Source organism: Lactuca sativa, chromosome 2 (genome assembly GCF_002870075.4).
Source record: "Lactuca sativa cultivar Salinas chromosome 2, Lsat_Salinas_v11, whole genome shotgun sequence".
Lineage (NCBI taxonomy): Eukaryota > Viridiplantae > Streptophyta > Magnoliopsida > Asterales > Asteraceae > Lactuca > Lactuca sativa.
In genome coordinates, this window is record NC_056624.2 from 100,483,852 (window position 1) to 100,555,940 (window position 72,089).

Below are 72,089 nucleotides of genomic sequence, written 5' to 3' on the forward strand. Positions count from 1 at the left end.
TACAAGGTTCAAATTATTTTTCAAAGATCGACCTAAGGTCAGGATATCATCAGCTAAAAGTAAGAGAGCAGGATATAGAGAAGACTGCATTCAGAACGCGAGATGGACACTATGAGTTTTTGGTTATGTCGTTTGGACTAACCAATGCTCCAGCAGCATTCATGGATTTAATGAACAGAGTTTGTAACCCGTCCTTGATAAATCTGTGATAGTGTTCATAGATGACGTTCTGATTTATTCAAAAAGCCAAGAAGAGCATGGCAGACACTTGCGAGAAGTGTTGGAAGTCTTGAAGAAGGAGAAGCTATATGCGAAGTTCTCCAAATGTGATCTTTGGATTCGAGAAGTCCAATTCTTGGGTCACGTGGTCAACCAAGAAAGGATAATGGTTGATCCAGTGAAGATCGAAGCTGTGATGAAGTGGGAACAACCGAAAAGTCCCACAGAGATCCGAAGCTTTTTAGGATTAGCTGGATATTACCAAAGATTTATCTAAGGCCTTTCTTCGATCGCTAGTCCATTAACAACTTTGACCCACAAAGGAGCTACTTATGCTTGGAGGGATAAACATAAAGAAGCATTCGAGGAGCTAAAGAAGAAGTTATGCGAGGCACCGATACTTTCTCTACCCGATGGAGTTGAAGACTTTGCTGTTTATAACGATGCGTCTGGTGTTGGATTGGGTTGTGTTTTGACCCAAAGGGATATGGTGATCGCATATGCGTCTCGACAGCTGAAAGAGCATGAAAAGAACTACCCGACTCATGATTTGGAGTTGGCAGCGGTAGTTTTCGCTCTGAAAATATGGAGGCATTACCTCTATGGCACGAAGTGCAAACTTTTCACTGATCATAAGAGTCTCCAATATCTCTTTAGTCAGAAAGAATTGAATATGAGGCAACGACGCTGGCTGGAATTACTTAAAGACTACGACTGTGAGATACTTTACCACCCCGGTAAAGCCAATGTTGTTGCTGAGGCTCTCAGTCGGAAAGTCAATCTTGAAAAGAAAAGGCCAAGAGCGTTGAGAATTATAGTTGTCTCGACTATTTTGGAAAGTATAAAGAAAGCTCAAAGTGAAGCTTCTGAGAAGAATGAACGGAAGGAGGAACGTTTGGGCAAAACGTTGGTGTTCGGTATAAACAGTCATGGACTGAAGGTGTTCCAAGATCGGATTTGGATACCTAAGACAGGAGGAGTCAGAGATCTTTTGATGGAAGAAGCTCACAAAACCATGTACTCGATTCATCCTGGTAGCACAAAAATGTATAGGGACCTGAAACCCTATTATTGGTGGCCGACGATGAAGCTCGACATTGCGAAGTATGTGGCCGAGTGTGTGACTTGTGCAAGAGTCAAGACACAGCATCAGAAACCATACGGGAGTTTAGAACCATTACCTGTGCCTATGGGTAAGTGGGAAGACATTGCTATGGATTTTGTCACTAAACTGCCCAGAACAAAAAGTGGTCACGACATGATTTGGGTGGTCGTTGATCGGTTCACTAAGAGTGCGCATTTCATAGCAGCCAACGAGAAATGGTCTATGGAAAAGCTTGCGAATTCTTATGTGAAGGAAATTGTGAGGCTTCACGGTGTTCCGTTAACGATTGTGTCGGATCGTGATAGCCGTTTCACCTCGAGGTTTTGGAAAAGTCTACAAGAGGAATTGGGTACCAAGTTGTGTTTAAGTACAGCTTACCATCCGCAGACTGATGGTCAGAGCGAACGGACGATACAAACACTTGAAGATATGTTGAGAGCGTGTACCTTGGAATTCCTAGGTAATTGGGATGAACATTTACCTTTGGTAGAATTTTCCTATAATAATAGTTTTCACTCGAGCATAAAGATGGCACCTTATCAAGCATTATAAGGACAGAAGTGTCGTACGCCGTCTTGTTGGCTTGAGGCTCGGGAAAAGCAGTTTATGGGGCCGGAGATAGTCCATCAAACTGCTGAAAAGTTGAAAATAATTAGGGAAAGAATGTTAGCAGCTCAGGACTGTCAAAAGAGCTATGCTGACAAAAAGCGAAGACCGATGACTTTTGAAGTTGGAGATTCGGTTTTGCTTAAAGTCTCGCCGTGGAAGGGACTTATAAGATTTGGTAAAAGGGGAAAGTTAAGTCCAAGGTTTATTGGACCCTTTAAAGTTCTTCATAGAATTTGGAACCAAGCTTACAAGCTCGAACTACCAGAAGAACTGAATGGAATTCATAACACTTTTCATGTGTGTTACTTGAGGAAGTTCACGGGAGAAGTTCCCGACATAATTCCACTTTCGGAGTTGAGGATCGATGAGAACAAAAGGTTGATTGAAGAACCAGAGGCAATCATTGACCGAAAGACTAAGAAATTGCGACGTAAGATGGTTGACTTAGTGCTTGTCCGATGGAAACACACGAATGGGCCGAATCTCGCCTGGGAGACGGAGAGTGACATGATGAGTCGCTATCCGCATTTGTTTGCTGGTGTGTGATTCCTGGGACGGAATCATTCTAAGGTGAGGAGAATTGTAACGTCCGTGTTTCTGGGCTTGCCATTTTTAGCAATGTAATAGTCTAGGTTAATCTTTGTAACCCCAATTTGAAATAATAAAAATGTATTATTTGTAAATTATGTGAATTATGTGATTTATGTGTTTATTTTCTTAATTATTATAATTTAATGAATTAAGAATAAAATGAGCGTCAAAAATTAAAGTATTAGATATGCCCGATATCTTTGCATAAAGTTGTAGTGGCCGAAACGAGGTTTCCGAATATATATAGAACGCCCAAATCTGACTTCATATGAGGAAGTTATGATTTTCTGAAGTTTCGACTGGGCAATATGCAGCCCGAATACTCGATTTGAGATCGAGCGGTTTTTATCCGAAACAATCTAAATGAGAATCGAAGATCTCGTTGTTAGTAGCGAAACGATGAAAAGTTAGGCGAGAACGGACGTCAGATGAAGATGTTATGAATTTATAACGAAGTTTTTCTGTCCCGGCCTTCTAAAAATAAATAATAAAAATAAAAGTCAAAATTAGCCGACGGAGTCTAAATGAAAGTTGTAGAGTATGGTCTGACCTTCGCGTGGATATAAAGAACGTCGAAAACGGAGCTCGTATGCGAAAGTTACGCAATTTAGAAGTTCGACAAGTCAATTACGCCCAGCGTAATTTGAGTATGCCCAGCGTACTCAGTCGGATGCAACTTGTCTGACCAATACTCAAGTGCCACCAGTCGACGCACGCAGTGACGTCAAAAGTACGCCCTGCGTAATTTGAGATTATGCCCTGCGTAATCCCAGACCCAACAGCCTATAAATAGAACTCGAGATCAGCCATTTCCTTGCGATTTTTCTTACTTTCTCTCTAAGTTTTTGCCTCGATTTGCATGCCAATCATATCCCGAAGCCCCGATATTATTCCTGAGCCACGAAGAAAGATCCGAAGCCCCGAGGATCCCAAAGAGCGTTATTCCCGAGCCGAAGCCCTGCCCGCTAGGAGCCCAGTTTTTGTGAAGATCTTCCAGATCTACGGAGAGACACTACTTCTGCAAGCCGTAGTGCTGCCCGATCGTCTTCCGATCAAGTGAGTGTATAGTCCCTTTTCAATACGCGATATTATACAAGTAATCGTTAAACGTATTTAAGAATACGGGATGTGAGCGTGTAGTCATTTTCATTCCAACGCAATATTATGAAGTATTCTATATAAAATACGTGCTATGTGTATATATTTTGCTGTTATATGTGTGAATGTATATTCACTCTCTTCTATCTCATAGATCTGATATATTCTCTATGAAATACGTGTTATGTGTGTATGCCTCATCTGTTATGTGGAATATGTATTGATTAAAGCATGCTATACAGGTTTTTAAACAATGTATAAAAATGTATATTTTTATCTACTAATATGTTGGGTAGAACATGGATAGTTAATTGGTGTGAAATAAACAGATGAGAGGCCTCGGTGTTATTGGTGTTATTCTAGTCGTTCAGCAGAGTATGGATGACGATCACAGACTATTCTAGACTGTCCTGTGGAACACTAGTAGGCTCATTACCTGTAGGTGTTGTGAAGGACGTGTTCACCGGTGTACTCTATCCCCCACATGGTTGCCTTTAGGGCACTTTTTGTTGAGGAAGCCCCTCTGCAGTAATGTCCGTCCCGATGAAAATCCTGAATTAGGTTCCTTATAATAGAAGTTATTTTAGGGACGTAAAGTGAGGATAACGGGAATGGGTAATCGGGTTTTATTGTGGATTGGTGAAATTAAATATAATTATTTATTGTGGGTTGAAAACCCTATATGCTCACCAGGCTCCCAAGCCTGACCCACTCAGTTTATTTGTATTACAGGAAGTGGCACAAGAGCTTAAGATGGGCGAATCATCAAGTTGTTTTGTTTACAAGTCTGTATGTGTATATATTTGTTGAATGACTTGTAATGTTATCGTTTATGCTTTATGATCTGTATCGGAACATGACACCCCGACTTTTGATTATGAAATGAAATCATATTTCTATATGAAATGTTTTGATAAATATCTATTTTATCATGTTTTGTTTTTGGGAACAAATTCCGCATGTCTTTTAAAATTAAAAGGATTTACTCTGAAAATGTTTTAAAAAGCATAAATGAAATCGGTCTTTTCTGGCCGATATTTTGGGGATGTCACAAGAAAAGTCATGTAAAAATGCTCCACTATAACAATATAGTTTTCTGAATATCCATGAGTATATAACCCCTGCGTTCCTCACAAACCTCATCCATATATGTCAAAATACAAGTGCTAAGATTGAAAAACCTAACTACCGAATATTCTGAAATTCAACTATTCAATGGAAATAAATGAGAGCGATCATCCAATCCAAAAGTTAAACCTCCAAAAATAGTTTTCAAAACATTAGAGTATCATTACCTTCAAGACTTGGGGAAAAAATATTTCAAACATACACAAAACATGATGTCAAATCATAACACAACTCAATAAATGGAAGTATGCAATTGATATGCAACTACTTATAAAATCTCAAATCAATTTTAAAGTCCAACTCACAATTGATGGTTCGGAAATCTCTTACCTCTACTAGCACCTACGTATAATCGTTTTACCCTTATAACACTCAAAATACACTCACTTAGTAACATGCAAGCTATAAATACATTTACTACACATCGGGTAATGCATCCTACATACATGTCATTGGCATTCCAAACTCTAGTCTTATATTAGGTACATGGGTCACACAATCTTATCTCCATCATATGTAGATGCACAAACACATGATATGAAATCATATCCAAAATATCAACATATGTCCACAACAAAATAAAACTCAAAACAAACTCAATAAGGATCAAACTTAATTAGAACCAAACTCAATTTTAAAAACTCATGGTATAAATGCATAACTAGTGTGTTATTTTTATGCCAATTGTTTTAAATTTATAAAATTCTATCGACCCTTAACTAGTCTCGAAACACAAAATATGTAGTGTACGTAGTCGTGAAGTAATATTGTCTAAAGTAAAAAAAAGGTGTCGAACTCTCAGGGGGAACGGGTATGATTTTGAATCAAGTTAATAAGCAAATAATTAAACTAAATAAAACACTGTAAATGGGGGGGGGGGGGGGGGGGGAGGGGGTGTTATGCTTTTATAGGTTCAAAAACTTAAATTATAAAATTTAAACAACTAAGAAAAAAAAGGCAAAGAACATGATTTTAAAGCATTATATTTGAAATACTTCCACTAAAATACAAATCCCTCTAGTTTTCTATGCTTGACTCGTTATCATGCAATGGGTTAGTGAGTTGGTTACCAAATTTAGCAACTACTAGTTATCTTGATCGGATTCCTAGTACTAATTGTTCATGAATAACTAACTTAATGATCATAATATTAGTGAACACATACGAATTAGGTATGTCACAACTAGCAATTATAGGCTAGGAAATTCTGTCTTATTGTAATCAACTCTTGATGTATCTTATAGCTTCAAGTTTAAGGTTATACATAATACTCATTCAAAAACAACTATTCGAATCAAAACTCACTCGTGAAGTCCGAAACCTAATTCAACACATTTCATACACTCAACCTTGGGTTGTAACCCTAATTCCCTAGTTCAAACTCTTAATGGACCAGGACCCTCTTGTTGGGCCTAATGGGCCAATAAAATCTCAATTGGATTATTTTGGATTAAGGAACCTCATTTGGGCCCTAATTGGACTCGCATTCATTAAACCACCACATTTTGGGCCATAAGACTTTTATGGGCCTTATTGGGTCTAAAATGTCCCACTTTGTTTTTCATGGGCCTTATTGGGCCGTAAACAATTTTATTGAACCTTAATAGGCCGTAAACCCATTCTTTTTGTCATGGTGGGCCGTAAACACCTATGTGGACCCACATGGATTAAAAACTCCATAATGGTCCAAAGCTATATAAATCCCAAAGTCCATATTCTCTCATTTTTCTTCTCATTCTCGGTTTATAAAAAATAATAAAACTAGTTTGAATTAAAACTTGACACCTCATCTTTAACTAGAGGATCTCCATGTTAAATTACATCGCATACTTCCAAGATTAAGCACCCTAATCCATCATGTATTAACCAACAAACTCTTATCTTTCTCTCTTCAACTCACGGCCGAGACCTCAAACACCCTCACATCTTCCACTTTCAGGCAACAAAATTCTCTCTAAAACTCCTAGAATATACTCGTCCTCCTTCTCCAAATTCGTATGTGCTTGTGTGTGTGTTCAAGAAAACTTCATCAAAGACCATCATCTTGGTAAGCTATTTCCGCTCAAATAGTTTAACTTCATGTTGATGTTAAACTTAGTACTCATTAACTCTTCAAATCATGATTTATGCATCTTAAATCCCATAGAATTCGAAGAACTCGCCAAGGAAGTAAGCTAGGCCGAAAACAACATCATCTCCTCATATCTCTTCATCAAAAACGATCCAAACCCCAAAGTGAGTTCATACCCCCTTGATTTCGGTTTTTACTATGTTTTGGGGGAGGATACAAGTTTTTTTTGTGTTAGATCTATGTATTTATGCATGATTATGTGTGCTTTCCGTGTTATAGGTTGTGTTTATATGTTGAAACTTCATAAATTTCGAAAAATCTACAAAAATATGGTTAAGTCTGCAAATCAAAACACTTTATGCAACTTATCATGAAGATGTAAAGATTAAACATGTTAAGGATGTTTGAAAAACTAAATAAAATCGTGAATAAGGTGACTTTTGACAAAATAAACAAAAAGTGAGGTTCTTATGTAACTCACGGTTTTGAGAGGACCAAAATGGATCATTTTTTAAATAAAAATGGATTTGTATGAAGTTCATAGTTTAAAAATGGCCAAAAGTATAAGTTTTCACAAAATGGGCCTCAAATTGGGCCTTCACGGTTTCATGGGCTAAATTTGTAAAATTTTGACTTTTGGTGGATTTAATTGTCATTTTATACAAATTTGAGCCAAAAATGTTAATTTTCGATTAAAAGGGCTGGAAATTTCAATTTTATTAAACTTGGGCCGAAAGGGTAATTTATACACATTTGGGCCGAAAATGTCAATTTTCATAAAATTGGTCCGAAAATGTTATTTCTAATAAAAGTGGGCTAAAAATGTCATCTTATTTTGAAACAAGCCCTAAAATGTCATCTTATTTTGAAACAAGCCCTAAGGGACTTAAAGTGTCATTTTTACCAAAAATGTGCCTTAATTGTAAATTTTCGATGTTATGGACCAAAAATGTCATTATTACAAAAAGTGGGCCTTTTAAGCAGTTTTGGAAAACAATTGAGTTTAAATAACCAACGTAATAACAAACGGACTAAATATGTCAATTACACTTTTAATTGGGTCGGAATATACCTTACATGCTCATTGGGCCTTAGTGGCCCATTTGCATGTTTAAGTGGGTCTGGAATACATCCCACATGTCTATTGGGCATTTGTGGTCTAATTACATGCTTCTTGGGCCTGGAATATACATTACATGTTATTTGGGCCTTTGTGGCAATTTACATGCTTGTTGGGCCTAGCAGACTTAAAACATACACGAAACGTTTTTCACTACGTTACATAAGTGTAATACATTATTCGCGTAAATCCAATTAAGGCTCTTGTGAGACATATCATTCATTCGTACCTATCTAGTGTACAACTGTAAGCCTGTAGTTATAACTAGAGTCTCTTGGAGGGAGAGCGAGAGTTTGTGTATAGATCTATACTGGGATGACACCCCACACCTGAGTTGATCGCTACATCTAGACTAGGCTAGTCTAGGGTTACAAACCTTACCTTCAACAAGTCGGCATCTGAAAAACGTCATGATAGGCGGATTAGTCATTATTAAGTATGGTTATAACGACTCATATAGAGAATAACCCATTATAAATTTACGGAATACATATACCAATTTGATGATACAAAAACATACATATATACATATATACACTGGTATCCGGTCTTAGGGTTTTAGGACCACAACACTTTTAATAAACAGAAAATATAGGATTTTCTGGAGTACTCTTTTTATACATGTTCAAAACAGAAACACACATGCTTTACACAAGATTTGATACAAAAACTTTCAAACCATTTTTACAGAAAATATCGGATTTTCTGGTGTTTACTAAATGATACAAAACTTTTCTTTCAAACATGCTTATGAACTCACCAACATTATATATGTTGATGTTTTCAAAATGACTTGTATTCCCAGGAAATCGTTAAGCAGGTAGACATCAGGAATATGTGGAATTTTTTGTATTTTGTGGCTATCACAGACCTTATAAATTTTGGGATGTAGCTTTTGTAAACAATTACAATGATGTAAACTCAATATTGTTGTATTATTTCGTGTGTGATAATGATGCATGCTTTGTTTCAATTATATTCACTGTGATGATATTACAAGATGAAGTTACCAAAACCCCCGGACGTTTTCGCCATTTCTCTGGTTCGGGGGTGTGATAGATTTGTATCAGAGCATTGTTTATAGTGAACTGACATATCTAATCATACAAGATATGCAACTATAAATACATTGGGACTAACATACTCTGAAAAAAAAAATACATACTTATGTGTAACAGAAGTCAAATTTAGGTCAAAACTAAACTTTTCTAAAATCTTATTTGGGATGAATAAAGTAGTAGATATCGTAGCAAGGTTTTCGGAAATATAAAGAACACTAAAATTCGAGTAATAACGAATAAGTTATGACCAATCAAAGACCCATGCCAAATCCGGTAAAACACTGTTAAGCGTAAAACATGAAATTTCAATAAAATACTTTTTAGCCTTAGGTATCTAAATGAAAGTCGTAGATATCATTAAACCGTAAACGTACATAAAAAGAACGTCCAAATCTAACTTCGTATGAGGAAGTTATGATTTTTCTAAGTTTCGGATATAGCAATAGACAACTAAAAACTCGAAATAGAGATCGAGCGAATTTTAGCTGACGCAATCTAAACGAGAATTGAAGATTAGTAGAACAATAGTAAAAAGACAGATGAAAACGGACATCGGATGAAGGAGTTATGAATTTTTAACGGACTTTTCCTGTCCCGGCCTGTTAAAAATATAATATTAAAAATAAAGTCAAAATTAGCCGACGGAGTCTAAACGAAAGTTGTAGAGCATATCACCTACGCGTGGATATAAAGATCGTCAAAAACGGAACTCGTATGCGAAAGATATGAATTTATGAAGTTCATGGCACAAACTTCGACACATGTTAGAATTCATGTCGTGAGTGCAGAGTTCACGACGTGAACAGGTTGATTGACCCTTCCAGAGCAAGTGGACAGATGACGCAAGCCATGAGCGGATCCGAAACAAACTCACGACGTGAGTTATGCAAAACTTACGACGTGAGAGTCGAGATTTCAGGCTATATATAGAAATCGAAGACTTCCGGATTTGGTTGCTATTTCTCAACCCCTCTCCTCTCTTAAACTCTCTCTAGCCACTCTTCAGCACCCCGAAGCCCCGGTAACACCCTAACACACGACGCAAGTCCCGACACCCCGAAGTTCCCAAGAAAGACATTCTTTCCAGTTGAAGTGTTGCTTGCGTGAAGCCCGGTTCTTCACCAGGAACTCGAGGTTACGTCAAGAAAGCTCAGTTCTAGAAACGAAATGCTGTCCAAATCACAAGTCGTCTAATGAGTTCATACCCCTGCACCTTTTCAAACTTTTTATATGTTTTATAAGGAGGGAATACAAGTGTAACACAAGGAAACTTCTATATGTTGTTAGTAACAAGGTTCCAATATATAAATAATATGCATATAAACTATGATAGGTATAGTTTTATGGAAATTATAGGTTAGTTTACTTAGAAGGAAAAACGGTATGAAAACAAGGATATAAACTGTGATAAGTATAATTTATGAGTCAATCCACTCTTTCTATCATACAAAGTGATAAATAAAATTTGGTATTTTTATTTACTAAAAGATTTTTCATCATGTTACTCATGAACTCACTGTTAGCAGAATATATGTGAGACAATGGCTTTGCATAGTATCCAACGAAAGTCCCCACTTGTAAGCCAGAGTCTCCTGGAGGGAGAGCGTGAATTTGTGTATAGATTTATATGGGACTGACGATCCCACACCCTGACTATTAGCTCCAGTCCCTGGGGTGAAAAATGTCAACATCGATACTGACATCTAGTATGGTTATAAGAACTCGCACGCAAAAACAATGACTCATGCACATAGTAATACACAACTCAATCAAGCTCAAGGGATAATAACTATATGATTACTTCGTATTTACATCAGGGTTATATATGGTTTTTATTCGATAGATAGTGGAATGTGTGACTTCCGCCTCATTTCTTGTTCCTTGTTTGGTTGTGGGCTTAGGTTAGAATCACCCAATCGACTGTCGGTTCAGATCTTAGTTATATATAACCTGTAGGTACTAAGTACTCATGATAGGGTATTATCAACACCTTCAGAATTCAAGGTAAACACATCTTCAACTAGTTTGACTTAATAATAAAACTACAAGTTCTCAAACTAAGTATGACATGTTTACTTACGCTTTACGGTCTTGGAGTATTAAGACTACTTCTCAATCTTAAGAGAATATAGGATTTTCTGGAGTAATACACGAACTTTATCTAATAACAATGAACTTACTTTTTAAAACAAAATACTTATGAACTCACCAACTTAAATGTTGATATACATTCCAAATCACTTGTATTCTCAGGAAACTAGTAAACAGGTACTCGCACTGGTTTAATGAGGCTCTAGAGTTCAAAAGAGCTTAATAATTGACTTAACGCATGCATGAGACCAAAACCACCATAAAGTTTGCACATTTATGCTTATGAAACCCTTAACGTGCCTGGATCTACAAGGATAAGCTGCATAAACATCCTTAGCTCACAAAACCAACCAAAAAGGGACCAAAACAGCTAAAAGCAAGCCAAGGAATAGATCTATGAAATGAGATGACAAGCTTTGAACTTTATACCTCAAAAGCCACGAAATGAAGGTGCTATAGTTGGATCTCAAGGATCTCCTCTAAAGAATGAGTCTTCAAGCTTCTTTTTTATCACTTCAAGATGCATGACACCCACCAATGATAAAAAAAAAATAGCTCAAGAGCACAACACAAAGGAAAGGGACGAACTAGGGTTTTCAAAGGTATGGAGGTTGGTTAAACAAGGACAAAAGAGGTTATCTTATGGTTTATATAGGGTACAAGCCCTAAAATTAGGTTTTCTAAGCTGCTCACGTACGCCCAACGTAAGTGGATGAGCCCTGCGACCAAAAAGAATTAGTACGCCCAATGTACAAGTACACCCAACGTGCTCCAACTTTCCCGAAGTTGACAATTCTGCCCCTTAGGGACCAATTCTGCAAAACATTACACCCCAAGGGTCTAAACTGAAAAGTACAATGAATCAAGTGTTACAACTCTCCCCCACTCAAATTAGATTTTATCCTCGAAATCATTCCTTACCATCCCAGGCACGCCAGACACCTTGAGCAACACAACTACATCCTAGAGCATACAACAACCTAACCAAAGGAAACCGAACCCATCCTTAGTAGGGCTCCCCAAACCTAATGATAAATGAATCCTTTCTCAGTCTAAATCAATCCCTTACATAATAACCACTTCTACTCTGCCCGAAATCTGAAATCTTGAATTGGTCTGACTCCCCGACAGACTGTCCATACTGAACCACTAGTGATTCCATTCCACTTGTCTTCCGAATTGGCTACTCAACTTTTGATTACCTAAGGTTCCCACTAGAAAATGGAATCATGGACCGTACGCTGCTACTGTTGGGTAGCGTAGCGTTGCAGTTTTGATGTATTGCGTCCATTGGGCTTGGTTAATAGTCCAAGTTTTGTTACTCCGGTTTGGGCCTGTCCAACCGTGAGCTGATAGGGTTTAGTATAAATTAATGTGCTTGCATGCATATTAGGTTAACGATCTAGAAGACAATAGTAATTATGATAAATCATAGATCATTACTTCATCGTTCTTGTAAACCCTAAATCCTCTACAGTAGAAGTTCTTTATCGAGCTCTGCTGAGGATTATTGATTAATCATTCGACACTCTTTGATCCATTATTGTGTTCTTGCTGTTTACTCGTTTATTATTTTACCTGTTTTAAAGATCTAATCGATCTTCAAGTTAGTTTTTAACTCATCAATTGGTATCAGAGCAGGAGGCTGTGTAAATCATACACTTCTTTTCTGTGAAAAAGGTTTCGATTAGGGTTATTCCGCATTTACTGATATTTATTGAGCCGTCATCCCATAATTGACGTAACTCGATATTTATTGTTTTTCTCTAATCTATTATATTACAAGTCTGATCTTTTAACAGGTTATTCGATCAAGCATGGACGAGTCGGAATCTAATCCCATTAATATTTCGAACAGCATTGGATCAACAACGAAGATTCCCATCCTATACACCCATGATTATGAAGTCTGGGCACATCACTTTGAAGACTATGTTATAGGATCTGAGGACAATGGATACTTCATCTGGGAAGCAATCATATCTGCACCCTTTTCTCATTCAGCAACTTCAAGGATTATTAAAACTCAAAAGGAGTATAATGATCTTTTGAAAGACGTTAAAGATATTGCTCAAGACGAAAAAGATAAATTTCAGTGCAATATCAAAGCATTGAGATTAATCAGATTCGCTCTTCAATCCGATACTTTCAGACTGGTGAGTTCATGCACGACTGCAAAAGAAATATGGGACAGGCTACGAGAATTATACTCTACAGACGAAGATCTTGAACACTCCATTCAAACCTTACTCTTGTCCGAATTTGGTGAATTCAAACAGGGAGCCGAAGAGACTGTGACGCAAACGTTCGATCGCTTCAATCATCTTCTTAGCAAGATGATTAAACATGACATTGAAAGGAAGCTAATTGAGCAGAAGGTTACGTTTTTGAACGGTCTCAGATCTGAGTGGAGAGCAGTAGTGTCCACAGTTAAAGCGCATGAGCAATTCAAATCCTATTCTTTGGTGAAACTGGTGTGCATCCTGAAATCCCAAGAAAAGATCGTGTTACAGGAAAAAAATGTGGTTTCAAGCCTGGGTTCATTGGCCCTCCTGTCCAAAAGCAAAGCAGTGATGGAAGAAGAAGACCTCATCTTGGAGGACTATGACCTCACTTCTGAAGACTATGCTATGATGGTGTCCAACCCCAAGAGGTTCATCAAGAAGAGATTCCCCACAAACAAGAACCGAAATTGGCAAGGGAGTTATAGTTCTGAAAAGGTCAAAGATGAACCGAAGGCAGAAGAATCAAGGAAGGAACCGAAAGCTGAAGGAGATTCGGGAGTGAGCTGCTATTACTGTGGGGGAAAGAACCACTATGCAAAAGATTGCGTCCTCAAGAAAATGGCAGAAAAGGGTGATGAAAAGGATGAAGAAGCTTTGTTGCTGAAAAAGCTGGATGAAATCAGAAAGAAGAAATCTACTGCTAACCCTTCTATGAATGCTTTAATTGTGCAGGGTTCGGTAGCAGATGATAAGTTCGGTGGCGTGGAGGTCTGGTCAACTGACTCTGAAGATGATGAAGTAAGGAAGCCTTCTCATGGAAAGGCTTATGTGGCGAAAGAAGAGAGCAGTGGTGGAAAATGCTTGATGGTGTCCGACGTTTCTCAGATGAGGGGATACAACACGGATGGTGGGATTGAAGACGCAAAGGAGCGAGAGGACTTGTGCTTCACTGCAAAACCGCTCATCGTACAGTTCAACGAGCTTGATGAACTGATCAAGAAGGTACAATCTGTTTTTGTTTCATTCAAAGTCCCACAATGCTCATACGAAAAAGAATTAAAAAGTGTTAATTCAAGAATCTCTCATCTAGACAGTAGTTTAACTCAAACTCGAGTCACCAATTCTAACCTGACTGACCAAATAAGCAGGGTGTCTTCGAAGAATGAGGAACGGAGGATGTGGATCGAACTGAAGGAGTCGAAGTTAATCAAAATAAAAGATGAAAACATTTATTTGCAAAGAGACAATTTAAAGCTTTTAAAACAGCGAAATGTTTTTTGTTTGATTGCTAAACGTCTTTACACTAATATCACTCAGCTTCATTTGGATTGTGAAATGGGACAAAAGATTCATCGCATGATTTTACCCTTCCTTGAATTTAAGGAGGATGAAATTGATGCTGAAGCGTATAATTGTGAAAGTGTTATTTCGTCTGAGGAAGTTAATCCGACGTATATGTATGAACTGGACAAAATTGAATCTTTCATTAAGTCCAAGGACCACAAGGACATGCTTAAAACCTTTTGGATGAAAATGATAAACTGAAACTGAGGACCGAAACCATACAAAAATTTGATTCATTAAACTCCAACTTGAGCTCAGAAAATAAAATTGATGTTGAAAATGCATATGAGCTTAATGAGGACGACAATATGAGTGAAATTTCTGTAGAGGACACAGTTGATTGTTCAGAATTTGTTAAGAGCGAACCCGAAAACCACAAGAATCTCATCTCAGAAAATTCAGTGGAGTTTGCTCGTTTGTCCCAAAAAAAGTCCCCGATCCTTGCAGAAAAGGCAGTAGTATATCAAAAAGTTAGGACCACTCCAAATCAGGTGTATAAGGTCATAGGCGTAACCGAACATCAGACTGCTGAACTCACAGCCATTGTAAACGAAGACAATGCTGATGGATGCGACGAGTTCTTCTGGTCAGCTCCAATTGACAATGCTGATGAAACGGTAGGTCTGTCTGAAAGGACTTCATGGAAAAGCAAAGGCAGATATGTACCAGAACCTTTAAATAAGCCTGATAGCTTCGATGTGCCAAGTACTAGTGGTACGAAAGATGTTCCTCAAGAAAAAGGAATTCCTGCAAAAGAAGTCACTCCTCCAAGCGAAACATCATCAGTTCAGAGTGAACCAGCTAAAGGAAAATAGAAATCAAAAGCCAATATTCATCATCAACCGAAGCAGATGAGAAATAAAAAACAACAAAGGAATCAGAGATACAAGAAGAATCTCTCTGAGAGAAAACAGTTTTGGCAATCTCAGAATACCTATTTTTCACATCAAGACAGGAACTTAAAGTTAGAGAAAAGTCCTGTAGAATCACAAGAGAGCAATAACAACCGAAAGCAGAGGTTCGGTTCAGAAAAAGACTTCAACCGAAAGCAGAAGTTCCGTTCAGAGAAAAACATCAACCGAAAGCAAAGGTTCGGTTCAGAGAATGACTTCAACCGAAAGCAGAGGTTCGGTTCTGAGAACAAAAGAGATCAAAATTCTAGGGTCGGTCCCACTAATGATCAAAAGCAAAAGGGTCACCTAGAATCTCCAGCCAAGAAGTCATCTCAATCTAAGTCCTCTAATTCTTCAAATGCTTCTAATTCCTCTCCACCTCATTCTAAATTCCATTCTGTTCACTCTCAAAAACCTCAATCATCAACTGAACCGAAAGGAAAATCGAAGGTTTCATCAGTTAAACCAGAGTCCAAACCAAAAGCAACGAATCCCAATAAAATTAAAGTTTTCACCATCAAAAAGAAAGATGAAACAACACTAATAAAAAGAACATACCTTGTTGACATCTCTCTTACTATTCCTGTTCCTGTGAAAGGCTCACGAGGACCCAAGAAACTTTGGGTTCCTAAATCTGCTTAATTTTTGCAGGTTATCAGTGACGAGCAGTTTGACGAAGAATGGTACATTGATAGTGGCTGCTCGCGTCACATGACAGGAAGGAAGGAAGAGCTAAGAGAATACAGGTCTCTTTCAAACGGTGGAAATGTCAAGTTCGGGAACAACTCCTTCGGCACCATAAAAGGCTATGGAATGATTACAAACGGTGATTTCACGATACGGAAGGTTGCATATGTGGAAGGATTACAACACAACCTCATCAGTGTATCTCAACTTGTTGGAGGTACCGGTCTCAAAGTTTCATTCGACGATGAGGGCTCTGAAATCATTGAGAAGAAGATGAAAAGAGTTATTCTCAAATTGGAGCGTAAAGGTGAGATGTTTCCCCTGAACCTCAAACCTATCAAAGGGAACCCAGCTATCTGCCTGTTATCCAAAGCACAATCTGACGAAAGCTGGTTGTGGCACTGAAGGCTCTCTCATCTCAACTTTAAAGATATCAAAAAACTTGTCACTGGAGGTCATGTTCGAGGTCTTCCATTGCTCAAGTACGATAGAGAACATTTGTGTGCTGCATGTGAAATGGGGAAGCAGAGTCGTCAAAGTCATCCATCTATAATAAACACTAAAGTTGTTGAACCACTAGAATTACTTCATATTGATTTGTGTGGTCCATCATCTATCGAAAGTATCGGTGGTAGCAAGTACATTCTTGTTATTGTTGATGAATTTTCGCGTTTTACATGGGTGTTCTTTCTGAAGCTTAAATCTGAAGCGACTCATAAGCTAAAGGTGTTCATCAAGCAGATTGAAGTACAGCTGAAGAAAGTCGTTCGCAACATCAGGAGCGATAATGGACTGGAGTTCAAAAATAAAGAATTTGAAGAATTCCTGGCAGAAAAGGGAATTAGTCACAACTTCTCAGCTCCCTACACACCTCAACAAAACGGGATTGTCGAAAGACGAAACCGATCTTTGTGTGAAGCAGCCCGAACCATACTAAGTTTCGCTTCCTTACCCTTATATTTTTGGGCTGATGCTATTTCTGCTGCTTGTTTTACACAGAACAGGTCATATCTCAACAAGCGCTTCACTCTCACTCCTTATGAGATCCTCAACAACAGGAAGCCAAACGTCAAGTTTTTCCATGTGTTCGGTTCACGGTGTTTCATTTTCAATTCCAAAGAACACCGCAACAAGTTTGATGTCAAAGCCGACGAGGGGATATTTCTGGGCTATTCTCTAACTTCTAAAGCGTACAAGGTATTAAACAAGCGCTCGAGAAAAATAGAAGAAACTTATTACGTGGCTTTTGATGATAGCTATGTTAAAAAGCTAAAGGCCAACGAAGACACAGCTGGAGAAATTTTTCCTCAAACTGGCCAAGTCACCGCCTCTATTGCAAACCTCTTTGAGAAGTTCGTTGAGTTATGTGATGAACCAGAGAAGGCAACTCTCTCAGAAGCCAACGCAGCTGACAACAAGGTAGATCATATGAAGCAAATTGCCGAAGATGTTGCAAAGAGAATGAATGAAGGAGGATCAAGTTCTGACGACCCTCCACAACACAATGCCTCAGTCGAGGGGGAGGATCCACCAGCATCATCACAGCCGAGCTCACATGTTGAGGGGGAGCTAAGGTCTCAAACTTCTCCCGAACGCACTTTATCAACCGAAAGTACCACACCAACCGAAAGTGCCTCACCACCCGAAGGTGCATCAACACCTGAATGCTCAGCACCACAAGAAACCTCTGTAGCTCAAGATACTCAAGACATTCCTGAAAGCTTATCTATCGAGGGGGAGCATGCCGATATGCTTTATGACGATGAAAGTCCATCCGAACCAGAAGAGATGATAAACGCTGAATTGGATCCATCCTTTGATCCAAACTACCCTCCTCTCGTCAAATGGACCAGAGATCATCTTGTCACTCAAGTCGTTGGGGATGTATCTAAAAAGGTTCTGACCCGATCACAACTCAAGGCAAAACAAACTTCCTTGTTTTCACAAGTAGAATTTTGTATGTTCAACTCCTTCGTCTCAAAAGTTGAACCAAAGACAGTTAACACTGCTCTTGATCACTCCGATTGGGTTCAAGCTATGCAAGACGAACTGAATGAATTCGAAAGGAACAAAGTTTGGCGACTTATTCCAACTCCTCCAGATGCCTCGGTTGTTGGTCTCAAATGGGTCTTCAGGAATAAAATGGACAAAGACGGGAACGTGATACGAAACAAAGCACGTCTGGTAGTAAAAGGATACTGTCAGGAGGAAGGAATTGACTATGAAGAGACTTTTGCTCCTGTAGCTAGGCTGGAATCGGTCAGAATCTTTCTCGCCTATGCCGCACACAAAAACATTGAAGTCTACCAAATGGATGTCAAGTGTGCATTTCTCAATGGTGAACTCGAAGAAACAGTGTACGTGGAGCAACCTCCTGGATTCGTAAATGAAAGGTATCCTAATCATTGTTATATTTTGGACAAAGCCGTATATGGACTGAAACAAGCTCCGAGAGCCTGGTATGAAACGCTTACAAAGTTTTTAAAGATGTCGAAATTCAAACAAGGTTCGGTTGACCCAACCTTCTTTCGTAAGAAGGAAGGTAACCACCTTATGATTGTTCAAATTTACGTCGATGATATCATCTTTGGCTCTACGAATCCCAGCTTAACAGCTGAATTCAGAAAGCTGACGGAGACTAAATTTGAAATGAGTTCAATAGGTCCAATTAACTTTTTCCTTGGTTTAAATATTAGACAGGGACCCGAAGGCATCTTTATCAATCAGGAAGCTTACACGAAGACTCTTCTAGAAAAATTTGGCATGATGGGAGATTCTAAGGTCAAAGTTCCAATGGCATTCGGCACCAAGCTCACCCCATCCTTGGATAAACCAGCAGTTGATATTACGCTTTATCGCCAGATGATCAGTTCTCTAATGTATCTTACTGCTAGCAGGCCTTACATAATGTTCTCTGTTTGTTACTGTGCTAGATTTCAGGCGAACCCACGCGAACCCCACATGCTTGCAGTGAAGAACATTCTACGATATCTCAAGCGAACTACCTCTTTAGGTCTATGGTATCCATCCAACTCGGGCTTCTTCGTTCAGGCCTACTCAGATGCAGACCTTGGAGGTTGTGGATTAGACAGGAAAAGCACCACAGGCGGCTGCCAATTCCTTGACGGGAAGTTGGTTAGCTGGCAATCAAAGAAACAAACGTGTGTATCTTTGTCTACAGCTGAAGCAGAATACATTGCAGCTGCATCCTGCACTTCTCAAGTGATTTGGATCCAGAGTCAACTCCGAGACTATGGACTCAATATGAAAAAGATCCCACTATATTGTGACTCTGAAAGTGCAATTAGGATTTGTCATAACCCAGTGCAACACTCCAAGACTAAGCACATAGCACTGAGGTATCACTTCATTAAAGATCATGTGGAAGATGGAAACGTTGAAATTCACTTTGTTAGAACCACTGATCAACTGGCTGATGTCTTCACCAAAGCCCTTCCTGAAGCGTCGTTCAACAACATTCTACAAGGGCTAGGTATGATGGAATCAGAGTCAGTACCACAAACTACCTCTCAAACTCAACCGCAAGAAGCGAAATAGACCGAACGTTCCGGTTCGGTTGAATAATCTGCCTTTCGCTCATCAACTAAAGGTAGTTTTCTTGGTTGTAAATTACATGTACAAATGTTTTACAAACTTGTTTATCTTATGTAACACCCCAATTTTTCTCGGTACGTTTGGTTATTTTAATTTAATTATCCTTGTAACCTTGGGTTAATTATTTTATCTAATGTCTGATTTCTTATGTTATTGGACTCTTTTGATCATCTTGTAAACTACTTTTATTGAAGTCCATGGGCTATGGGCCTATTTGCAAAGTCCATCTAGTAAATAGTACTTAATGTGTAAATTGAATCATTTGGAACACACACAAGAAAAACACTCTAAACCCTCCCTCTCTCTCTCAAAAATCGTCCCTCTCTCTCTCTCTCTCTCTTTGGGATCAAGAGCAGCCAAGGGGCTGTTTGGAGCTTAATTCTTGTTCATTTCCAGCCTTGATTTGTATTGGTATGAACCTCCTTATCCTTTCTTACAACTTGATTCATAACCTTGTTCTAGTTTTATGATTTCATCTTCACTTCTTCTCCTTCTTATTTGATTTGTAATTGTATGTTATACATCATCTCAAGATCCTATCTTCACCCCATATATGGTGGATGATGGATCTAGGGGATTACATGTGGTAAAAGATCATGGAAACCCTAAAAGGGAGAATGATGATTTTATGTGCTTATGTTTATTTTCATGTTGATTATTATTACATCCTTGTGGCTAAATGAAATCCTAATGATCCTTAACCCTTTTTAGTACCACCATTAGCATGGGGACAGAATTGGGATGATGAACACATGTTAAAATGTGTTTCAAAAGGAGAAGGATGGATAAGCCAAAAAGGAATCACGGGTGGCTACGATTCTGTTTTCCATCAGATCTGTAGTCATTTTGTAAAAATCATATCTGGAGCTCTAGAACTCAAACGGACCCCAAACAAGTTCCAAAAGTTCAAAAATTGAGTTGGCTAACTTTATTAAGCAGGCCAACCTCACTGATAAGGGCTTTATCTATGTGAAAGAATGGCATCTTTGTTGTTAGGTCTGATCCGGGTCTGTTCTGATATGTCATTTTGTTTTCATCATTTACAAGGCTTGGAAAAGGATCCAGAGTGATTCCAAGTTTCTATATGTTACTTATATTATGAATTTAGGATCTGGAGAATATGGGGTGTTATTTCCAATTATAAATTGGTAAGAATGGATCCACACTCCAGGTCAGTGGGCAGTCACCAGCTTTTGCTAGTGCTGTGATTGTCCACAATGTGAATTTTATATCTGGATTTTGAGAGATGCTTTTCATTCAATTCCAACTCTGAGACTTTCACTTGTATGTCCTTTACTTCTCTTAATTTTGTTTTGGACGAATTCTACTCACAAGTTGGGTAGAATTGGCCAACATCACTTGACTATATTGTTGGAGACAGAAGTGATACACCATTTTGTAAAATTCGTATTTAATTCATCTTTTAGAGTTAGAATGAGTTCTTTATAGTTGTGGAATCCTGAGCAATCATAGTTTCCTATTAAATTTAGTTAAAGCTATGTTTCTGTTTTAGATTTTGGAGTAAATCCGTTTTGAACAGCAGGTCTGTTTTAGAGACCTTGTTGTGATTACTCTTTTCTCAACTCATAGCTTCATTACTTCTCCTTTCTAACCTTTAGTCCTTCTTAGGTGAGGTTTTGAAGTTTGCTCAAGCTTGGTAGCATTATTTGATTCTTAGCTATCCTTACTTACTCACTCAAGGTGAGTTCTCTCACACCGTTGTATTGATGATTGTGTTTGCTAGTTAGCTCGTGTGTGATTATTTGAATTTATTATACAAGCATGCTATATAAGTATTGTTTTAATTCGTACATGTGCACTGTATGTAACTAATTACGGATATGGGGACACCACCAAAGGATACGGATTTACCGGTGCGGTGGGTAGGTAAGATCACCAATGTAATACTCTTCGTGAGGTGCGGTGATTAGGGCCAAATGATACGGGATCTTCCCGGTGCGGTTCAAACCTACAAGTCCTTCTCGTAATATAGACATTGATTCGTTCTTTGCCTTTATCATTATAATTGGAAAATGGATTAGTGCTAGTAAATATGAATGTTAGTACAATGTCTATGTTTGAATTCACTAAGCTTCGTGCTTACGTTTTTCCCTTATAACTTTTTAGGTGTTAAGATTAAAGAGGCTAAGGCTTGACATGGAGCATCGGGACATCGCTACTAGTTATTTTGTTGGGACCTTATTATTATTATTATTTCCGCACTTATTTTATATGATTATTAAGTTGATAGATTATGTTATGACTATTTCAGTTGTTTTAATTTAATTTAAGATGGGTTTTAAAAGTTTAAAATTTTTGCAAAAAAAAAAAATTGGGTGTCACAAGTTGGTATCAGAGCCAGGGCACGAGTCGATGTGTTCGACGGGGACGTCGAACCCTATAATGGGGGGTGAAAGTGGGTTAGATCTGATCCCACATCGGCTGGGAAGGAGAACTAAGCATTCCTTATAAGGGGTGTGGATACCTTCCCTATCACAACACGTTTTAAAGCCGTGAGGGCAGCAGATCCCATAAGAACTCTGCAGTTAAGCGTGCTCGGGCGGGAGTAGTACCAGGATGGGTGATCCCCTGGGAAGTCCTCGTGCCGAGTGGCCCAAAGCGGACAATATTGTGATACGTGCCAGAGGGGGATGTTACATCTTATTGTCAAAAGCATTTCCTTTTTGAAAGTCTAAGTTCATTGGTTTTCCAAATTTTTTCAAAACCGAAACCAACCGAACGCTCGGGTTCGGTTTTCCAAAAATTTTCAAAACCGAAACCAACCGAACGCTCGGGTTCGGTTTTTCAAAATTTTTCAAAAACGAAATCAACCGAACGCTCGGGTTCGGTTCCAAAGTTTTTTTTTATTTTTTTTTCTTTTTCAGTCTTATTTTTTTATTATTTTTTTATATTTTCTTTTAATATCAAAAACTCCAAAAATATTTTTTTATTATCAAAAACTACAAAAATATTTCTTTTAATATCAAAAACTCCAAAAATATTTTTTTTATTATCAAAAACTACAAAAGTATTTCTTTTAATATCAAAAACTCCAAAAATATTTTGTTCTTTATTTTTTTTACTTTATTTGTGTGGGGAAATGGTTGCATTAGTTAAGTGTCCCTAGAAGCATGCTGCTGTATGTGCCCAAAACCTCATCAGATTCTGAATAATGGCCTTAATGACTTGGTATATACAAACCTTGTCTTCCCAATTAGGCTATCACATTTATTCTAATCGTGAGCTACCTAACTCTCTTCTCACATGAGATAAGAGTTTTCTGCTTGGTCCTATTTTTCACAGCAGAGGTACTTTGATTTCTTACACCATCTCTATTGCATTTCTCCATTAAATTCGTTTCACAAACGTAACCCTTGAGACTCTCAGAAATTACCACTGAGGTTTATGGTTACTCAAAAACTGCGTTTATGATCTTAGTTTCGTGCCACTACGACCTGAGTGAAACCCAAAATTCAATACCTAATCTGAATTGACGGTGAACAATTAATTTGCTCTAGTTTTCACTAATGAATTGACAGACGTATCTTTATGAAGTCTCAAAATTTTCTTTTGTGTGATTCCTATGAAATTGTTAATAACCATACCATTTCTTCCCTTGGGATCCAGTTTTTATTTTTTTGTTGAGATTTTATATTTACCAGCCACTTTAAAATTATTTCAAACCTACTTGTTCATTAGACTACACCGGTCTCACAAGTACTTTGTTCACTTTCTATCTTATTTCCAGATTAGGACAGTTGAATCAAAGCTAAGCCACCCTAAAAAGCTTAATTAAAAGAAGCCTTTCAACACTTCTTAAAAGGTGTTTGATCGTTATTCTACGGGAAACCACATTTACACTTTAAGGTCTCTCTTGACTTTGAAGGAAGAGATTCGTGCCCGGGATCATTTGTTTCGTGTCTTTATTGACATCACAATTTTTCCTAAAAAGATTTGTTTTATTTCTTTTTCTTTTACACCCTTAGCACGAAAATCTTTGATTTTCCAAAATTCTGGTTCTAATAATTACAGGCTTTTTCATTGGATTGGTGGTTGATTAATTGCTGTGGTCAATTTTAATCCATGTGGGCGTCTTATTCAAAAGATGCCGTTACACTTTAAAGGGATAAGATGAAGGGTTGCTGACTCAGGCGGGAGTCTAATTGATTTGATTTCAAATGGCGGTAAAAAGGGAACGCATGCGAATTTGAAACGTCCAATCTCCAAATGACGTCGCAGACGCGTGTGCGAATTTGAAACGGTTCTTCTCTAAAAAGCACAGAAAGGGCGCGTGTGAATCTGAAACGGTTTCTATCCAAACGGCGCTTGATGGGAGGCGTGTTCTAAGGAATCTAAAACTCTCTCTCATGCGTGATCATCGCTTACCTTAACTGTCACGCATCAGTCAAATTCAGGAAAACCCTTCGTATTTCGATAGAAGATTTGGGAAGATTTTTTTTTCTTTTCTTAAACCCCAGTATAAAAGGCGTCATCATCTACCATTTACCTCTTTACTGCAATCAAGAATCCCAGAGCGCAAGAATTCCCTGAACCCTAACTGTTCATCATCTTCTTCACTCTCTTCAACAATGGCAGATTCATCCTCTGTGCACGCCACTTCCCACATTCTTCCCATTTGCCCTCAACAATGCCTCATTATCGATCTTACCCCTCATGTCTATGATTCCTACATGTTTGCTATCATCGAGTGCTTGAAGTATTCACCAATTGCTCCTGCACTATCACAGGTGGAATCAGTGCCCATGGAATTCCTGTCGCAGATCTATGCGACTTCTCATTACGACAAAGTGGTCGATAGGATCTTCTTTGACGTTTCTCATCATAAAGCGTCTATCTCAAAGCAACACTTTTGCTCTCTGTTAGGGTTTGAAGCTGATCCAACAAGGGTTAATCCAGATATGATTCCATTGGGGCACCTGTTCAACATGTTCTACAATATGGGTTACACGGAGGTGCTTACTTCCGTCGCCAAGTTCAAGAACAATCACAAACAGTCTGCGAAGGCTAATGTCTGCGCGTGGTCTGTACCGCGCAGACAGAAGAGGCCAGGAAGATCTACAGACAAAAAACAAACACCACCTAAATGTCAGAGTCAACCTGAAATTGTTCTTAACAAAATTAGAGAAAGAAAGAAAGAAATTTAAAAGTATCCATAAGGTTCTGTGAAGGGCTAATGGTTAAAACTTACAAGACTTACCATAACAGATTAAAAATGTAAATCAAGCATAACATGCATGAATCGTAGATTGCCTTTCTAAAACAATCCTTCTCGAGAGATGGTAGATTCCAATATATACCAATGTAGATATAACATATACATTTCACAATTTTTAAAAGGAGTTGAGATACTTACTGAGGGAAATTATGTCATTTAACATCTCAAGGGGTCAGAGAAGATCACGAACAATCACAACATCAAATAAAGAAACTATCATACCTCCTCATGTTAAAGGATGCTACATGTTGAATGAATCCCCAAGTAAGATTGTTCGAAGGTGGGTTATGGAGCAGCTGGCATGCTTCTATAATTCAATTACACAAATCATTTTCTCATTCATGTATTCTATTTCAGCCGAAGAACATTTATTGACTAGAAAGAAGTAAGTTTCTCTTTTTTTTTTCCAGAGACTTAGAAAAAGAAGAAGAATTTGTATATATTTTTTATTGTTGTATTCTATGAGAAAATCATGCTTCCACATCTGAGCAGAATGATTGCAAAGGAAAGAGGGTTTTCAACCCTCTAAAGAGTCGGAATCAAAATGGTTGTTCCCATTCTAGGTATGGTTGTTGCAACATTGGTTGAGAAAAAGAGGTTAATACTTGCAGAGAAAGAGAAAGAGAGGTAACACAAGTTTTTTTCGATGAGTGTGTTTTGGTTAGATCCTTAATTCTTGATTATGGGAATATCAGATGGGTTTGCATTTGCAGGTTTGCAAGAATTTTTCTATGATCGAGTTCCAGACTTAATGGAAAGCTTAGGAATCGCGTTATATTACAGTGTGATTGATGTTGGAAGGTTTATAAGTAGTTTTCTGATAACTATTGTGGGTCATGTTACTAAAAAATTGGGAAAAGTTGGTTTGGAAAGGATTTGAATAGTAGTCATTTGGATAAGTTTTACTGGGTGGTAGCCATGAATGGGTTGAATTGTTGAGTTATGATATACTCGTGAAGAGGCATTCTTACAAGAGTGTGGAGAAAAATGTAAAAATATAAGCTCCATGTGATAATTGATAAATGATGTAGTTGGATTTTGTTCTTATCATATTAATAACAAATATAACCAGTGTTCTAAAAGGCGTGCCATGGCACGCCAAGGCATGAGACGTGGCGTCGCCGTTATGAAAAACCTAATAACACTGCTATTAGGTGTAGAGCATGGTAAGGCGTGATACAGCGTGCCACGACGCATTATGGCATGTTATGGCTCATCTTTTTTCGTTTAAGACACGTTTTTTGCTATTAGTTATGTCTTTTCTAATCGGGGATACAAGTATTGTGTTTTTTGTTAACTTTTTGTTATTAGTTATTGATATAACACTTTTAAAAAGTAGTTATATTTAATCAAGGTTGCAAAAAACGCTCGACGTTAGCTAGTCGGTGGACTGGGGTCAAGGGATTAATCGGCTAGGCGAAGATTAATCGGGGGATTAATCGGGTACCATTAATTGTTAATTTGTTGAATTTTGAAAAAAATAAATATGACTAATATCATATCAAAGTTCGTAAATACCACTAATATGATAGCAAAATAGGTTAATATGATTAATACAACACTAATCATGCATCAAATAATTTCCATTGAGATAAAACTTGTTCAAAATGTTAAAATTTCATCGTTTTATAATGTTTCACTCATTATGTATGCATGGATTAATCGCTAGGCGCCCTCTAATCGGTTGAGTAGCGCCTAGGGATTAATCGGAGATTAATCGGGACCTAGTCGGGATTTTTACAACAGTGTATTTAATATAAATGTATATTTATGTGATAATATAATTATAAATTAATAAAAAATCGACGCGTTACATCATGCCTTGAAAACGCCATGGCTCATTAAGCTTGAGGCTTGGCCTTGCTACCACGCCACGCCTCACGCGATTTAGCACCTTGAATATAACTATAAAGAACAAATAGTATTGGAACCACCAAAATAATGTGTCCATGATTCTGCTATGGAGCTTCACAGTTCTTTAAAATAATGTAACAAAAGATGGAATGTCTACCTGCAGATACCTTGATCATGAGACTTTTAACACAGACACTTATAACCATAAAAAAATTCAAGGATGTTATCATGACTTATGCTAAACCAACAATCAACTTTACTTACTCAAGGAAGGGAAAGAAAGGAAATCCATTACTCACTTATTCAATTAGGGGCAAGAAAGGAAATTAAATGTTAATAAGCAAGACATGAGAAGAAGGGGTAGTGAAAGAAATGGTCAAAGTTATGTTTTTCTTGTTTTTTCTAAATATACTCTCATCAAGAATGTTAAGCTAGAATCTTGTGGGGGTAAAAGCAAAAGATGGCAATAGGCAATTAAGTAATTTAACAAACAAAATAAAGGGAACCCTTATGGGACAAAAATAATAAAAGACAAGGGGAAGATTAACATACCAATATCAAACATAGCTTTCTCCACCAAGAAAATGTAGTCTTTGTTGTTTCCACAATGGCCAGTAGCAATTTATCTGAAACTTTACCCTAACACGAAAAACAAAAGCCAAGCAAAGGTCTAAAATATCCTGAATAGAGTAGTATAAAGAATAGTAACTAAATTACTCTGCAATATCCTCTAATTGTGCAGGCCCAAGGTAGTACTTATTTGATTCCTTGTATAAAGTTGATGAGAAACTTCAATAAGTAAAATATATTTGATATTTAAATGGAAGAGAAAAATAAATGAATGAAATGTTGATACATGTCATGATTTTAATCAACAATAAATAACTGATTATGAAAAAGAACAAGAGATAATTAAATAATCGTATTACCCTATGATTTCATAGAGATCCCCAACAAGTTCGTAGTTGAGAGAGTAATAGAGGTAGAGCCTGGATGCAAGAACATCAACTGTTCTTCTATTCAGACGAACTCAAAAACGAAACAAACATTACATCTATTTTATATTTTCGAAACCTAACATTTTGAATGTGAACTTTTCCAGTAATTCTTCAAGTGAGTTCCAAGAGAGAAGAAAGAGGGATAGGGAAAACAATAAAACAACATACCTTGTGGAGTCGACATTTTATTTAAGAATTACTTGTGAAAAAAAAGCAAAGAAAATGAAAACCCTAGAATACGAAAGGGATAGTCGCCATAGTTGACCTACTATGGTTGCAGATTTCCAAAAATACGAAAGGGAGAAAGATTGACAGTCACACAATGTTATTATGGTTTCTTTGGTAGAGGATTTACAATATATGAAGGACAAGGAGGAGACGCATCAGGCGAAGTTTCTATTTTTTTGGGGAATTTCATTCCCCCCAGCTATTAAAAAATGGAGAACGTGCGTTCATGAAAAAAATTACAAAATGATACGTTTACACAACACACTTTTTATGATAGGTGTCCTCTGTGCTTTTAATTTTTTTATTGGAAACTAATTTTAGGGCACACACAAATGTCTGTCCTCTGTCCTTCAAACATTTGAAAACTGACATGACTTTTAGGACACACAGAAAATGCATATCCTAAATTAGTGTGTGTCATTTTTGCATGTCATTAAATGTTGTTTTCTAGTAGTGTAGGTATAGTCGAAATGTAACACTTGGTTTTGAATCGTTTCATTATTCGGGGCCGCACCCTAATTATCGGTCATCATAAGGGTTTGGTCCTTGGGGAAAAATATATTTAGGCCCCTTTGGGTAGGGATAATGTAGATTGAGTGATCCGAGTGTTTGTTTGTGTTTTGGAGCTCAAGGGTGTAATTGTAATTTTGGCAGTTCAGGGCTTTATGAATTTTGGGTCTTTGTTCGGGAAGTTTTAAGGCTAGGGTGAGTTGATAGAAGTGTAGAGCTTCTCATCACCCTTCCGTGGATATAAATTTCATTGGAAGCGAACTTAGGGCAAAGAAGTTAGGGCCAATTGAAGTTCATGTGTTTTGGGGCTTGGTCAAGTAAGCGGTGCGTACTCACCAAGTACGTTTGGCATAGTGAGTCATTTGGCCACGAGTTATTTTGAGTATGCTAAGCGTACTAAGGGGTACGTGGGGCATACTCCCTTCAGAATGAAACCCTAAATTTGAAGATTGTACCCTATTAAATCCACAAGTTACCCTTGGCTTGCCTTGTTTAACCAACCTCCTCACCCTTGAAGACCCTAATTCGTTACTTAGCCTATGTTTGTGATGGGTTTTGAGCATTCTAACACTTCCTAAGTGTACATGCAACCCTAATAACCTTGGATCTATGTTTGTCTAATTATCATGCAAAGTTGAATTCCAAGGTTATATTCCTATCTAGCATACATGGGGAACAATTTTTTTTAACTTGAATGAAAGATAGAATAACTTACCTTGTTGTTGCTTATGTTCCTTGAAACCTTGTGAGCCTAGCACCCCAAGTGTGATGCCTCAAATGCTTCACACAACACCAAATGCTCTTGGAAAGACTTTTGAGAGAATACACACTTCTTAAAATCGGCCTAGCCCTCTTGTTTCATATGTGTAGCCGATTTTGGTGGAGAATGGGACTCTTATATAGTGTTGACACATCTAGGGTTACACCATGTAAACCCTAATGTGTCATGACTCTTCATTTCCATGACCCATGGGTTTGTAACTCCCATGGAGCATCCTATGGGTGGAACCCAACTTGATAACCCATGGAGCCTCTTAGCCCACTATACAAGATATGGATGATTTACATAATCAAGCCATATATTTAATTAGTTATCTTTTGATCACTTAATTAATTCTAAATTAATTCTTGATCAAACTAATCAAATAATATTATTAATATATTAGAACTTATAATATATTAATAATCTCCAAGTGTTATTTCTCAATTAGTCTATTCAATTGCATGGTGCCATGCAACCGAAATGGACCATGCCGGATCGGGTCAGGTACTTACTAGAAATAGTTATGGACTTAGACACCTTATCCAACAGTCTCCCACTTGGATAAGTCTAATAACTATAACTGCAATACTTCAGGAACCGGCCGACAATCGTAGCTCTTTCAAGGTTTCTCGGAACTGAGAAGATGTTGATACGCCATTTAAGATAAGTGATCGTATAATCCTCTGTTCTAGATATCAGCCGGAAAAATACATGGAACAATGTCTTACTTATTGTCCAGAAGTTTGTTTCCCGATTTCCGATTTGTTTGAAAATGAACTTAATTGAACACATCAACTTAGTTCTGACCGGGCCCGGTACATAGGTCAAAACAAAATCATCGAGGGGCCCAGATATCAACTTCTAATCCAAGAAGGAACAGATAAACTTAGACTCATATGTTTGTTCTACCACTCATTGAATTATACACAAAAGCACGTTTTATAACATCGAGTTACCAATGCATTTTCGTACAATCAATGCATAACCAACTCGTAAGTAACAAATCATATCTCTAGGTTTGAAGACTTATATGATGTTACCGTCTCACGGTCACTCAAGATAAATTCCATGAAGTGATTCCAGTGAGCGTGGGTTGAGTCCAATGCTCAGAACTTATGAGCACTCATGATTGTTGTAGCCATGTCCAACACCTTAGACCTCTGCAACCAATCATGACAGTCTTGATTCATAACTACTTCCGACATATGACCGACTGTGGAGGTTTGAATAATATGATATATCCAACATAATTATTCTGGAAGTCAAAACATGCAAAAGAAATATAGTAAACGATCGACAAGAGATAGCAACACTTTACTCATAAATAAAACACCTTTTATTCATCATTTAATGTCAATTACACTTTACAAATTTCGAGGTTAACTAACTACTAAATCTAATATCATCCTTCAGCCCTATGCTCCGAGCATGCTAGAGATGCTTAACCCGAGTTAGTCCCTTCGTGAGGGGATCTATTGGATTCTCGTCCGATGATACCCTCTTTGCCGCGAGGAGTCCTTCTTCTATTCGATGTCTGATAAAATGGTATTTTCTGTCGATGTGTCTGGATCTCCCATGATCCCTTGGTTCCTTGGCTAAGGCAACAGCGCTTTCACTATCACAGAAAATTTCCATTGGCTCTTTAATAGATGGTACAACTCCAAGGTCTCCAATGAATTTCTTCAGCCATATCGCCTCCTTTGCTGCCTCGCTAGCTACAATATACTCTAATTCACAAGTTGAATCAGCCACTGTCTCTTGCTTGGAACTCTTCCAAGAAATTGCTCCTCCGTTTAGGGTAAAGACCCAGCCTGACTGAGAGCAGAAATTATCCCTATCAGTCTGAAAGCTAGCATCACTATACCCTATAATTCTCAAGTCATCACTCCCACCGAGGGTAAGGACCCAGTCCTTAGTCCTCCGTAGGTACTTGAGGATATTCTTTACCGCAGTCCAGTGTGCCTTGCCAGGGTTCCCCTGATACCTGCTAACCATGCTTAGGGCAAAGGCTACATCAGGTCGAGTACACGTCATAGCATACTTGATCGATCCTACAGCCGAAGCATAAGGTATTCGACTCATTTCTGCTATCTCAGCCTCAGTGCTAGGGCTTTGTGTCATACTCAATCTGGCGTTACTCTGGATGGGTAACTCTCCTTTCTTGGAGTCCTGCATGCTGAATCTTTTCAGCACCTTATCCAAGTAGGTACTCTGACTAAGTCCAATTAGTCTTTTACTCCGATCTCGCAAGATCCTTATCCCTAAAATATAGGCAGCTTCTCCTAGGTCCTTCATAGAGAAACACTTCCCAAGCCAGGACTTAACTTCCTGCAGAGTTGGGATGTCATTTCCTATGAGTAGTATGTCATCCACATACAATACCAAAAAGCTAACTATACTCCCACTAGCCTTGACATATACACAAGATTCATCTTCACTCCTAGAAAAGCCAAATTCCTTGACTTTCCCATCAAAGCAAAGATTCCATCTGCGAGGTGCTTGCTTTAACCCATAAATGGATTTTTCAGGCTTACACACTCTATTAGGGTACTCGTTGCTAACAAAACCTTCTGGCTAACTCATGTAAACATCTTCAGCCAACTTTCCATTAAGGAAAGCGGTTTTGACATCCATTTGCCATATTTCATAGTCATGAAATGCAGCTATGGCTAACAGAACCCTAATAGACTTAATCTTAGCCACTGGAGAAAAGGTTTCATCATAATCAACTCCCGGAGTTTGTGAGAAACCCTTTGCAACCAGTCGTGCCTTATAAGTGTGTACTTTACCATCCATGTCGGTCTTCTTCTTGAAGATCCATTTGCACCCTACTGTCTTACGACCTGGTACATTCTCAACCAAGTTTCAAACTTGATTGTCATACATGGACTGTATCTCACTGTCCATTGCCTCTTTCCACTTGGTTGACTCAGGGCCTGCCATGGCTTCCGCGTAACTGTTAGGTTCATCCAGACCTATCAGTGTCTCATCACTGATAAGTGTATCACCTTCTGCAGTAATATGGAATCCATAGTAATGCTCAAGAGCATTCCTAGCCCTTGTGGAACGCCTTAGAGGTACAGACTTGTCAATTGGTTCAACAGGAGTTTCCTCCTCAAGTTGAGTGCTAGGGTTTGAAGTTCCTTCACCGCTTGACTCTTGAATTTCTTCAAGTTCAACTTGCCTCCCATTGTTTCCTTGGCTTATGAACTCTCTCTCTCTAAAGAAAGCCCTCCTAGCTAGAAAGATCACATTTTCACTAGGTCTGTAGAAGAGGTAACCAAAGGATTGTTGTGGGTAGCCGATGAAAATACAGCTCTTGCTTCGAGGTTCGAGCTTATCATGAGTCTCGCGTCTCACGAAATCCTCGCAACCCCAAATCTTGATGTGGTCTAGTTTGGGTACTTTACCAGTCCACATCTCATGAGGAGTTTTGGCAACTTTCTTTGTAGGGACTAGATTAAGGATATGGGCGGCAGTCTCTAAGGCATACCCCCAGAATGAGATTGGTAGCGAAGCTCGACTCATCATGGAACGTACCATATCCAACAAGGTTCGATTACGCCTCTCAGCCACACCATTCAACTGTGGTATCCTGGGAGGTGTCAATTGTGAGACAATCCCACATTCCCTAAGGTAGTCGAGGAACTCTGAACTAAGATACTCACCACCTCGATCGGATCGAAGCATCTTAATGTTCCTGCCCAATTGATTCTCGACTTCCTATTTAAATTCCTTAAACTTTTCGAAAGTCTCTGCCTTATGTTTGATTAAGTAGACATATCCATATCTACTGTAATCATCAGTAAAAGTCAAATAATAACGATTAGCATCCCTTGTGGCATGTTTGAGGGCCCCACACACATCCGTGTGTACAAGATCCAACAAACCTTCACCCCTCTCACAAGAACCTATGAAGGGTGACTTTGTCATTTTTCCAAGTAAGCATGATTCGCAACTATCATCTGACTTTAGGTCAAATGACTCCAAGACTCCATCCTTTTGGAGTTGGCCTATGCGTTTCTTGCTTATATGTCCAAGACGACAGTGCCATAATGATGCTTTATCCAAGTTATTATTAACAGAATCAATACACAATACATTATTTCCTAAGTTATCAACCACGTATACTGTTTCATACACGCCATCACAAGGTAATGCTTTAAAATAAAGAACATTATTAAAGAAAGCATTAATCGAACCAACTTCATTATCAAATGAAAGGGTGAAACCTTGTTTATACAATGCATGAAAGGAAATAATATTTCTTGCCATTTCTGGAGAATAACAACACTTATTCAAATCTAAACTAAACCCACTACTTAGCGATAAAGTATAAACTCCAATCTTGGTGACAGGTAAAGCTTTCCTATTCCCCATGATTAAGTTTATCCTTCCTTGCTCCACATTCTCACTTCTTCTTAGTCCCTGCAAATCAGTACAGATATGAATACCACAACCGGTATCAAGGACCCAAGAATTAGAATGGGGTGAGTTATTAGATAAGATAGTGTAAATACCTGCATGGTTGGGTTTAACTTTCCCATCTTTCACATCTTGCTAGTATTTTGGGCAGTTTCGCTTCCAATGTGATTTTTCATGGCAATAGAAGCATTCAGCCTCTTTTGGGTCAGAAGAAGGAGTGACGAAACCTTTCTTGGTTCCACTTGAAGAAGATCCATCAAGGGTCCTAGCCTTGGTACCCTTCGAAGAGCTCTTTCTCTTCTTCCCTCGACTTTTCCCGATTGCCAAAACCGGAGTGGAGTTTGGAGTAGGAGTGTTAACAACCGACTTCCCCTTAAGACCTGTTTTTGCGGTCTTGAGAAGTCCCTGAAATTTTCTGAGTGTGACCTCATCCTTATTCATGTGATATGTCATGCGTAATTGATCATAGCACGATGGTAAGGAGTGCAAAATGATATCTATTGCAAGCTCCTCAGGAAAGTTCACATTAAGCTTCAGCAACCGATCCACATACCTTTGCATTTTCTGCATGTGGCTCGTGATGGATTCCCCGTCCTTCATCATGGTTGTTATCATGGAGCAAATGATTTCATACCTCTCTTTTCGTGCACTTTGATGGTATCTTTCCATCAGATCTTGGTGCATTTCAAAAGGGTAGAATTCCTCATAAGACTTTTGGAGTTTCGCTGTCATCGTGGCCATCATGATGCACGCCACTTTGGTAGCATCCCTTTCATGTGCCTGAAAGTCAGCGATCTCCTGGGGAGTTGCAGTGGTCTCATCAATCTCCTTAAGTTCCTTGTCGAGGACATATTCTTTGTCCTCGTAGCGGGTAATCATCCTGATGTTTCTGATCCACTCACTGAAGTTGGATCCATCGAAAATGACTTTCCCACACAAGTTCATAAGGGTAAAGGAGCCATTAGGATTAGAGCCAAAAGCAGCATTGTTTGAAGACATCTGAAGGAAGAGGACAAGATTAGTTTAGATATTAAGAGAGTCCTTAATAAAACACCCAAATGTACTATTAAGGCTAGGATCCAATCACAATATATTATAACTTAGAAGAGGTATGTCGTAATCCAAGCTATAACATATTTGAAAGGTAGGTGAATGACGATTCACCAATTTCCACCACGAAAACTGAAATATTAAATATTAGGTTTTTGATTGGTTCTTAGAAATTCCTAGATTCTTTTGAGATTCAATGAACTTTTCAAAGGCATGTTTCAATCTCGAGTGTTCCCTCCAAGTTTTGTGACTGGGATACCGAGGATCACAAAAAGAGGTTAGAAGTAACCATGCAAATCACTTGGTACCCGTAAATTTTATCACTCAATCGATGTGCCGGTAAACCACACACGCTCCACCGATACTATGATAAACCTTAAGTCACCCTTTACCTACCTTGTTAAGTCCAAGTTAGTGTGCCAGTTAACCACACACGCTCCACCAACGACTTAAACAAAGTGTAAAGTGTAATTTCATGGATTAGCACCTTATTCACATTTTTCCTAAAGTAACTAAGATTGGGAATTTAATAAAACATTTAGTTACTTTATAATATTCATCATACTTTTAATGAGAATTTATAAGTCCTTGTCCTACCCGTTCGGCTAACGACCCTCCACCAGTCAAGCAAGCGGTGGGTGAGAGTGGACACCCATTAAGTTGCCATTTTATAGGCAACAACCTTATACCCACCTTATAGACCGGCTTCGTGAATGAGGCGTACTAGCGGTAAGACGACTTTGATCTTATACATATATATTATTATTAACTTATAATATTATAAGTATAAGGGTAGAATTTTAACTTTTAAAATTCTAAGGGTTGGAACTAAAGTTTTAACATGACTTTACTTGTTCCAAAACTTGAGGGCAAGTTTTGTAAACTTTCAAAACTTTTCATTTCTTGTAACTTATGACTTTATTAGGGTATTAAAAATGAAGACTCCTCATTTTTATAACCCATGTGTTCTTTTAATGGTTTTAAAGAAAAGTGAATTTTGGTTTTCCATAACTTGAGGACAAGTTATGGACTCCATTAAAACACATAATGATCAAGAATTAATCTACCACATAGGTTACAAACAATACCTATGATCATCTAAACATCATAAGATCAAGAAGGTGAACATGAACACTATCATGAATCAAAATTACACTTAAAACTTTGTAACTTTGATAACTAGTTGTTGTAAATGGATTAGCAAAGACATTATACCATCTAAAACAAGTTTTCAAGTACCAAAACAATTTAGGGTAATATTTCTAGTCCATTTCCAGCAACTAAAGTCGAAAATCTGCATTCTGAGGCTCCTACTCGCCGAGTGCACGAACCTACTCGGCGAGTAGGATGAAGATACACATGAACTCGGCGAGTCCCACCATGGACTCGGCGAGTTCATCAGGTAGATTGCACAAAATCGTCTTTTTTAAACTATTTAGCACAAATAAGAAACAAACAAGCCTAGGCTCTGATACCACTGATGGGTTTTGAGCATTCTAACACTTCCTAAGTGTACATGCAACCCTAATAACCTTGGATCTATGTTTGTCTAATTATCATGCAAAGTTGAATTCCAAGGTTATATTCCTATCTAGCATACATGGGGAACAATTTTTTTTAACTTGAATGAAAGATAGAATAACTTACCTTGTTGTTTCTTATGTTCCTTGAAACCTTGTGAGCCTAGCACCCCAAGTGTGATGCCTCAAATGCTTCACAAAACACCAAATGCTCTTGGAAAGACTTTTGAGAGAATACACACTTCTTAAAATCGGCCTAGCCCTCTTGTTTCATATGTGTAGCCGATTTTGGTGGAGAATTGGACTCTTATATAGTGTTGACACGTCTAGGGTTACACCATGTAAACCCTAATGTGTCATGACTCTTCATTTCCATGACCCATGGGTTTGTAACTCCCATGGAGCATCCATGGAGCATCCTATGGGTGGAGCCCAACTTGATAATCCATGGAGCCTCTTAGCCCACTATACAAGATATGGATGATTTACATAATCAACCCATATATTTAATTAGTTATCTTTTGATCACTTAATTAATTCTAAATTAATTCTTGATCAAACTAATCAAATAATATTATTAATATATTAGAACTTATAATATATTAATAATCTCCAAGTGTTATTTCTCAATTAGTCTATTCAATTGCATGGTGCCATTGCACCCAAATGGACCATGCCGGATTGGGTCAAGTACTTACCAGAAATAGTTCTGGACTTAGACACCTTATCCAACAGTTTGGTGCTTTGAGCTCTTGTGAAGCTTTTTTGGATGATTTAGTGCATCTTGAAGGGAAAAAGGAAGCTTGAAGACTCATTTTTTGGAGGAGGGCTTTGAGATCCAACTTAAGCACCTTCATTTCGTGGTTTGTAAGGTATAAAGTTCAAAGATTGTCATGTCATTTCCTAGATCTACTCCTTGGCATGTTTTGGTCATTTTTGTTCCTTTTGGTTGGTGATTGAGAGTTAAGGTTGTTCTGGAGCTTATCATTGTAGATATGCACTTGTTAAGGGTTTCTTAAGCATAAAGGTGCAAACCTTATTGTGGTTTCGGTCTCATGCATGTATTAAGTCATTCATTAATCTCTTTTGAGCTCTAGAGCCCTATTTAGCCATGCATGCACATAAAGTTGGCAACTTTATGTGATTAACCACCGTGAGGAAGTCAAATCTGAGTTTGGATAAAAGTCTTAATGGGTTAAGAGCTTAAATGAAAAGGTTTGCCATGTTTGTGAGTACGCTGGGCGTACAAGTTTGTACGATGTGCGTACAAGCCTTTCATCCAGTACGCTGAGCATACAAGCAGAGTACGCCCTACGTACTCAGCAGGCTTGAATTTCTTTTTTTTGGGCTTCGACTTTGGCCTAGGATGGGCCTTGTTGTCTTAGGCCATGTCTGGCTATCTGGATTTTATGGTTAGGTTGTTGACACTTTATTGTTCTCTCTTGGGTGCAGGCCCATGAAAGGGATTGGGGCCAATTTGGAAAATTGGACCATATTTGGTCCTTGAGTGCTTGTGTTAGATTTTGGGATTTTGGGTCATCTAGATTAGGCCTTGCCCTTAGGACAAGTTAGAGAAAGGCTAAAAAGGTCTTTTATCCTGATTTAGACTATTAGTGTGAGTCGGGACCAAATCACTAGTTGGATGTTATTTGTGATTAATAGCGCGGGGATTTTACCGGATCTGCAGTCATAGATTTATTCATGGGTTTAGTTGTTTGAGGTGAGTCTCCTCACTGTACTATGGTTCAAGGCAGCAATGCTGACCCATTTGGTTTATGTATTATAGGAAGACCAGAGGATGGCCCTTGGCATTTATATGAAAGACCAGGAGGTCGCTCCTGGAAAATCTGTATGCAAGACTAGAGATTGGACTCTGGCAGTGAAGTAGATAAGTAGTTGTAGATTGTATGCTAGTTGTCTCTATGATGCTTGCATGGAAGACCAGGAGGTGGCTCTTGCACTTGTTAGTAAGACCCACAGTTTTGGTCCCCAGCCTGGCAAGGAAATATCATGATACGGCTCGTGGCATAATGTAAAGACTATGGTTGGCATATAACACCTCCTATTTCATGTTTGATAAGTATGAATCGTATGTTATGTATGGTATGTGGTATTTGGGCAACTCACTAAGCTTTGTGCTTACAGTTGTTGTTTATGGTTTTAGGTGCATCTGGTTCAAAAGGGAAGGGCCCGTCTTGATCGCAGTGCATTCACCCATATTTTTTGCAATCTTAAGATTTTGGGATTGTACTCTGATAACTGTTTTTTTATTATAAAATATCTTTAAGGATTTGATTAAACGATATATGTGTGTTTTGGTTGTTTTAAAAATGAAAATTTTTACCTTTGTATTTTGGGGGGTTACAAGTTGGTATCAGAGCCTTGGTTTGAGGGATTCAGGCATATTCTCGGGTGTGCCTAAACTCAAACTGAGGGTTTGGTGAAAGTTTTTATAAAATAAATGTTTTATTAAAACGGTTTCTAATCAAAGAAATGGGTGCGATGCGTGCAATCAGCCAAGCTCAAGTAAGTGGTTCCCAGCATACCAATACATGTCTATTATGATATATATGATATGATTATGAGAATTGCATGCTACATTAGGGCTAAAGATCTGCTCAGGATTTTATGATAGGGGAAATGCATTTATATGCCTGATTGTATGAGCTATTAGGATTGAATGGTAGTCTGGTTTTCAGATATATGGATGGAATGGCTTGATTAGTGTATTATGATTAGATTTTTCGTTGCTTGAATGTTGCTTGCTTTGTGCTTTGTGGGGCTCTTTGCGATGTGGATCGACTACTAAGTGAATATGCTAAGTTGCATGTGGCACATATTAAATAATCTCAGAGTGATAGATCGGACCCTATTGCACAACTCTTTTCTGAGTCCTACCGTTCTAGGGTTGAGTCTTTTACTCGAAGGACTATCTGATCTTTGTTGCATGTGACTATATTTATGAGGTAGTTAGTTGACATTGGTGAGAGCTTTCAGTAGCTGAGGGTAGGATGAGGTCGAGAACCTAGGAGAGCCTAGGAATTACTTAAGTAGGTTTAGTTATGCTGCTTAGCGATCAATGGGTGCATCATTTGGAAGCGTTTTGTTTAGTCTGGAATTCAATGAGGATTTGGCATGGTAGTGATTCGGTATGGGCGGTCTGTCTGGGATTCAGACCAATTCGAGATTTTAGGTTCTGAAGTGTTTTTCTGCATGGGTTAAAGATTCGTTCTTCATTGGGTTTGGAGAGTTCTGATAGTTTGGGTTCCGTTGCCTTTGGGAAGGTTGTTGTACGCGTTAGGTTGTGATTCTGTTGTCCAAGCTGTATGGTGAGCCGAGAATGATAATGAATGATTTCGAGGGCAAAATCTAATTTAAGTGGGGGATAGTTGTAACGCTTGGATTTGAATCGTTTTATTATTCGGGGTCATGGCCCAGTTATCGGTTATCATAAGGCTTTGGGCGTTGGATAAAAAGATATTTAGGCCCCTTTGTGCGGGGATAATGTAGATTGAGTGATCCGAGTGCTCTTTTGTGTTTTGGAACTCAAGGGTATGATAACAATTTTTGCAGTTCGGGGCGTACTCACCAAGTACGCTGGGCGTAGTGAGTCATTTGGTCGTGAGTTATTTTGAGTATGTCAAGCGTACTAAGGGGTACGCGGGGCATACTCCCTGCATCATGAAACCCTAAACTTGAATATTGTACACTATTTAAGCCATAAGTTATCCTTGGGATACCTTGTTTAGCTAGCCTCACTCACCCTTGAAAATCCTAATTCGTTCCTTAGCCTATGTTCAGTGCTTTTGAGATCTTGTGAAGCTTTTTGTGGAGGAGTTAATTAGTGAAGCTTGAAGGGAAAGAGGAAGCTTGAAGACTCATTATTTGGTGAAGGGCTATGAAATTCAACTTAAGCACCTTTATTTTGTGGTTTTTAAGGTATAAAGTTCAAAGCTTGTCATCTCATTTCTTAGATCTACTCCTTGGCATGTTTTGGTCCTTTTGGTTGGTGATTGGGAGTTAAGGTTGTTTTGGAGCCTATCTTGGTAGATTTGGACTTCTTCTCTAGTGAATCCAGATCTGGACTTGTTCTCCTTGTTCTCTAGTGAATCCAGATCCTAGCGTGGGTGTTCCAGCGGACCTTCATTATCCTGTCTGTTGTTTTGATCGGTATAGGTCGTATGGATTTAGGTTTATTTGCCTATGTTCATCTAAATGTTAGCATGTTCACTCGTAGTATAGGGCAGCTTTGTCTTGAAGTTCATGGTTGAATTCATACCTGGTTCATCTATCACCGCCTTGTGTATACATGTCGTATATACACTTTGTAGTGAAAGGTTAACCGTATTCATTCCTAGCCTCTATGCTTAATTTTTACTTGTTGTATGCGTGTTATTCCTAAATGGTATGTCGGTAATACTTCGGGAAGGTTTCAAAAGATATTGCACTCTTCATATAAGTACTTCGGGATTTTGAAACGAGAGACGATTTGGGAGTTGTGTCGGGTTTGTCGTTATAGGTTGAAAGAGTTTCGTTGGTCAACGGTTAAAGAGAAGGGTCTTTTCGTAGCACATGGAGCTGGTATAGTGAGGACCAAGTCAATCCCTTTCTAATAGCTACTTGGGAACTTCTTATCGTAACGGGCGTTAAATCGATTGTTAAGAGTGATGGCATCGTCTATGTGTGTGTCTTTAGTACCTTCTATTTTATTCTTGTTATTACTGTTGCGAATATTTGTACCACATTTATAGCGAGTATAAGTAGGAGGACTACTTTGGCAATTACTGGTGGAATCTCGCAATATGATCCCTACAAAGTCCCTCTATAATCGTTTAGTGTAAACAAATCGTATATAGTTAAGATTGAGAAGATATTTAACTGGGCAACTTTGCGCAAAATCCAAAATCAAACAAGAAACAGGAATTAAAGCGGAATAACTCACTCTAAGTCTGCAAAATCTTAACTATGTATGACTCTAATGTTACACTAAGCCATCATAGCTCACCCATAAGGATCCTAAATTTTTATATGACTAATGTTTTAATTTATGATTTTGATTTAATTGTATACAACTTTTATGAAGATTTGATGCTTAATTATTGTTATTTGGAAAATGTACCAAAACTCGAGTAGGTTCCTTGTTGTTTCTTTATGTCTTGTCGTTAAACTCCCCTCGTTCCTCAATCGTTCTTCTTTGTCGGGCAATCTCTCTTAAAGTGCCCCATTTCACCGCATAAATAGCATACTGGATTTACTCCAGCATTAGGAATTGGAGTGAGCTGTTGGGTTGGAGTCCTATAGTGGTCGTCGGTGTGCCCTTTCTTCTTGCACCCATCACAATACATCTCCCGACAGGCTCCGTAATGATGGTAGTTGCACCTTTTGCAATGTGGGCGTTTTCCTAAATATGGCGTCGTCGATGTTGAGTGAATAGGGCCAGTAGGGGTAAGGATTGTTACATCTTGTTGTCTTTTGATAGGCCCTTGATTCGAACTGCTCCCCTTTTCATTCAAGAACTTTCGTTTCATGTTGTTAGGTTTATGGGTTGGAGTATTCTTGTAGGTAGACACTCGTTGGTTTCTTTGGTTGTTACTAAGATTTGAATTGTCGACACCATTTCCATTTTTACTAGCGTTACTTGCATTGAGATGTGACATGATGACTTTCACGGCGGCTATGACCGCAGCTTGAAAAGTAGCTGAGTCTATTTGTAGAAATGGTGTTTCGTTGGTTGGCTGGTTATTTCCTTGTGAAGAATGATTTTGTTACATGATGTAAAACGAGTTGGTTAGCTAACTATGATCGTTGTTAGTTGGATTCTATAATTACAAAATTTTCATTCTGTTATTTGGTTTTTAATGTTTTGACCTACATCCTTATGACGTACTTATGGTAGAGAGTTGGAATAGGTATTGTATTTAAAGTTAAGTTTTAGCAAAATAGGGTATAGATGTTGAAATCTTAAGTTGATCTGGTTTCATGGGTTTTGGAAGGGGGTATGTCTCTTACTATTACTAGATATGAAGAAAGATGTGATATACTTATCACATAGCGTGAGTAATATAATTACCAATTCACTAGGTAATATCAATTTTTGTTATAAGTATGACGCATCGGGTACTCTACCACCTCGCATGTCTCACGAGTGGTTTCCTCTGTTCTCTGTCCTATTCTTAGTGGTAATGATTTGTTATCTCTTGGTATCTATATGGTGTCCTTGATCTTCTCAGGCATGTTGAATCTCCGTTCTGTCATTCTTCAGGTTTTGAAACTGATCTCCATTACTTCATAATGGAGGGTTTGAATCTGAATGTTTGGGTAAGCTTCTCACATCAGCTCTTGATAGGTTAAAGGTCCTTGATGATTTCTCTATTTCTTTGATCATCGTTTGTTTCCTTCTCGGAATTCTCCTTATGATTCTCTTTCTGATCTTCCTTGACTCCTCTGTTGACTGATGTAGTGGAGTGGTTATATCTAACTATGTTGTCCGTGCAAGAATGGGGATGTCTATAGAATATTAAAAGTTTTTATGGTGATCCTTATTGGGTCCTCCTATAATTATGCAGTGTATACCAGTTGTATATAATTGAGATTAAATAAACCTTCAAATAAGTGATCCTACTCTATAACCACAACCAAACAAGGAACAGGTAGTAAAGTGAAGATCACAAATTTTAAGTCTATGAAGTCTTAATCATATATAACCTTGGAGCATACACTCCGCAAGTATAGAACTGCCAGTAAGGGTCTTTTAGTTTTCTCATAAGTTATTTTATTGCACTTAAAATACTCATACAGTATTTTAACTTTATGTTTGGCTCTAGGGTTTTCTTGGTATACGAAGTTTATAATCTTTTAGACTTGTTTTTATTGTATTGTATCATAAAATACTCCTATAGTATTTTTAAATCTTATGTTTGGTTCCTGAGTTTCTTTGTATGAAGGGTTGGTAAGTTTTAGACCTTGTTGCAACACCACGACCATTCCTAGGCATATGCTAATCACATCTCGAATAAATATAATTGATCAGGCTATATTCATCCCAGACCTGATTATATATCCCAAGGTCTACTCATGCTATTCAACAATCTTAATACTTTTTGTTCTGCTCTTATTACGATACTATTCTTGTATATATGTATGTGTGTATACTTTTATAAAAATATTTTTATATTTAAAAGTATAACTCTTGGTCAGAGTGTTTTAGTCCCATTGTATTTATAGTTATATATCTTTTATAAGTTGATATACTTAGTTCACTTTAACAATACTCTGATACCAATCTATCACACCCCCAAACCCGAACGGCGGAAACATTCGGGGGCGGAGGACGTCATGTACAGTATTGATACTAGCATCATAGAGACAACTAGCATACAATCTACAACTACTTATCTACTTAACTACCAGAGTCCAATCTCTGGTCTTGCATACAGATTTTCCAGGAGCCACCTCCTGGTCTTTCATATAAATGCCAAGGGCCACCCTCTGGTCTTCCTATAATACATAAACCAAATGGGTCGGTATTGTTGCCTTGAACCATAGTACAGTGAGGAGACTCACCTCAAACAACTAAACCCATGAATATATCTATGACTGCAGATCCGGTAAAATCCCCGCGCTATTAATCACAAATAACATCCAATTAGTGATTTGGTCCCGACTCACACTAAGAGTATAAATTAGGATAAAAGACCTTTTTAGCCTTTCTCTAACTTGTCCTAAGGGCAAGGCCTAATCTAGATGACCCAAAATCCCAAAATCTAACGCAAGCACTCAAGGACTAAATATGGTCCAATTTTCCAAATTGGCCCCAATCCCTTTCATGGGCCTGCACCCAAGAGAGAACAATAAAGTGTCAACAACCCAACCATAAAATCCAGATAGCCAGACATGGCCTAAGACAACAAGGCCCATCCTAGGCCAAAGTCGAAGCCCAAAAAAAAAGAAATTCAAGCCTGCTGAGTACGTAGGGCGTACTCTGCTTGTATGCTCAGCGTAATGGATGAAAGGCTTGTACGCCCAGCGTACTCACAAACATGGCAAACCTTTTCATTTAAGCTCTTAACCCATTAAGACTTTTATCCAAACTCAGATTTGACTTCCTCACGGTGGTTAATCACATAAAGTTGCCAACTTTATGTGCATGCATGGCTAAATAGGGCTCTAGAGCTCAAAAGAGATTAATGAATGACTTAATACATGCATGAGATCGAAACCACAATAAGGTTTGCACCTTTATGCTTAAGAAACCCTTAACAAGTGCATATCTACAATGATAAGCTCCAGAACAACCTTAACTCTCAATCACCAACCAAAAGGAACAAAAATGACCAAAACATGCCAAGGAGTAGATCTAGGAAATGACATGACAATCTTTGAACTTTATACCTTATAAACCACGAAATGAAGGTGCTTAAGTTGGATCTCAAAGCCCTCCTCCAAAAAATGAGTCTTCAAGCTTCCTTTTTCCCTTAACGATGCACTAAATCATCCACAAAAGCTTCACAAGAGCTCAAAGCACCAAACTGTTGGATAAGGTGTCTAAGTCCAGAACTATTTCTGGTAAGTACTTGACCCGATCCAGCATGGTCAATTTGGGTGCAATGGCACCATGCAATTGAATAGACTAATTGAGAAATAACACTTGGAGATTATTAATATATTATAAGTTCTAATATATTAATAATATTATTTGATTAGTTTGATCAAGAATTAATTTAGAATTAATTAAGTGAGCAAAAGATAACTAATTAAATATATGGGTTGATTATGTAAATCATCCATATCTTGTATAGTGGGCTAAGAGGCTCCATGGATTATCAAGTTGGGTTCCACCCATAGGATGCTCCATGGGAGTTACAAACCCATGGGTCATGGAAATGAAGAGTCATGACACATTAGGGTTTACATGGTGTAACCCTAGACGTCTCAACACTATATAAGAGTCCCATTATCCACCAAAATCGGCTACACATATGAAACAAGAGGGCTAGGCCGATTTTAAGAAGTGTGTATTCTCTCAAAAGTCTTTCCAAGAGCATTTGGTGTTGTGTGAAGCATTTGAGGCATCACACTTGGGGTGCTAGGCTCACAAGGTTTCAAGGAACATAAGAAACAACAAGGTAAGTTATTCTATCTTTCATTCAAGTTAAAAAAAAATTGTTCCCCATGTATGCTAGATAGGAATATAACCTTGGAATTCAACTTTGCATGTTAATTAGACAAACATAGATCCAAGGTTATTAGGGTTGCATGTACACTTAGGAAGTGTTAGAATGCTCAAAACCCATCAGTGGTATCAGAGCCTAGGCTTGTTTGTTTCTTATTTGTGCTAAATAGTTTAAAAAAGGCGATTTTGTGCAATCTACCTGATGAACTCGCCGAGTCCATGGTGGGACTCGCCAAGTTCATGTGTATCTTCATCCTACTCGCCGAGTAGGTTCGTGCACTCGGCGAGTAGGAGCCTCAGAATGCAGATTTTCGACTTTAGTTGCTGGAAATGGACTAGAAATATTACCCTAAATTGTTTTGGTACTTGAAAATTTGTTTTAGATGGTGTAATGTCTTTGCTAATCCATTTACAACAACTAGTTATCAAAGTTACAAAGTTTTAAGTGTAATTTTGATTCATGATAGTGTTCATGTTAACCTTATTGATCTTATGATGTTTAGATGATCATAGGTATTGTTTGTAACCTATGTGGTAGATTAATTCTTGATCATTATGTGTTTTAATGGAGTCCATAACTTGTCCTCAAGTTATGGAAAACCAAAATTCACTTTTCTTTAAAACCATTAAAAGAACACATGGGTTATAAAAATGAAGAGTCTTCATTTTTAATACCCTAATAAAGTCATAAGTTACAAGAAATGAAAAGTTTTGAAAGTTTACAAAACTTGCCCTCAAGTTTTGGAACAAGTAAAGTCATGTTAAAACTTTAGTTCCAACCCTTAGAATTTTAAAAGTTAAAATTCTACCCTTATACTTATAATATTATAAGTTAATAATAATATATATGTATAAAATCAAAGTCGTCTTACCGCTAGTACGCCTCATTCACGAAGCCGGTCTATAAGGTGGGTATAAGGTTGTTGCCTATAAAATGGCAACTTAATGGGTGTCCACTCTCACCCACCGCTTGCTTGACTGGTGGAGGGTCGTTAGCCGAACGGGTAGGACAAGGACTTATAAATTCTCATTAAAAGTATGATGAATATTATAAAGTAACTAAATGTTTTATTAAATTCCCAATCTTAGTTACTTTAGGAAAAATGTGAATAAGGTGCTAATCCATGAAATTACACTTTACACTTTGTTTAAGTCGTTGGTGGAGCGTGTGTGGTTAACTGGCACACTAACTTGGACTTAACAAGGTAGGTAAAGGGTGACTTAAGGTTTATCATAGTATCGGTGGAGCGTGTGTGGTTTACCGGCACATCGATTGAGTGATAAAATTTACGGGTACCAAGTGATTTGCATGGTTACTTCTAACCTCTTTTTGTGATCCTCGGTATCCCAGTCACAAAACTTGGAGGGAACACTCGAGATTGAAACATGCCTTTGAAAAGTTCATTGAATCTCAAAAGAATCTAGGAATTTCTAAGAACCAATCAAAAACCTAATATTTAATATTTCAGTTTTCGTGGTGGAAATTGGTGAATCGTCATTCACCTACCTTTCAAATATGTTATAGCTTGGATTACGACATACCTCTTCTAAGTTATAATATATTGTGATTGGATCCTAGCCTTAATAGTACATTTGGGTGTTTTATTAAGGACTCTCTTAATATCTAAACTAATCTTGTCCTCTTCCTTCAGATGTCTTCAAACAATGCTGCTTTTGGCTCTAATCCTAATGGCTCCTTTACCCTTATGAACTTGTGTGGGAAAGTCATTTTCGATGGATCCAACTTCAGTGAGTGGATCAGAAACATCAGGATGATTACCCGCTACGAGGACAAAGAATATGTCCTCGACAAGGAACTTAAGGAGATTGATGAGACCACTGCAACTCCCCAGGAGATCGCTGACTTTCAGGCACATGAAAGGGATGCTACCAAAGTGGCGTGCATCATGATGGCCACGATGACAGCGAAACTCCAAAAGTCTTATGAGGAATTCTACCCTTTTGAAATGCACCAAGATCTGATGGAAAGATACCATCAAAGTGCACGAAAAGAGAGGTATGAAATCATCTGCTCCATGATAACAACCATGATGAAGGACGGGGAATCCATCACGAGCCACATGCAGAAAATGCAAAGGTATGTGGATTGGTTGCTGAAGCTTAATGTGAACTTTCCTGAGGAGCTTGCAATAGATATCATTTTGCACTCCTTACCATCGTGCTATGATCAATTTCGCATGACATATCACATGAATAAGGATGAGGTCACACTCAGCAAACTTCAGGGACTTCTCAAGACCGCAAAAAAAGGTCTTAAGGGGAAGTCGGTTGTTAACACTCCTACTCCAAACTCCACTCCGGTTTTGGTAATCGGGAAAAGTCGAGGGAAGAAGAGAAAGAGCTCTTCGAAGGGTACCAAGGCTAGGACCCTTGATGGCTCTTCTTCAAGTGGAACCAAGAAAGGTTTCGTCACTCCTTCTTCTGACCCAAAAGAGGCTGAATGCTTCTATTGCCATGAAAAATCACATTGGAAGCGAAACTGCCCAAAATACTAGCAAGATGTGAAAGATGGGAAAGTTAAACCCAACCATGCAGGTATTTACACTATCTTATCTAATAACTCACCTCATTCTAATTCTTGGGTCCTTGATACTGGTTGTGGTATTCATATCTGTACTGATTTGCAGGGACTAAGAAGAAGTGAGAATGTGGAGCAAGGAAGGATAAACTTAATCATGGGGAATAGGAAAGCTTTACCTGTCACCAAGATTGGAGTTTATACTTTATCGCTAAGTAGTGGGTTTAGTTTAGATTTGAATAAGTGTTGTTATTCTCCAGAAATGGCAAGAAATATTATTTCCTTTCATGCATTGTATAAACAAGGTTTCACCTTTTCATTTGATAATGAAGTTGGTTCGATTAATGCTTTCTTTAATAATGTTCTTTATTTTAAAGCATTACCTTGTGATGGCGTGTATGAAACAGTATACGTGGTTGATAACTTAGGAAATAATGTATTGTGTATTGATTCTATTAATAATAACTTGGATAAAGCATCATTATGGCACTGTCGTCTTGGACATATAAGCAAGAAACGCATAGGCCAACTCCAAAAGGATGGAGTCTTGGAGTCATTTGACCTAAAGTCAAATGATAGTTGCGAATCATGCTTACTTGGAAAAATGACAAAGTCACCCTTCACAGGTTCTTGTGACAGGGGTGAAGGTTTGTTGGATCTTGTACACACGGATGTGTGTGGGGCCTTCAAACATGCCACAAGGGATGCTAATCGTTATTATTTGACTTTTACGGATGATTACAGTAGATATGGATATGTCTACTTAATCAAGCATAAGGCAGAGACTTTCGAAAAGTTTAAGGAATTTAAATAGGAAGTCAAGAATCAATTGGGCAGGAACATTAAGATGCTTCGATCCGATCGAGGTGGTGAGTATCTTAGTTCAGAGTTCCTCGACTACCTTAGGGAATGTGGGATTGTCTCACAATTGACACCTCCCAGGACACCACAGTTGAATGGTGTGGCTGAGAGGCGTAATCGAACCTTGTTGGATATGGATCGTTCCATGATGAGTCGAGCTTCGCTACCAATCTCATTCTGGGGGTATGCCTTAGAGACTGCTGCCCATATCCTTAATCTAGTCCCTACAAAGAAAGTTGCCAAAACTCCTCATGAGATGTGGACTGGTAAAGTACCCAAACTAGACCACATCAAGATTTGGGGTTGCGAGGCTTTCGTGAGACGCGAGACTCATGATAAGCTCGAACCTCGAAGCGAGAGCTGTATTTTCATCGGCTACCCACAACAATCCTTTGGTTACCTCTTCTACAGACCTAGTGAAAATGTGATCTTTGTAGCTAGGAGGGCTTTCTTTAGAGAGAGAGAGAGTTCATAAGCCAAGGAAACAATGGGAGGCAAGTTGAACTTGAAGAAATTCAAGAGTCAAGCGGTGAAGGAACTTCAAACCCTAGCACTCAACTTGAGGAGGAAACTCCTGTTGAACCAATTGACAAGTCTGTACCTCTAAGGCATTCCACAAGGGCTAGGAATGCTCCTGAGCATTACTATGGATTCCATATTACTGCAGAAGGTGATACACTTATCAGTGATGAGACACTGATAGGTCTGGATGAACCTAACAGTTACGCGAAAGCCATGGCAGGCCCTGAGTCAGCCAAGTGGAAAGAGGCAATGGACAGTGAGATACAGTCCATGTATGACAATCAAGTTTGAAACTTGGTTGAGAATGTACCAGGTCGTAAGACGGTAGGGTGCAAATGGATCTTCAAGAAGAAGACCGACATGGATGGTAAAGTACACACTTATAAGGCACGACTGGTTGCAAAGGGTTTCTCACAAACTCCGGGAGTTGATTATGATGAGACCTTTTCTCCAGTGGCTAAGATTAACTCTATTAGGGTTCTGTTAGCCATAGCTGCATTTCATGACTATGCAATATGGCAAATGGATCTCAAAACCGATTTCCTTAATGGAAAGTTGGCTGAAGATGTTTACATGAGTTAGCCAGAAGGTTTTGTTAGCAACGAGTACCCTAATAGAGTGTGTAAGCCTGAAAAATCCATTTATGGGTTAAAGCAAGCACCTCGCAGATGGAATCTTTGCTTTGATGAGAAAGTCAAGGAATTTGGCTTTTCTAGGAGTGAAGATGAATCCTGTGTATATGTCAAGGCTAGTGGGAGTATAGTTAGCTTTTTGGTATTGTATGTGGATGACATACTACTCATAGGAAATGACATCCCAACTCTGCAGGAAGTTAAGTCCTGGCTTGGGAAGTGTTTCTCTATGAAGGACCTAGGAGAAGCTGCCTATATTTTAGGGATAAGGATCTTGAGAGATTGGAGTAAAAGACTAATTGGACTTAGTCAGAGTACCTACTTGGATAAGGTGCTGAAAAGATTCAGCATGCAGGACTCCAAGAAAGGAGAGTTACCCATCCAGAGTAACGCCAGATTGAGTATGACACAAAGCCCTAGCACTGAGGCTGAGATAGCAGAAATGAGTTGAATACCTTATGCTTCGGCTGTAGGATCGATCATGTATGCTATGACGTGTACTCGACCTGATGTAGCCTTTGCCCTAAGCATGGTTAGCAGGTATCAGGGGAACCCTGGCAAGGCACACTGGACTGCGGTAAAGAATATCCTCAAGTACCTACAGAGGACTAAGGACTGGGTCCTTACCCTCGGTGGGAGTGATGACTTGAGAATTATAGGGTATAGTGATGCTAGCTTTCAGATTGATAGGGATAATTTCTGCTCTCAGTCAGGCTGGGTCTTTACCCTAAACGGAGGAGCAATTTCTTGGAAGAGTTCCAAGCAAGAGACAGTGGCTGATTCAACTTGTGAATTAGAGTATATTGTAGCTAGCGAGGCAGCAAAGGAGGCGATATGGCTGAAGAAATTCATTGGAGACCTTGGAGTTGTACCATCTATTAAAGAGCCAATGGAAATTTTCTGTGATAGTGAAAGCGCTGTTGCCTTAGCCAAGGAACCAAGGGATCATGGGAGATCCAGACACATCGACAGAAAATACCATTTTATCAGACATCGAATAGAAGAAGGACTCCTCGCGGCAAAGAGGGTATCATCGGACGAGAATCCAATAGATCCCCTCACGAAGGGACTAACTCGGGTTAAGCATCTCTAGCATGCTCGGAGCATAGGGCTGAAGGATGATATTAGATTTAGTAGTTAGTTAACCTCGAAATTTGTAAAGTGTAATTGACATTAAATGATGAATAAAAGGTGTTTTATTTATGAGTAAAGTGTTGCTATCTCTTGTCGATCGTTTACTATATTTCTTTTGCATGTTTTGACTTCCAGAATAATTATGTTGGATATATCATATTATTCAAACCTCCACAGTCGGTCATATGTCGGAAGTAGTTATGAATCAAGACTGTCATGATTGGTTGCAGAGGTCTAAGGTGTTGGACATGGCTACAACAATCATGAGTGCTCATAAGTTCTGAGCATTGGACTCAACCCACGCTCACTGGAATCACTTCATGGAATTTATCTTGAGTGACCGTGAGACGGTAACATCATATAAGTCTTCAAACCTAGAGATATGATTTGTTACTTACGAGTTGGTTATGCATTGATTGTACGAAAATGCATTGGTAACTCGATGTTATAAAACGTGCTTTTGTGTATAATTCAATGAGTGGTAGAACAAACATATGAGTCTAAGTTTATCTGTTCCTTCTTGGATTAGAAGCTGATATCTGGGCCCCTCGATGATTTTGTTTTGACCTATGTACCGGGCCCGGTCAGAACTAAGTTGATGTGTTCAATTAAGTTCATTGTCAAACAAATCGGAAATCGGGAAACAAACTTCTGGACAATAAGTAAGACATTGTTCCATGTATTTTTCCGGCTGATATCTAGAACAGAGGATTATACGATCACTTATCTTAAATGGCGTATCAACATCTTCTCAGTTCCGAGAAACCTTGAAAGAGCTATGATTGTCGGCCGGTTCCTGAAGTATTGCAGTTATAGTTATTAGACTTATCCAAGTGGGAGACTGTTGGATAAGGTGTCTAAGTCCATAACTATTTCTGGTAAGTACTTGACCCGATCCGGCATGGTCCATTTCGGTTGCATGGCACCATGCAATTGAATAGACTAATTGAGAAATAACACTTGGAGATTATTAATATATTATAAGTTCTAATATTAGTTGATCAAGAATTAATTTAGAATTAATTAAGTGATCAAAAGATAACTAATTAAATATATGGCTTGATTATGTAAATCATCCATATCTTGTATAGTGGGCTAAGAGGCTCCATGGGTTATCAAGTTGGGTTCCACCCATAGGATGCTCCATGGGAGTTACAAACCCATGGGTCATGGAAATGAAGAGTCATGACACATTAGGGTTTACATGGTGTAACCCTAGATGTGTCAACACTATATAAGAGTCCCATTCTCCACCAAAATCGGCTACACATATGAAACAAGAGGGCTAGGCCGATTTTAAGAAGTGTGTATTCTCTCAAAAGTCTTTCCAAGAGCATTTGGTGTTGTGTGAAGCATTTGAGGCATCACACTTGGGGTGCTAGGCTCACAAGGTTTCAAGGAACATAAGCAACAACAAGGTAAGTTATTCTATCTTTCATTCAAGTTAAAAAAAAATTGCTCCCCATGTATGCTAGATAGGAATATAACCTTGGAATTCAACTTTGCATGATAATTAGACAAACATAGATCCAAGGTTATTAGGTTTGCATTTACACTTAGGAAGTGTTAGAATGCTCAAAACCCATCACAAACATAGGCTAAGTAACGAATTAGGGTCTTCAAGGGTGAGGAGGTTGGTTAAACAAGGCAAGCCAAGGGTAACTTGTGGATTAAATAGGGTACAATCTTCAAATTTAGGGTTTCATTCTGAAGGGAGTATGCCCCGCGTACCCCTTAGTACGCTTAGCGTACTCAAAATAACTCGTGACCAAATGACTCACTATGCCTAACGTACTTGGTGAGTACGCACCGCTTACTTGACCAAGCCCCAAAACACATGAACTTCAATTGGCCCTAACTTCTTTGCCCTAAGTTCGATTCCAATGAATTTTATCTCCACGGAAGGGTGTCGAGAAGCTCTACACTTCTATCAACTCACCCTAGCCTTAAAACTTCCCGAACAAAGACCCACAATTCATAAAGCCCTGAACTGCCAAAATTACAATTACACCCTTGAGCTCCAAAACACAAACAAACACTCGGATCACTCAATCTACATTATCCCTACCCAAAGGGGCCTAAATATATTTTTCCCCAAGGACCAAACCCTTATGATGACCGATAATTAGGGTGCGGCCCCGAATAATGAAACGATTCAAAACCAAGCGTTACATTTCGACTATACCTACACTACTAGAAAACAACATTTAATGACATGCAAAAATGACACACACTAATTTAGGATATGCATTTTCTGTGTGTCCTAAAAGTCATGTCAGTTTTCAAATGTTTGAAGGACAGAGGACAAACATTTGTGTGTGCCCTAAAATTAGTTTCCAATAAAAAAATTAAAAGCACAGAGGACACCTATCATAAAAAGTGTGTTGTGTAAACGTATCATTTTGTAATTTTTTTCATGAACGCACGTTCTCCATTTTTTAATAGCTGGGGGGAATGAAATTCCCCAAAAAAATAGAAACTTCGCCTGATGCGTCTCCTCCTTGTCCTTCATATATTGTAAATCCTCTACCAAAGAAACCATAATAACATTGTGTGACTGTCAATCTTTCTCCCTTTCGTATTTTTGGAAATCTGCAACCATAGTAGGTCAACTATGGCGACTATCCCTTTCGTATTCTAGGGTTTTCATTTTCTTTGCTTTTTTTTCACAAGTAATTCTTAAATAAAATGTCGACTCCACAAGGTATGTTGTTTTATTGTTTTCCCTATCCCTCTTTCTTCTCTCTTGGAACTCACTTGAAGAATTACTGGAAAAGTTCACATTCAAAATGTTAGGTTTCGAAAATATAAAATAGATGTAATGTTTGTTTCGTTTTTGAGTTCGTCTGAATAGAAGAACAGTTGATGTTCTTGCATCCAGGCTCTACCTCTATTACTCTCTCAACTACGAACTTGTTGGGGATCTCTATGAAATCATAGGGTAATACGATTATTTAATTATCTCTTGTTCTTTTTCATAATCAGTTATTTATTGTTGATTAAAATCATGACATGTATCAACATTTCATTCATTTATTTTTCTCTTCCATTTAAATATCAAATATATTTTACTTATTGAAGTTTCTCATCAACTTTTAACAAGGAATCGAATAAGTACTACCTTGGGCCTGCACAATTAGAGGATATTGCCAAGTAATTTAGTTACTATTCTTTATAATACTCTATTCAGGATATTTTAGACCTTTGCTTGGCTTTTGTTTTTCGTGTTAGGGTAAAGTTTCAGATAAATTGCTATTGGCCATTGTGGAAACAACAAAGACTACATTTTCTTGGTGGAGAAAGCTATGTTTGATATTGGTATGTTAATCTTCCCCTTGTCTTTTATTATTTTTGTCCCACAAGGGTTCCCTTTATTTTGTTTGTTAAATTACTTAATTGCCTATTGCCATCTTTTGCTTTTACCCCACAAGATTCTAGCTTATCATTCTTGATGAGAGTATATTTAGAAAAAACAAGAAAAACATAACTTTGACCATTTCTTTCACTACGCCTTCTTCTCATGTCTTGCTTATTAACATTTAATTTCCTTTCTTGCCCCTAATTGAATAAGTGAGTAATGGATTTCCTTTCTTTCCCTTCCTTGAGTAAGTAAAGTTGATTGTTGGTTTAGCATAAGTCATGATAACATCCTTGAATTTTTTTATGGTTATAAGTGTATGTGTTAAAAGTCTCATGATCAAGGTATCTCCAGGTAGACATTCCATCTTTTGTTACATTATTTTAAAGAACTGTGAAGCTCCATACCAGAATCATGGACACATTATTTTGGTGGTTCCAATACTATTTGTTCTTTATAGTTATATTCAAGGTGCTAAATCGCGTGAGGCGTGGCGTGGTGGCAAGGCCAAGCCTCAAGCTTAATGAGCCATGGCGTTTTCAAGGCATGATGTAACGCGTCGATTTTTTATTAATTTATAATTATATTATCACATAAATATACATTTATATTAAATACACTGTTGTAAAAATCCCGACTAGGTCCCAATTAATCCCTAGGCGCTACTCGACCGATTAGAGGGCGCCTAACGATTAATCTATGCATACATAATGAGTGAAACATTACAAAACGATGAAATTTTAACATTTTGAAGAAGTTTTATCTCAATGGAAATTATTTGATGCATGATTAGTGTTGTATTAATCATATTAACCTATTTTGCTATCATATTAGTGGTATTTATGAACTTTGATATGATATTAGTCATATTTATTTTTTCAAAATTCAACAAATTAACAATTAATGGTACCCGATTAATCCCCCGATTAATCTTCGCCTAGCCGATTAATCCCTTGACCCCAGTCCACCGACTAGCTAACGTCGAGCGTTTTTTGCAACCTTGATTAAATATAACTACTTTTTAAAAGTGTTATATCAATAACTAATAACAAAAAGTTAACAAAAAACACAATACTTGTATCCCCGATTAGAAAAGACATAACTAATAGCAAAAAACGTGTCTTAAACGAAAAAAGATGAGCCATAACATGCCATAATGCGTCGTGGCACGCTGTATCACGCCTTACCATGCTCTACACCTAATAGCAGTGTTATTAGGTTTTTCATAACGACGACGCCACGTCTCATGCCTTGGCGTGCCATGGCACGCCTTTTAGAACACTGGTTATATTTGTTATTAATATGATAAGAACAAAATCCAACTACATCATTTATCAATTATCACATGGAGCTTATATTTTTACATTTTTCTCCACACTCTTGTAAGAATGCCTCTTCACGAGTATATCATAACTCAACAATTCAACCCATTCATGGCTACCACCCAGTAAAACTTATCCAAATGACTACTATTCAAATCCTTTCCAAACCAACTTTTCCCAATTTTTTAGTAACATGACCCACAATAGTTATCAGAAAACTACTTATAAACCTTCCAACATCAATCACACTGTAATATAACGCGATTCCTAAGCTTTCCATTAAGTCTGGAACTCGATCATAGAAAAATTCTTGCAAACCTGCAAATGCAAACCCATCTGATATTCCCATAATCAAGAATTAAGGATCTAACCAAAACACACTCATCGAAAAAAACTTGTGTTACCTCCTTTCTCTTTCTCTGCAAGTATTAACCTCTTTTTCTCAACCAATGTTGCAACAACCATACCTAGAATGGGAACAACCATTTTGATTCCGACTCATTAGAGGATTGAAAACCCTCTTTCCTTTGCAATCATTCTGCTCAGATGTGGAAGCATGATTTTCTCATAGAATACAACAATAAAAAATATATAAAAATTCTTCTTCTTCTTCTAAGTATCTGGAAAAAAAAAGAGAAACTTACTTCTATCTAGTCAATAAATGTTCTTCGGCTGAAATAGAATACATGAATGAGAAAATGATTAGTGTAATTGAATTATAGAAGCATGCCAGCTGCTCCATAACCCACCTTCGAACAATCTTACTTGGGGATTCATTCAACACGTAGCATCCTTTAACATGAGGAGGTAAGATAGTTTCTTTATTTGATGTTGTGATTGTTCGTGATCTTCTCTGACCCCTTGAGATGTTAAATGACATAATTTCCCTCAGTAAGTATCTCAACTCCTTTTAAAAATTGTGAAATGTATATGTTATATGTACATTGGTATATATTGGAATCTACCATCTCTCGAGAAGGATTGTTTTAGAAAGGCAATCTACGATTCATGCATGTTATGCTTGATTTACATTTTTAATCTGTTATGGTAAGTCTTGTAAGTTTTAACCATTAGCCCTTCACAGAACCTTATGGATACTTTTAAATTTCTTTCTTTCTTTCTCTAATTTTGTTAAGAACAATTTCAGGTTGACTCTGACATTTAGGTGGTGTTTGTTTTTTGTCTGTAGATCTTCCTGGCCTCTTCTGTCTGCGCGGTACAGACCACGCGCAGACATTAGCCTTCGCAGACTGTTTGTTTTTTTGAAGACCGCATACCTAAAAATGTGTGTGCGCCCTCATCTTGGCACAGATGTGGACCAGAGTCTTCTGACATCTTCAAACATCTTCTAGCCTAAACACACACACACACACACACACACACACACACATATATATATATATATATATATATATATATATATATTTGAATTTATATTGTTTCCAACTTTATTAGTGATAAACAATTTGAAAAAAAAGGTTACAATACTTAAAAAAAAGTTTGATGCACAAACATGATATTTTTTGACAAATTTATAAATAAAAGTTTATTATAATAATGATCGTTGAAGTATAAATATGAAAAAAAATATATATATATTCTTATATTTTTTGTGCCAATTTTTATAAAACATTATTTAATAAAATATCATCAATTTCTTAGAAAAAATATTTATGGCACGTTTTTAACTGATTTAATTGAAAAAATCGAAGTTTATTTCCATTCATTTATATATCAAATTCTTTGATTCCCAATTACAATGTTTAAGCATAACTTTGCGACCAAAATTGTTGGTTTTTATCAAATATATACATTAATTTGTACCATTTTTATTTTCACTTTTTATACAATAATACATAAAAGTTGATTTAGATTTTTTAATTATTTATAACAAAGTCATAAATATATTAAAAAGTCATTTTGTAGTTTAAAAATATCAGTTTATTTAGATTTTAGTTTATTTTAGTAGCCTGCAGATTTAAAAAAAAAAAACAAACGACCTTCTTTGTTCAGGCTGCAGACGTTTGGTCCTCCTCTTCTGCTGTAGAGGTCTACAGATGTGGTCTGCAGACTGCAGACATTTTGCCTCAGAAAAAACAAGCATCACCTTATGGCTATTGGCATGTTCTTTGCTGCCATTAGCTTTCTGAAGAGAGTGATAACAGGGCCTGCTATTTCTTTTTGCTTATCGTGCATCGTAGACTTTATGGATTTCATGGGTTCCAATTTCCAAAAATGTATTAAGACTGAAGATGCTCAAATGCATTTTAAATATAAAGCTCACTGCTGAAGCAAGGGCAATTCTGTTTAAAGCTCACCGTTAAAGAAAGGGCAATGGTGTTAAGTTGAGTATTTTGGCTGGAGTAACCATAAATTTGAAATTGTCATCTGGAAAGATATATGTGAAATGTTTTTTTTTAATTTGTGCAGGATAATACCTTTAAAAAGTGTGGTTTAATACTAGAGCTAGTGGTATTTTAATGGGTTCTTATCGTTGGAAAGGTATGAAACCTTTTGTCTTTGTTTTCCTAGCCTGATTCTAAGTTTAAGTGAGTCGTTTATCTGGTTTTGTTTGATGTTGTCATGAAATGTTTCATCACGTTGCTGCAATCTATCCCTATCTTTTAAATATAATACAAGGCCATCAGATTGTCCAAAAATCATAAAGTCTGGGTTTCTGGAAAGGTTAGTGTATATAGTTTCCCTGAACCTTGGACCACTTTGCCTAATTCCAATTCCTTGATGGGTATAAGTACCAATCTTTGAAGACTGGTCCATGTGGCCCACTGATTGCATCAATCAACTTCTTAAATTCATAATAAATTCATAAAGAATCGAAATAGAATGGGTGGGACCCATGGGCAAGGCCCATGTGATTATGGCAATGCAGGTGGGACCTACTAGAGACCATTGGTTTGAGGTATTGGATCTCGGTTTTTGTAGGAATGGTTATGTGGTTAATGAGTGGCACAGAGTGATGCTTAGGCTATGGTAGCCTTGTCAATTGGACTCTTAGGAACCCGATGGCCAGACCAGGTGAGAGATTAGCAGTCTCAGTAGTGGCTGAGGATCTTTGTATCCATGTTTAGTGAAGGATTATCGTGAATCAGAAGATTACGGGTGAAATACAAGTGTAAATCCTTGGATCTCTAGTTACGAATTATGTATCGAGTTGGCTTTTGGTGGGAACTCGCGTTGGGAATCACAAGTGTTTATGTAAAATGTCATTATTTCAGTAAGATATGAATGAATAATTTTTTATTCCAAGGGAATCAATTGAAGGGTTTAGGGGAAAAAGGGATGTTTTTCATTCTGGTGGTAGGAAGAGCCCTTGCGATTGTGTTTTGGAACGATTCTACATGTGTGTGGGTAGGGAGAGTTGGGACTTCAGAATTATAGCATAAGTGTATCGATTCAGCAGTTAAGGAAGTAGTGACTTGTTCAGCACTAAAAGTTTTAACTCCCAGATTGTTCCTTGTTGTTCTTTATATTCATGAAATCGTTATCAACAAGATGAGACTTTTTCTCAAAGGAATATCTAATCCCTTTGGTCAAGTGAAAAGTTGTCGGTAGCAGCGTATGGTCCATGATTCCATTTTCAAGTGGGAACCTTAGGTAATCAGAAGTTGAGTAGCCAATTCGGAAGACAAGTGGAATGGAATCACTAGTGGTTCAGTATGGACAGTCTGTCGGGGAGTCAGACCAATTCAAGATTTCAGATTTCGGGCAGAGTAGAAGTGGTTATTATGTAAGGGATTGATTTAGGCTGAGAAAGGATTCATTTATCATTAGGTTTGGGGAGCCCTACTAAGGATGGGTTCGGTTTCCTTTGGTTAGGTTGTTGTATGCTCTAGGATGTAGTTGTGTTGCTCAAGGTGTCTGGCGTGCCTAGGATGGTAAGGAATGATTTCGAGGACAAAATCTAATTTGAGTGGGGGAGAGTTGTAACACTTGATTCATTGTACTTTTCAGTTTAGACCCTTGGGGTGTAATGTTTTGCATAATTGGTCCCTAAGGGGCAGAATTGTCAACTTCGGGAAAGTTGGAGTACGTTGGGTGTACTCCTTGTACATTGGGCATACTAATTCTTTTTGGTCTCAGGGCTCATCCACGTACGTTGGGCGTACGTGAGCAGTTTAGAAAACCTAATTTTAGGGCTTGTACCCTATATAAACCATAAGATAACCTCTTTTGGCCTTGTTTAACCAACCTCCATACCTTTGAAAACCCTAGTTCGTCCCTTGCCTTTGTGTGGTGCTCTTGAGCTATTTTTTTTATCATTGGTGGGTGTTATGTATCTTGAAGTGGTAAAAAAGAAGCTTGAAGACTCATTCTTTAGAGGAGATCCTTGAGATCCAACTTAGCACCTTCATTTCGTGGCTTTGGGGGTATAAAGTTCAAAGCTTGTCATCTCATTTCATAGATCTATTCCTTGGCTTGCTTTTAGCTGTTTTGGTCCCTTTTTGGTTGGTTTTGTGAGCTAAGGATGTTTATGCAGCTTATCCTTGTAGATCCAGGCACGTTAAGGGTTTCATAAGCATAAATGTGCAAACTTTATGGTGGTTTTGGTCTCATGCATGCGTTAAGTCAATTATTAATCTCTTTTGAACTCTAGAGCCTCATTAAGCCATGCATTCACATAAAGTTGGCAACTTTACGTGATAAACCACCTTAAGGAAGTCAGATCTGAGTTTGGGTTGAAGTCTTAATAGATTAAGAGTTGAATACGAGCCATTAAGCAAGTAGGCTAAGCATACGAGCTGAGTACGCCCCACATACATAGCAGATTGGACTTTGGAGTTTTGGCCTCTCGGTTTTGGGCCATGTTGGACTTTAGTTGTCTTGGGCCTTGCTGGGCCATCATAATTATATTGTTGGGATGTTGATATTTTATTGGACTCTCTTGGTTAAAGGCTAATGAAATGGATTGGGCCAAATTTGGAAAATTAATCCATATTTGGGCTTTGGGTGATTATTTTGGAATTTGGGCCCTTTGAACAATTGAATTGGGCTTTGGATTTGGGCCAAGTTGGGTAAAGGGTAAAAAGGTCTTTTACCCTAGTTTGGACTCTTAGTGTGAGTCGGGATCCAATTATTTATTGGATATTATTTTGTGATTGATAGTGCGAGGGATTTTAGCCGGCCAGCTGCCAGAGATTTATCTATGAGATTCAACAGTCTGAGGTGAGCCTCCTCACTGTATTTAGCAAGTCGAAGGCACCAATTTCGGCCCATGGTTTGTTATGTTAGGATGTTAGATGTCTTCGTGACTCTTACATGTGTTATGTGTTGGTATGCTAACCGGGCAAGACCTGATGCCCGGTGGGCCCGGTGGTTATTCTGTATGTTATTATCTTGTTATGCTTATATGACTTCTATGTGGGCGAGGGTCGTTATGCGAGCTTGGGTGGGGTCCGTTATACTCAGTGGGTGGGGCCCGTTATATTCATTGGGTGGGGACCGTTATACTCATTATGCGGGCCCGTTATATTCATTAGGCGGGGACTGTTATACCAGTGCGGGCGGGGCCCATTACACTCATTGGGCAAGGCCCATTATGTGTTTAGGTATGTATGGTATGTGGTATTTTGGGGTAACTCACTAAGCTTTGTGCTTACGGTATCCAATTTATGTTTCAAGTACTTCTGGTTTCAAAGGGAAGAGTCTGGGATGATTGTAGAGCACACACCGCTCGATTCCGCATTTTGTGATTTACTCTGATAATGATGATGTATCGATAAACTTTGATTACCTTGGCTTTATGACAATGATATGATTTACTATTTTATTAATTAAAAAATGAAATATTTTCGGGTCTTATTTTTGGGACGTTACATTAACCCTTTTAACCAATTAGTGATTATATTTCATGTGCAAAATTCCTAATTAACAATAAAATTGTACACCCAACATAATTTTCAGATGAAGTGGTAAATAACCATGATGAACTCATGTCAAATAAAATTGCACAATCGGATACTCTTGCTTATGGAAAGGTGGTAATTTTGACCTATTTACCAAAAAATTTGGTCAATTTGGGTTTTATTATAGAAAAAATTACAAAAAACCATTATATATTAGATAGTTTTTTAATCAAATCATAACTTTTGAGAAATTTTTCCAATTTAACCATTTTTAGTTTTATTATATCAGGTTTCATGGTATTCCAAATTAACTGTCACAACTCGAAATTTTAGACCCAGTGAAGCCTAAACCCTAACTAAACACAAGTGATACTATATTGCAATCCTTATTGCATTGTATCATCTATAGCCTTAGGGCTTGTTTAAAGAGCTAACAAAGAAGTACGGATTGAAACCTAAGCTAATTTAGCGTAGTATAAGTGAACATAGGTTGAAAGACTAAGGGTTTAAACCATAAATATAATCACTAAATGAGTTTTTGCCCAAAGTAATTAAAGGAAGTGGGATTTACGGTTTGGAATCAATTCAATAAAGGGGTTTACAGTTTGGAGTTTGTTCCAAATTGGTGTTTTCGGTTTGCCTAGATCCGAAAACACAATCCAAAGCCCATTAGGGGCGAAAACCCAATAGGGTAGAATCGAAAACACATTTAAGGCCCATTAAAGATCCGAAAACTCATTTCTAGAACATATTAAATTCGAAAACTCCTCTTTATATATATATATATATATATATATATATATATATATATATATATATATATATATATATATATATATATATATATGTATGTATATAACTCATCCGAAAACACCCTCAAATATCTAGATATTTCACCAATTCAGCTTCCCAATGAGATATGGTTCAGTTACCAATGAAAACTTCACGTCACCTACTATCTTCCTTCCTATTTAAGTAACAATATAGATACCATGCTTCATTTACACTTCCAGCATACGAAAGCATTCCTCATTCTCTCTTAAATATCAAACTCAATTCCTTTCATTTGCAAGCTTCAACTACTCCAAGAGACTTTGCTTCAACTTGATTATAAGCTTTGATAAGTTTCATATAGATCCTAGCATTTTCAAAACCATCTTATGATTATTAACATCTTAACCACACATTAATATGTGTTTAAACATTAGGATACGACTACCGTTACGTATTCTAAATCGAAGGTTACAACTTTCATCTCTATATCTAGTCAAAAACACACATAAGGTGAGTTTATACCCCTACACTTTTTATAACTTTTTCTATGTTTTAAGGGGGGAATAAAAGTAAAACACAAAGAAACTTGTGAAAATATACAAACCATTATTCATGCTTTCTTATCTTTTATAAGCAGTGTACGTAATATTATTAAATGTGAGAAACAACGTTATTACCAACTTTATAAATATTTGCATGCAAACTATGTTAAAACACAACGGTTTTTCATTCTAAATAAACATATATTTTAAACTATAATAGGTATAGTTTGGGGAACATTCACATTATTCCACACTTTCAGGGAAAAGTAACGATTATATAAGAATACGGTTATATTTATATTTATACACACAACAAAAAGGGTAACAATCACACACACGAGCACTTACAGGTCAAAAACACGTAAACTCGTTAGACATTTGTGAGTCAATGTCTTCGTCATACCTACCAAGGTACACCAACAAGTCCTGTTTTATAACCCGAGTCTCCTTCCGGAGAGCGTGATATTTGTGTATAGATCTATACGGGATTGATGACCTCGTACCCTAGCTATTAACTACATCACGCTTTAATGTAACCTATAAAACCCATCAACATACTCGTTACAAGTTTCTATGTTTGAATTTTTTCAAGAAGGGAGGGGGAAGGGGGGGGGGGGGGTAAATAAGACTGGCATATTACAAGAAAATAAGGAAACAATCGGAGGCTATTGTGTTGTTTGTGGAGGGGTTTTTTTTTTTTTTTGTCATTTTACTTTGAAAAATCCATAGAATACAACATCCTAATTTCGTTTATTCCATTTACAACATTGGACTTTAACTTATAATATCAAGTGTCATGTATCTGAAAGTGAGACAAAAAACATTCATTTTTATTCTGATTATCATATGTTAGAGTAATACAATTTTTTTTGAAATAACCATTTTGCACTTGAACAAAAACTAGATAAAAACATTAGGAATTCGTCGTCGGTCTGGATCTTTGTTGACTTAGTATTTTTCTGGTATTAATACCTACATCCTCATGTGCATGTGTAATAGTTACTAATATTGAATAGGCTAAGTGACCTTGGACATGTTTTGTGCTTATTTGTTCCAAATCCGCCTAGGTATATGTGAGTGTTTTGCACTGAAGCGGTTCAATGGTGTGTGTATTTAGCAAGGTTGTAAAAATCGCTTGACGTTAGCTAGTCGGTGGACTGGGGTTAGGGGATTAATCGGCTAGGCGGAGATTAATCGGAGACCAGTAATTGCTAATTTGTTGAATTTTTAAAAATTAAATATGACTAATATCATATAAAAGTTCATAAATAACACTAATATCATAACGGGATATGTTAATATGATTACTAAAAAACTAATACCACCTTAAATAGTTTATATTGTGATATAACTTCTTCAAAGTGTTCAAATTTCATTGGGTTCTACTGCTTCACTCATTGTGTATGAAGGGATTAATCGCTAGGCGCCCTCTAATTGATCAGGTAGCGCCTAGGGATTAATCGGGACCTAGTCGGGATTTTTACAATAGTGGTATTTAATGAATCAAAGTTCAATAGGATCTTGTAAATTGTGCCTTTCTTCAATAGAATTTCTTGAAGAGGTACTTGCTGATCAGCCTTAAGGGTATATGAAAAAAGAGAAAGATTACAAAATGTAACTGTCTTCCAAAAACTTCAAACCAAAACACATAGAACTCTTCCAACCCATGCAATCTAGTTTTTGAACAAATCATCAACATATACTTACATAAAAATTTGGAGTTATAAAATCGGTTAACACCTAAATGCCATGAGATATAAAAAATTCATATCAAGTATGAAATTGAATACACTTAACTATATTCTTTAAACCTAAAATTTATTGAAAATGCTTTGTTACGGATTAATTTATGAGAAAATGACAAAAATAGCCAAATATACTAATTACTTTGTGGAAAATTGCCAAAAAAAAAATAGGAATTGCAAATTTGGCCATATAAATCGCAAATGGGAATGGTCCATCTGCAAATGTACAAGTGGCTAAAGCACAATTGTGCTTTAGCCACTTGTATATTCGCAGGTGGGGTGTATATATATATATATATATATATATATATATATATATATATATATATATATATATATATATATATATATATATATATATATATATATATATATATATATATATGGGTTATATCAGGCTTAAATAGTAGATGGACACAGTCCATCTGCGATTTCCTCTCTATTTCCATCTGCGAAATTATGTTTTTTTATTTTTTTTATTTTGACTATGAAATCATTTGTTTTGTCTACGAAATAACCTTACTATATATAAACTTTTGTAGAAAATTATCAGTTTAGTTGTTATTTCTTTAAGATTTTTTTTAAATCTCTAAAAAAAATGATTGAATATTTTGTTTGTCTTGTAACCGGTGGCAGATGGCAAGTTATTGAAACAAATTTGGAATACGTATCGCCACAGGGAGGTATTTCTGAATTTTCTTTGATATTTTATAAGTATATTAGTTATAGCGAATTTGTATCTTTGGTGAGAAGCAAAATTGGTTTGTTAGACAAATATAGAATTAGTCTTCGTTTCCATCATCCTGAATTGAAATATTATATAACTATAGTTGAAGATATGGATGTTAGAATGTTGATAAATGTAATCAAATGTAGCGGAGGAATGGCTATGAAAGTGTTTGTGGTGGTTGATGAAGGAGACGAGGTTAATGAGGCTGGTCACCCTGGAAATCAGTCGGTTGGTAATTTATGCAGCTATAAAGGGAGCAACGATCTGATAAGTACTTTCAATACTTCCGGTGTACCTCAATTTTACAGTGTTGCTGAAAATGTTAATGTTGGTTATTCACCTATTCACTATGTGGATCCTGAGAATTACAAGTATGTTGGTGATGATGATGTTGGTACATATCTTAATGACGTGGGTGTTCGTTGTGTTGATGTTCTCGAACAAGAAGTTAAAGTTATGAATAGGCGTGTAGTAGATAAAAGTAAAAAGAAAAAAATTATGTGTCAAAAAGATGAAAAAAAGCATGTTTACGCGGATTATGTTGATGTTGCTGATGTAGGTTTAGATATAACCGACTTAAAAAGCAATTCAGATGGAGATGAGTTGGGTGATGAAGATAAAGCTAAGTTTCTCGATAACCTTTTGTGACAACCCAAAATTTCCATTCTAATCAAACCATTTCAATCCCATAGAAGTAGAGCGGTTACAGTGAAAGTTCAGACTTATGGAACAAGTTTGGCAGTTTTCAGGGTTTTACACCTAAGGAGTTATTAGGAGAGTGGATGCACTAGGATTTTGTGCAACACTGTAATTCCATTACTCTAGGTCATTAGAATCCATTCTGAGAATAGAGATATTTTCTGCCAAAAATCTCAGGACTATAAATAGAATTCTGAACCAAATTGGTTCATTAATTGAATTCCAATTAGAGAAAAGCTAATTTCTCTCTCACGGATCTTTGGGTTTTTATCCCAGATTGTGAGTCTACATTCATAGGTGTGTTTTAATACTTGTTATATGCTTAATAACATTATTTACATGTCCAAAGTACAAGATCCGGGAGTTTACCGCCCAAGAATGTTCTTGGGGAGTAAACTCCAAAATCAAGCCTAAAGGCCATCTAGTCCCATTTCCGTGTTAGGCATCTAGCTAAGGACTTTGTGTATGAGCATTAGAGGCTAGAAACAAATCAAAACCATGTAGTTTGAGGAGTTTACGGCCAAGGAACATCTCTTGGGCCGTAAACTCCAAGTGATGGCACAAATGACTGCCTAATGTTCCCTTTAGCCTTAAACAAAAACCTAGAAGCCTTATACTCATGCCTTGTACCAACAAAACCCTTAGAAATCATTTCTATAAGGGAGTTTACAGCCAAGAAGCTCCTTGGGCCGTAAACTCCATGTTTTAGGTGCCAAAATGCCTTCAAACTTTCCCTAAGGCTTAGACTTTATTTTGGCATGTACTCCTAAGTGTTTAGGACCTAGAAAACTCATGGAAACAATAAGTGTGGGAGAGTTTACGGCCAAGAGTATTTCTTGGGCTGTAAACTCCTATTAAGGGGTCAAAGGAGACCCTAGACACTTCCTTAGGCCAAGAGAATTTTAAGGCAAGTACCTAGATGAGTTTTGGACTAGTTAAAATTGTAAGAACCCCAATTGTGAGGGAGTTTACGGCCCAAAGAGTTCTATGGCCGTAAACTCCATAAAATGGTACATATTGGTGCCATAAACCCTCATAAAGCCAAGTACTAAAGCCTAGAATTGTTCCTAGTTATTTTAGGAACTTGAAAGAACCATAAGAACCCTCCCAAGGGAGTTTACGGCCGTAAACTCCAAGGGAATAGGGTCTTTGGGCCGTAAACTCCCCAAAGGAGTCAATATTGTGCCCAAACACATGCATAGGCCTTGAAACAATTCCCTCTAAGGTTGTAGTAATTCAAAGTACCATTCCAAGCCTTGGTTGGGAGTTTACGGCCAGGAGCTTAGTCCCCTGGGCCGTAAACTCCAATGAATATGGTCTTTTGACCTTAAACTTCCATTAGGGGCATTGCACTCCTTTGTTGCAACCCATTAGCCTCCTAGCACTTGACCAAAAGTGTTGTCCTCGCGCTTAAATGTTTATACTTGTATAGTTAGTGATTAAATCTCTAATTATTTATATACATATGTCTTCATATGTAATTAGGATCATTGTGTGTGTCTAAGTCTTCACTTGACACCAAGCACTTGTCCGATCCTTCCGTACGATAACAGTCCGTTCAATTCCAGTCACATACTGCAGGTGAGTTCATACCCCTTAACTAATGTTTTAAACTATTTTAAATGTTTTATGGGGGGGATACAAGTAGAATCATGCTAGTATTATATCAATCACATGCGATTAATAAGTAGAATTACGCTATTTATTACATCAATCACATGTGATTAATATACAACATTCAATAGATTTGGCTACTCATTAGCCGTTTTACCAAACAGTTTCCTTCAAATGATTTTTATAAACATTTTATATGTTTCAAACTACTTATTACACTGTACATCTTACTCTGTTTATCATATTTCAAACTTATTTACAACTGTGTTTCAAACTACTTATTACACTGTACATCTTACTCTGTTTATCATATTTCAAACTTATTTACAACTGTGTTTCAAACTACTTATTACACTGTACCTCTTACTCTGTTATCATATTTCAAACTTATTTACAACTGTGTTTCAAACAAATGTTCCTTGTAATTATATTGTTTTATCAAACTTATGCCTTCAAATTGTTTTATAGATTGACATCAAGTCGATCTTTCCTTAAACTAATATTTATGTTTCAAATGTTTTACAAAACTTATTTATGCTTTTATACTATAAATTGCATGCCTCTATATGTATAGTTATATAAGAAATGTTTAAAAGGCTTAGGAAGGCTATCCACCCTATTTCCTTTTCGCGCCTTGAGATGTGGTCTGGTGGGATATCGGATACTCGTCCGAAGGTCGTTTAAATATTAGTTATATATCATGTGTACATATAAAGTCATAAAAGGTCCTTCCAATTCATCTTATGCCCTTGGGTAGCAAGGGTATACATCCACATTCATACGTACCACTTAGATTACTAGTAAGCTACCATATGGGTAGTTCAGGAAAATACTAGAACCATTACTAGAACGCGATATCATACAATGAGTCAGTTCATTCATGAGTCAATACTTTCTAGAACATTACTGTACATTACATATACAACTATACTAGGACGAGAACATATACAGCTATACTAGAATGATTACATTACTATACTTGCTAGATAGAGAGAACACACATTACAGCTAGCACATGTAGAACATTACAGTACATTATTATACTATTACATGATCACACTTACATGAGTACAATTACATGATCACACTTACATGAGTAAAATTACATGATCACACTTACATGAGTACACTTACATATACATAGAATAGACGTCACTAGGGGCTATAGCACGGAACTAGTTCAGGATCTAACTATACTGATGAATCACACCGCAATTGTGATAGTTATATCGAGTATACATGATCATTAGTAATGTGGGTGCTCACGGCTTGCATTCATGCAGGGGTCGTGGGTAGGTCCCAAAATCCCTTTGATAGGGGAGCGTATAGTCTGGGATCTAGACATCACATTATACCTTATCCCTCAAATAAGGCAATTGAGTATCGATGTAGTTATTTATATATATCAAATACTACGGTACTTGGAAGTATTACCCTAGATTTAAGGTAATAGGTACGGTTGTAGTTCGGCACTACACCATAGTACCATTTCTTTTCCCATTACATCCACTTCGTGAATTTTTCATACGACGCACAGTAATGTAGAAACTATCTTTTGATAAATAGTAGTCAGACTTGGAAAAATATACACTCTTACAAGAGTCACACACAGACACTAGATGCCTTGGTAGAAGGCTGCATAGAGATCAGTTAGGTCTTGGTAGAAGACACCTTCATACTAGTAGGAATCATAAGGATTCCAGGGTTTTTCAAACACTTACAATTCTTATGCACTTACAAATTCTTGAAATACATAGACTTACAAATTCTTACATACAAATTAAGACACTAAAATACTTATGATCTCACCAGCTACAAAGCTGATACTCGCTTTCAAAATTACTTGTATCCTCAGGTCATCATAGACAGGTACCGATGCAAGGAGAAAGGAAGATGGAGCTTATTCAAGACTTACCTTTCATTTTGATTTATGCTTTAGTGTTTATCAAAATTTGACAGAATACAATTGTATAATAATTATTTTATTAATGCAATGGATGATGTTGTTGCTTGTTGACTACTTTACATTGTTGTTGATATTATACATGACGTCCTCCGCCCCAGAACGTTTCCGCCGTTCTTGGTTTTGGGGTGTGACACCTTTTTACGGTATGCCCCCTCTACCAACATGCCTAGTTGATATTAATGAAGATATCCCAACACGGATGGTAGATATCAATCTTCAAAAGATTGAATGTGAGAGTATATTTAAGAACAAAGAACTTTTAAAGCGGTGTATTGGTAAAAAAATGTCTTCGAGAAGGTTTTCAGACGAGGACAATTGATCCACCAAATCAAGGTATGAGGCTATTTGTGTTTCGAAAAATTGTTCTTTGTTACTAAGAGCAAAAGCAATTAAAAATTCTGATGGACTTTTCCAAGTGAATAAATTTGTTGATGTACACACATGTTCTTCAACATTTTTGCAACCTAATCATCGACAAACAAACAAATATGTTTTGGGTGAATATATTGCTGATGTTTTGGCTGAAGATTATGGGTAGAGTTTATCGGGGAAAAGATATTATTAATGATATGAATGCTCAATTGAATATCAATATCTCATACCATTAGGCATGGCGTGCGAAGCAATATGCATTGTTGTTGTTAAGGGGTACGAAAGAGGATTCTTTTACCAAACTTTCGGCTTATTTCCACAATTTGGTCAAACATAATCCGGGTACGGTGACACATATTAAAACAGATGGTGATGATCGCTTTGAGTTTTTGTACGTCGCACTTGGTTGCTCGGTTAGTATTTTAGTATTTTATTATTTTTTTCATTTGTTTTGGTGTATTTGAATAGATATACATTGTATTGTAGGTACACGCTTTTGTCAAATTTTGTAAATCGACCCTTGTAGTAGATGGAGCCCACCTAAAGGGCGAGTTCAAAGGTACCATGTTACTTGCAGTTGCTAAGGACGGACAAAACCAAATATTACCGGTTGCATATGGTATATGCAAAAATGAGTGTACAGATTCTTGGACATGGTTTTTTCAAAAACTACGTGATTGCATAGACAATATGCAAGAGCTTAGAATTATATTTGATAGGTCTCCATCTATAGCAACATCCGTTGCCAACATTTTTCCTCACGCTCATCACGGAGTATGTGGTGTCCATTTGTATTTCAACATAGTATATAGATTCGAGAAGAGTAACACAGTTAAAGGAATTTTTTGGGAGGCTTGTAGGGCGTACACAGTTGATGCTTTTGACGCTGCCATGGATGTTATGAAAAAGACAAAAGAGCTAGTAAGGGAGTACTTAAAAAGTATAAATCCAGAAACTTGGTCAAGGGCACATTTTAGAGGGAACCGATACAATCTAATATCGTCCAACAGTGCAGAGTCTATAAATGCATTATCTAGACACGCACATAAGGTGCCGATACTTATGTTGATCGATTTTTTTCGTGCAACAATGCAACAGTGGTGGTTTCAAAGACGTAACTTTGCAAGTATTAAGTTAATTTTCAATATTAATGTTTTATTAATTAAATGTTATTGATCTTAACTTCTTCATGTTGGTTAAGTTAATTGTTTTTCGTTAGTTAAGTTGCTTGTTGTTGTAATTGTGTTTTGTGATTAGTTAATAAATCTACCTTACTTTTAATGTATGTTTGTTTCCTCAATCGCAATTAAAAATGAATTAAGATAACAGGTACATAAATTAGTAATACATAATACGACATAAAATGCAAACGTGGTACATCAATAATCACACAAATACAATTATAATTATATACAAATTGGTGTTTCTCAAAAGTTCGTACTTCATGGTTCAACTTTTTAAATTCATAGTCAAACCAGTTCATTTTATAGTCAAACATCACTGACCGACAAGACAAGACAAGACAATGTACTTGTATGCAGTTCATAGTTCAACTTTTTAAATTCATAGTCAAACCAGTTCATTTCATAGTCAAACATCACCGACCGACAAGACAAGACAATGTACTTGTACGCCGTTAATAGTTCAACTTTTTAAATTCATAGTCAAACCAGTTCATTTTATAGTCAAACATATTTGTCTGTAATAAAATTTCTTCTATAAATGGGTGTAAAGTAACTCCATGAAATTTATTTGTGAAATTAATTCATATTTGATAGAATAAAAAAGGCGAATGGCATACT